Here is a 65,857-nt window from a genome sequence, read left to right as displayed (position 1 = left end):
TGTAGAATTCAAGAAAAAAATAACAAGTGAAGTTTTTTTTAAAGAATTTTTGTTATATTTACCAATAACTCATATTTACATTAGTTGAATCTATTTAAAAGCATATATATAAACACTATTAATTTCTTTATTAAATATAATTTTATTGTGAACTAATGTTTAATAATGAATTTTTAAGCTATTCCGGTTATGACGTCACTCCGGCTATGACGACACTTTGTTGACAGTCCCAAAGGTGTCGTGATAACAAGGTTCGACTGTATAACCGAACTATCTACACATACATTTCAGATCCTATAGGGTATTGTGTTGAGTGAATAGTCATAATTTTAACAATTTTTTTTGGTTCGAAAGATCTCAGCGAGGACACCTGATTCCCATATCTCATTTTTTCATTTGAACAATTTTTTGTTCAATTTTGAACAGTTCAAAAAAAAAATTCTTTCAGGGAAATTCAAGGCAAATATAAATCCTGTGAACTAAGAGGCGAATTTGCTTCAAACAAACTTTGTAGAAAAAAAGCTCTTAATGTAAAGCATGTACAGAAAATATCTTTTTGATTTGAACAATTTTCCATTCAATTTTGAACAGTCCAAATCCCTTCAGTCCAAATCCCTTAACATCCAATCCCTTAACAACAGATGGGCTTACTTAAGTTTTTTTTTACAAATGTTCGTAGTATTAGGAACAAGATGGATGAATTGAAAAGCATAATAATAGATAAAAGGTTGGATATTATTGGAGTTACCGAGACATGGGTTACCGAAAATGATGATGATTTATTATCAATTGCTGGGTATAATTTGTTTAGACAAGATAGAATAGGTAAGAGAGGTGGTGGGGTTTTATTTTATGTCAGAGACACTTTAACTTGCTATGAATTGGTAATTAATGATAAACCTAATGAGATTGATATGATTTGACTGGAGTTGTTGAGCAATAAGGGCAAAAAACTACGCTTAGAGAAGATTTATAGGCTACCCAACTTAAGCCAAGGTCAAGATGAACCGATATTTAGTCTTATTAGTGACATTTCAAGCAAGGGATCAATTATCATAATGGGAGATTTTAATTTTCTAGGAATCAATTGGAATAATTTTTACTATAGTAATAACTGAGAAGAGGAATTTTTGAAAGTAATTGGTGACTGTTTCTTAGATCAAATTGTAACTCAGGGTACTCGACAGGACGTGATTTTTGATCTAGTTTTCTGTGGCATGGAAGGTTCTGTTCAGGGGTTATATGTAGGGGAACACATTGGAGATAGTGACCACAACAGTATTAGGTTGGGATTAAATTTGATATGCACAAAGTAGAGAATTTTAGGTTTTGTGCCCAATTTCAGAAATACTGATTTTGTGGCACTTAGGCCGAGTTTGAAAGCAGTTTTTTCTTCCGGATTGGATAATAGCGATGTGAATCTTCAGTGGGCAGAGTTTAAGGAAAAGCTAGCGAAAAGGGTTGGGGATTATGTTTCTTTTAGGAGAAAGGGTGTCAACACTAAAATTTGGCCAATGTGGTTTTCCAGGGAAACTAAAGACGCTCTAAATTACAAGTTAGCTGCTTTTCATAGGTTTAGAGAAACTGGTCACAGTGCTGATAGACTCCAATATTCTAAGGATAGGTGTAAATTTAAGTATTTGGTACAGATTCAGAAAAGAGAGTTGGAGCAAAGACTGGCAGATAACATAAACAGGAATTCCAAGAGTTTTTTTTCATACGCTTATTCGGGGAAAGTTCGAAATAGTCATATTGGGCCACTGGTTGATGAGCACAGAATTTTAATTCAGGACGATAGTGATATTGCTAATTTTTTCGAGTGTTTTTAACAATAACTGTATCTCATCAGTTGACACCAACAAGACACAAGCTACAGTACAGCTTGAGGACTTAGTATTTTCCAGGGATGACGTTTTACTTCATTTGAAAAAAATTAAAGAGACTAAGGCTCCGGGACCAGATAATATTTATCCAAAAATTTGGGTTGAATGTGCAGAAGAATCAGGGTTGGCAAAAACCCGGGTTTTTTTAAAACAGCCCATGGACCCAGGGTTCTTTGGGTTTTTTAAATAAAACCGAAAAAAACCCAGAGTTGCAGACTTTAAGAGAAAACGACAGATTCCAACCTGAGTCTTTGAATTAAAAACCTTCGACTCCCATATCCAACTGTTTTACCCCCCAATGAGATTGACTCCGACTTCGCAGCCATGATTTTTACTTTGAAATAATTATTGTGGAAAAATTTACAATAAATATTTGCCTTCCGAACCTGGTATACCTTCTCTACTGGATGATAGTAGAAGTAGACGCTTTGCTGTGGCAAAACTTCAAAGAAAGTTTCCTTTCAAATGAGTTATATGACAGGATTTAGTAAATTTTCTTTTGGACTTCCTCAAAAAGTATTTAGTGTTTTGTTTTTCTCCTTATAGGAGATCTTGGACCTATCTATGGTTTTCAATGGAGGCATTTTGGTGCAGATTATATTGATATGTCTAAAGATTATACAGGTCAAGGTGTGGATCAACTTTCTAATGTAATAAATCTCATAAAAGAAAAACCACATGACAGACGTATGATAATATCTGCATGGAATCCTGTGGGTAAGAAGTTATGTATTTACAAAACAAGTGCTTTCTGTGTATTATTATTGTTATCATTTTAACCTTAAATAGATGTTTTAAGCCCTGTGTATCTTAGGTGAAGTTTGCTTTGTGCATTAAAAAGGGTTAAAAATTGTCCTAAAGCAGCCTATTATTTTAATCTTTGTCCTTTTATTTTTCTTATTTTACTACGAGGGGGAAAAAAACACTTCTTTAGCAAGGAAAATTTGGGAATGTTCATAAAATAAAATTTGCATAGGTATGTCTTAGAAATTTAAAACATCAAATACTTTTAGCAGTAGATGTGTAGCTTAAAAAAGTTGAAAAATTTCAGGGGTTTTTTTTATGAGAGCAAAGTGATTATACATTCTTCTAATGAAATATTTTCTATCCAATTGTTTAAAATATTTTTGATCAAACGAGTAAATAAAAGTACAAATGAATAAATAAAAAGAATAACATAAGTAAATTTAATACAAGAGAAAAAAAAATAAATCTGGATAAAATAGTTAATGAATAAGAAGAAGTGAATAAATGAATAGGGGAATTATTAAATGAAAGGATGCAAATGAATTAATAAATGAATATATAAGTGATTTGATAAAGGATTAAAAAAGGAAATGCAGCGTGTCCCGAGGACGGATCCAGAAAGTATACAAGGAGAGGGCGATTGATTTCAGATACTTACTCTTTTTTAAATTTCTTAACCTTGGCACAGTAACATCATAAAAGATTCTCAAATTCTTATTTATTTATTTATTTTTTTTAATTTAAAACTTCCTTTTCTAAAACATTCTGAAGGAGTGTATTAAACTCCATCCCTTACCTCGACCTCATCAAAGATGTTTTATAGTTGCTTTTTGGGACTTCAACTTAAAAAAAACTTTCCAGGAGTGCCCCAATCTCATCTAATATCACATAAGATTGTCTAGAATTGAGTTTTTGAAACTTCGAAAAACATCCTGTACAAAGTTCCGATCCCTATCACTAAAGTGTTAAGAGATGTGCTACACTTGCACTTTCAAGACTATAATTCTGAAAAAGTTGTGAGGGAGAGCACTCTTTGTTTGTAATGTTATTGAAGATAGTCTAAAATTATGTTTTTGAATCTTCAGTGTCGAAAATATGCAAAGAGAGAGTCCCTGCATTTCAACTCAAAAGGGGGGGGGGGGGGGGAGACATTGCATCTATTGGCCCTCCCTTGTATCCGTCCTTGGTGTGCCTCATCCACTTTGTCCTGCATTCACTTGACAAGTTGTGCAAAGCATTTAAATATAAATAAGGTAAATATTAAATAAATTTTGGATAGTAGTAGGTCAAATTAGTATTTAAAATGCTAATTACAAGAACTTTATCATTTTATGATGACAAAAATTATTTTTTGACTTGCAACAAAATATCCTATGAATATTATTATTTTTTAATTTTCTTGTGTTTTCATATTCTTTGATTTTCAGAGGGAACTTTTTCCTGCCTGGAATAGAATAAATATTTCAACATTTCACTTTGCCCCACTTTTCCCTATATTTAAAAAATTATGTAAAATATACTGAAGAAAATGATTTTATACAAAGACAAAAATTGATTGTAATTTAAAATTAGTTTTAAAAATTCATTCTGTACACTAGTTGCAGGCCTCAGTTTTGATGAGGCAGGGTAAAAAAAGCTCTGATGAAATCCAAAGCTTTAGTCTCAAAATGTAATTAATGACTTTTTTCTAACACTGCCTCTGGGGATGGGTAATTTTAATGTAGAATATTTTGGGACTTTCTCCATAATGTTTACTGCATGTTCTCACTCTTAAGATCAGAACATGCAGTAAACATTATGGAGAAAGTCTCAAAATATCCTACATTAAAGATCATCAATATAATTTATCTTAGTAATAAAATAACTTACTCAGCTTTTTCTCTTTGGATTTAGTTTGTCAAAAAGGCTGAGCTGTTTTTGCATGGTAAAATAAAGATTAGCAGGTTTAGATTTTTGTAGTGTATTGTTGGAAGTCTTTCAAAAATAGACAAAAAAAAAATTAATTTGAATTTTGACATCTTGAATTCGAATTATGTTTTTTGCAATCACAAGTGTGTGTGTGGGGGGGGGGAATATGTGTGTTTGTGTGTATGGGGTATGTGTGTGTAGGCATGTGTGTTTGTGTCTGTGTGCAGGCATGAAAGTGTGGGTAGTTTTGTGTGTGTGTGTGTGTAGGTTTTTGTGTGTATGTGTGTGTGTGTGTGTGTAGTTGTGTATGCATGCGTGTGTGTGTAGGACATGGATGCAACCTGGAGAGGGCTTTCGCTATAGGAGCAGCAGTGTGAGGAGCCCGCCTGTCCACGGTGATGGTGCAGAGGGTGGCGGGGGAAAAATCAAAGGACCTCAAAAACAGTCAAATGAAAGCAATAAGCAATCGCGATTGCTCAAAAAAAAAAAAAAAAAAGACGTAGCAAATGAAATGCTTGGTTCTATTCTAAATACTTTGAAGCTTTTTCCATATGTTTTAAATTATTGCATAGTATTCTGTGATACTGAATGAATTTTTACCTTGTAAGATTTTGGCTGTTTTAGGTACTTAAAGAAAATTTTAACAGCTATTAAAATACATAAAAATAGTACATTTTGTTTCAAATCAGTTTATGAGAATTTTTAAATTATGCAAGTTCTTTTTTAAATTTATATTCTTGTATCTTTAATAGACATACCAAAAATGGCTCTTCCACCATGTCATTGCCTAGCTCAGTTTTATGTTTGTGATGGTGAACTTTCATGTCAGTTATACCAAAGATCTGCTGATATGGTAAGACTATTATTATTTTTAAAAAAACAGGGTGGCGACAGATCAGGGAAAAGTCAGGGAACTTTATTAATCAGGGAAAAGTCAGGGAAATATCAGGGAATTTTGAAAAAATAACAAAAAATCAGGAAAAATTGATTTTATGAAGAAAAAAAAAAAATTTTTTTTTTTTGCTTTACAAAATTAAGTATTCTAATCCTATGCATTTTCTGCCAATTACCTGTTAAAAAAAAAAGCAAAATTAATGAGGTGCAATTATACACTGCTGCATATTTGAGCATCTTTTTTCCTCAACGTCAAAGTATTGAATCTTACTTATTAACCACAGGATGAACTTCCTAAGATTGCTTCTGTGTCTGTTTGGTTGTTTATTTTACCTAGCTTGAAATTTCCTTTTACGCTTTCAATGCTACGTAAAATAAACAACCATACAGGAAAGAGGAAGCCTTCATTAATGCCTTAGCTCCTTTGCCTTTATTCCATTGTCTCGAAGTAATTAGCGTACTGTAATCACGATTTCAAGAAGAAATCTTTGGTGTTTGAATTAATACTATAAAAGCTTCAAAGTTATTACTTCTTTGCATTTTTAATTTAATTGCTAAAATTGAACTTTCAATTAACAAAACTTTGTTTTTTGCCGTTATATACTGTTTGTTGTCACCGCAGATTATAAAGGTTTTCTTTTCTTCAGACTTGAGTGATTATTTAATTTTATAACCAAGTTGTATTCTTCTTTTATATATTTTGAAATTAACTAATTGCTTTTTTTTTGTTCTTTTTTTTCTTGCATTTCAAAGCTGTTTGTTACAAAAGCAATCTAAGATTTTTTTTCGTTGCATACTGAAATCATTTGAAATAGAGTTAACTTGTGTACTTAAGTAAATATCTTTAATTTTTTATTGTTAAAATGCTGCATTCATTCATTATAACCTATGTTCTTGATTAGAGAAAAGCTCCTTATGAATGGATGTCAAATGTTTTCATGTTTTGCATAAATATGTCAATTACCGTATTTTCCGGCCTATAATCCGCATTCACCGTATAATCCGCAGCGCGCTATTTTTGTCAAAACGAAAAATTTCGGCAGATAATACGCGGGCGGCGTATAGTACGCACCCGTTCGGTAGGTTTCTTACAACACATACTACCATACGAAAACCATTTTGCACTCAATTATAAACGATGTTTCGTCCAACTTCTCTAAATTATGAAATTAGAGTATGACACTTGCATATTTATATTAACATATATTTTTTGCTGACACTCATGAAAATGACTACTTAAAAACTAATTCCGTTAACAAATTTTAAATAAAATAAATCAAGCTGTATTATTCAGATTACTTAATGGGAAAATATATTATAAATTCAGATACAAATGCTAAAACAGTATAATATAAAAATATATTCACCTACCCTTTACTTCTAGCAACTGTAAAAAATATCTAAATAAGACAAATATCGCAAGAAATGATCTTTATTTTAATCAAACCCATCAAAGCTAGATGTATCAGATTCCGAGTCAAACAACATTAACAAATCTTCAGAAATGACCGGCTGCACGTTAATTTCAGATTCGTCAGAGTCATTTTCTTCACTAGCAATGAGTCCCGCTTTACGAAACGAATTTCGAATCGTTGATGGCGTAACAGCATTCCAGGCAGAGTTCACCCATTCCGCAATTTCAGCATATGAAGCTCTTTTCATGTTGCCGCTAGGAGTAAACTGATGGTCCTTCGAAGAAATCCACCGCTCCCAATGGCCACGGACTTTGCTCTTGAACGAACAGTTCACCCCGAGGTCCAACGGTTGCAGCTTCTTCGTCAGACCTCCGGGGATAATTGCTGGTTTTGCTGACACCACCTTCATCGCACTTTTCACTTCCTCCTTTAGATGTGCTCGCAGTGAATCCATAATTAAGAGAGCAGTTGGACGAAAAAAAGCGCCAGCTCTGCGACGCCACACGCTCTGTAACCACGATATCATAAGATCAGAGTTCAACCAACCCTTTTCGTTTGCTCGCACTTCCACGCCTTTCGGAAAATTTTCCTTTGGAAGGGTTTTTCGTTTGAAAATTAACATTGGCGGGAATTTGGTCCCATCAGCGGCACAGGAAAGCACAACGGTGAAATTACTCTTCTCATGTCCTGTCGTCGCGACGTGCACAGTAGAAACACCGCGTGAGTCAACAGTTCTGTTTGGTGGGCAGTCGAATGAGAGTGGAACTTCGTCCATATTTATGACTTGGGATAGTTTGAAATTATTTTCCGCAATTGTCGTTGCGCAGAATTTCCGGAAGTTTTCGGACTTCAGTTCCCAGTCGTTGGGGAGGCTCTGGCCAACAGTCGTCGTGTGGCGCATGGACAAATTATATCGCTTCATGAAACGAAAACACCAGGTCGCTCCACCGTTGAAATTAGCCAAGTCCATTTCCTTAGCGATGCTGGGGGCCTTAAGTCGAATTTTAACTGTAGACACAGGATGGCCTTGCTCCCGTTCATCCATCACGTAGCGATTCAAGCGCTCCTCTAGCATAGGCCATGCGGGTTTCCCATGCCGGTCAGATCTCCGCTTCTTGTTGGACGAAAGAAACTTGTCCTTATTTTTTCTCCAAAGTCTCACGTTCGCTTCATTGACGTTGAATAAACGAGCGGCATTCCTATTACCAACTTCTTCCGCCTTTTCAATTGCTTGTAGCTTGAATTCGGCCGTATAGCTAACACGTTTCATCTTCGCCATTTTTCTCGAACGTACAACAATCGTAATTTCGAAGCATATACCTACTGTGCACCGCTTTTCTCTCCCTCCGCTTCAGCTCTTCGCACATGCGCATTAGCGATGACTCAGGTAAGTTGCGGTTTATGTTTAGACTCATGCTGCCATCTGTGATTTCTCGATTGAAGCTTTACCACCGCGCGTAAAAGAAAAAAAAACCTCATATAATACGCACTGGCCTATAATACGCACCACGAAAAATTTCACTTTTTTAACAGATTATCCGCGGATTATAGGCCGGAAAATACGGTAGTTATATAAGAATAACTACATTACTTCTAGTCTTTCACTATTACTTGTTATTCTTGCAACAATTATTATACTGTTTGAAAACTTAGTTCAAAATAATTTTAATTACTTTTTAGCTCTAGGTTTCTTAAAATTCTTATGCTAAGTGGTTTCTGGAAGTAAAGTATTTTTTTTTTTAATTTTCTATAATTTTTCCATGTAGAAAAATTTAATGTACTGTTTTGTAGGGGGTTTTTTCCCCAAAAAAATTGACTTGATATGTTTTTTTTAACCATTTTATTAAAAAAGTAGCATTTTTTAAAAATATATCTTTAGTTCAACAACTTTACATAACTTAAAACGTTTAAAGTACTGCGTTTTATACAAACATACAATGGGTTTCAAGTAGAGCAAAGAAAGAAAACCATTATCATTGGTAACGTAAATCAGGGAAATTTGATGAACTTAATCAGGGAAAAGTCAGGGAACTTTTTTTTACAGTTCCTGTCGCCACCCTGAAAAAACTTGAGCAAGCAGAATGCAATAAATTTAATTTTCTTTCTTGCTTTAGGCGATTGAAAACGGATTTGAAAAGCTATGATCTATGAAATATTTCAATTTTCCCCATAATTCCAGGGTTGCCTATTGCTCTGCAAAAATAGTGAAACTCTGCAGCTCAACAAAGAAGACATTTTGCTCTGTATTTGCATTTGTCTACTATGCCATTCTACCACTTAGACATTAATACCTTTTTGTAGATTTATTTTTGATCCTTCTTATATTTAATTTCATTGATAAAGACAGCCACACCTATTTAAAAATGTTTATGTAGTTCCATCCAAGTTTATTTAGGCCAACACCATTTGAGTTAATTTGAAAATTTTAATGCACTTAAAATTAATTTTAATTAGATTTTGACATTTTATTTTGATAGACATGTAAATATGGGAAATTAAGGATGCTTATACTTAAAGCATAACCAAGTGTCTAAAACTGTATTATTTTTTTTTAAAAATATTATTTGTATTGCTGTTTCTTAAAATGATCATCAAAGCTCAAAAACAATTTTAGAGAAATGTTTTTAGTTATATATATATATATATATATATATATATATATATATATATATATATATACGAAATACCAAGTTGCTCCGCAAAATTTTCGAATGCGCCTCTAAATCACTACAAATAGTCCTCATATTGTTTCTTCAAGATTGGCAACCCTGTAATTCCTCCAATATTATTTTTAACTCTTTATTTTGTCTTTTTCTGTGTAAAAGGCTGTGCTGTAATTGAGAGAAAATATTTGTGGGAATGTAGAGTATGAGGGACTTGCTAAAAGAAAAAGTGGTTTGAAACCCATTTTTTATGTTATTTTTACCAAAAAAACCTAAAATATTCAAGAAAGGGGGGAGGGGGTTCCCCAATGCTCTCCCTCCAATTACAGCACTGCTTATAGGTATTTTCGAAACTTATAAGAGCTGTAGTTATAGTTCAGGTTCTGTTTAAAAACCTCTTTTCCCCAATTCTTAGTTTCTTCCTCTTCCTATCAAAGGTTAGAAAAATGCAATGAAATAGTTTTTAAATGCAAAGAAATCCTGTTGTATTGATTACCAATAGAACAGAAGAATCAGTTTCAAACATAATAGACATTCAGTCCCAATTCAATTTCTATTACGTTGCTTGAATTTCATTACAGCAAAATTCCCGTTACAACAAGTAAAATTTGCAGTTCACTGAAGTTCACTTTTAAAAAAGTAAAAATGATTAGAAGCAGTTGTAGATCAGTGATTTAATATTTAAAAAAACCATTTATTTCACTTCAGGTTTAAATAGGCTGGGGTATGTATATACAATACAAATACAAAAGTGACTTGCTCATTACCACCTATACATAATATCTTATATATATATATATATATATATATGTATTATATATATATATATATATATATATATATATATATATATATATATATAATGATCAAAATTGATGTAAAATATTCTACATTTAAACAGCGCAATGTTGCAGCTAAAGTAGTTAAATGTATTGAAAATATAGTGAACAAAATACACTCAGACTATGCAAACCCAATGTGAAATGAGGAGAATAATACAAAGCGTAAGCGCAATAGCAGCATTAAATGCTAAGTATTATATAATATAATGATCAAAATTGATGTAAAATATTCTACATTTAAACAGCGCAATGTTGCAGCTAAAGTAGTTAAATGTATTGAAAATATAGTAACGTAGCAGCAGTTTAATACCCATGATTTCATCAATTCTTGTTTTCAATGTTCCTAGTTTATTTTTTAACGTTCCATGCTCATTTTTGTTGTTGTTATTGTTGTTTATCTTCGTTGTTACATACACTTATTTCTGTGCTACCCGTGTATGTGAAACTACATACTTTACTATATATATATATATATATATATATATATATATATATATATATATATATATATATATATATATATCAGTAACATTCCTACGAAGTGGTTACTAAACAGAATTATTTTATTAGTGGTAGATGATGTGTGAAAATATTCGATTTTCCTTTATGCTTAAAAAAAACATTACTTTTACAGGGTCTTGGAGTGCCATTCAATATTGCTAGTTATGCTTTACTAACATACATGATTGCCCATGTTACTGGTTTGAAGCCTGGTGATCTTGTTCACACACTCGGCGATGCTCATATATACTCAAATCACATCGAAGTTTTGAAAGAACAAGTAAGATAAATAGTTTTCACTTGTGTATTGCAACCTTTATTAACAAAAAGTCTTTTAATAACATGGTTTCAATGAGATATTCAAACTATAAATGGCTATAACTTGTCAAAAATATTTGATGGATCCAATAATAAATTATTTTATAAAGAACTTAGTGGAAAATATTGACATGATTTCGATTTCCATAATAAACTTATCACAAAATTTGTGGGTGCAAAAAAAGGAACTATGCAAAAGATTCTAGATGGCTCAAAGCAGATTGTATTTATCATTATTAACATTCATTAATCATGCTGAAATGTGTCTCATTTATGTTTCTTGTATATGGTTAATCTCATACCTGGAGTAAAATTGATCTTTCTGATTTTAGTTTAGTTCGACCTCAATATTTTCCAATGAGTATTTTATTATAAAATATTAATTTTCATTAATTTTTTTTTTTAAATCAAAGAAAAAAAGGAAAGAAAGATGGATCTGGATCAATATATATATATATATATATATATATATATATATACACTCGGTGGCCAAAAAATTAGAAACATACCCGGTGCAAAAATAAACCAATTCGCCTGTAACATAGAGTGACCACACAACAGAAAGGCGGTTATATAAGGAACTCTTAGCTGAAGACGTAGTTACCACAAAATTTCCGCGCACAATGGATAAGACAAAAGATTTAAACAAGTTTGAAAGGGGCATGATCCTCGGTATAAAAAGAGCCGGTGCCAGCATTTCGGAAATTACCACGCTTTTAGGATTTTCAAGTGCAACAACATCTCGGGTGTTTCGAAAGTGCCAATTATGCGCCAAGGACAATTCGGGTCCTAAAAGGCTGGTAAAAACTAGAGGTGAAAGGCGATTGGCACGCATCGTCCACAGCAACCGAAGGGCAAAAACACAGCAAATTACAGCGGCATTCAATGCAAGTGAATCGCAAAACATATCCCAATGCACAATACAATGTACACTGAAAAGGATGGGTTTTAGAAGCCGGAGACCTACACGAGTGCCATTGGTTTCATATACCAACCGGAAGTGACGCCTCCTGTGGGCCCAGAAATGCTGGAATTGGTCATTTGAGGACTGAATAAAGGTAGCTTGGTCCAAAGAATCTCGTTTCCTGCTCCATCATGCAGATGGCATGAGTATGGCATAAACAGTATGCGTTCATGGGCTGCTCCTGCCAAATGACAACTCTTCAGGCTGCTCGCTGTGGAATTATGGTGTACGGAATGTTTTTCTGGTCTACATTGGGTCCCTTGATATCTGTGGGCACATCTACTAACAGCACCAAGTACCTCGGCATAGTTGCTGATCACGTGCACTCATTCATGGCTATAAATGCTATTATGTTCCTTGATGTAGATTGTTGCTTTCAGCAGGATAACATACCATGCCCCCGTGCCCAAACAATCTCCCAGTGGTTTGAGGAACATTAATCGGAGTTTCACCTGCTTCTGCGAGCTGCAATTATGTCGGCTTGGGCCGATATTCCTCCACAGTGATATCAGCAACTTGTGGAGTCCATGCCAGGAAGAATAGCAGCTGTTATCAATCCTAAAGATGGACTAACACCTTATTAGGCGGGTGTCTCTAATTTTTTGGCCACTGAGTGGATATATTTGTGTATTCATTATTTCCTTACCTTCTCCTCTTTTATTCCCAAGTTAAAATTTAAACAAAGGAAGTACAGAAGAATGACAATCATCCAAACACCCCCCCCCCCAGGATGTTTCATTACTCAAAATAATTTTAAAGCTCTCTCTGCCAAAAATCAGTTTTTAATAAGTTCAAATTAGTTTTTCATTAGACAAATTTGTCAACTATCTTTGTGTAAAGTCAATGTATTTTCTAGTAGTTCAATCTTTTTTTTTTTTTTTTCATTACTGTACAATGCCACCTCATGGAGGACTGTAAGATTTTTAAATTTTTTTCTTTATGTTCAACAAAAAATGGTAGTGATTTTTCGTTACATTTTGTTGAAAAAAACAGGGGTGATTGTGTTCCGGTATTTTATCGGATTTCCGGTATTTTCATTTTGAATTCCGGTATCTTCAACTTTGAAAATACCGGAACTTCTATATTTTCAGAAAAAAACAAAATTTAGGGCGATGTTTAATGAAACGAAAAAATCCAAATTGAAGACATTTGGTATCTATAAAGCGTAAGCTACGGTCATGTTTTGTAAACTCGGGAAAGGTAGGAAGAGAAAAGTGATAAGAGCTTCGACTCCTGTCTTTGTTACTCGACGTTAAATCTCGGTTATCACAAATTTGCCATTTCAACTGCGCTTGCACGCGGACTTAGATGATTTCAAAAATATTGCTAAAATTAATTACAAACATTTTAAGTTTGGTAATAAATATGAGATGGCAACAGATAAAAATTAGAAATCACAAAGTTTTCTCTGATTTAGTTTTTAGGCCTCGGTAAAGATTGAATTTTGCGTCTTAATTATTAATGGAATCGGTGTCTAATTGTCTGTCCCTTTTCAGGACCAAATTTTTAACCTCAGAAGAGCGTACTAGAATTGCAGCATCACTTCTAATACAAAGCCGAACCCTCAACCTAAATAAAAATGTATAATAATAAGTTATTTACGCCTAACGAAAAATATCCGCAAAAGACGGCATTCTGTACTAATATTCCAATTATTTTTGAAGTACACAATGTATTTTACATTTATGGTAAACAAATATTTCCAAACTAATAAATATTGAAGTGTCACTTTTCTATTAAGATTATCAGTTGTTCATACCGTAGTTTCATATAATATATCACGAAATCGCTGTGAAAATATTCTAAAGCATTCATTAATTTGGTTAAACTCTCGCTCAGCCTAAATATAAACAAGCAACACGAAATCTTAAAACAGAAAGCCCAAAAAGCTAAGTCCGCGCACAAGCGCAGTTGAAATGGCAAATTTGTGACAACCGGGATTTAACGTCGCGTGTCTTTGTTCTTTAAGGCAGTTGGAGGAATTGATTGTATGCAAATATTTTCTTTATTTTATGTTCTGGTTTATGATCTTTATCTGCGTGTGTTCTGTTGTTATTGAACTAGTTCTAATTATACTTTATCGTTGTTAATATGCTCCTCGGAAATATAAATTAGTTTGTTTAATTAAATTTTACTAGTTAACTCTTACTTTTCATTACGCTACTTTTTTTGTTTGATAAATTTATTCATTTGAACTTTGCATGTTCTCATTTAAAAAATGAGCTATCTGGATAAATCTGAAGATATTGGCTCCATAGAAGCAGGAAAGAAGAACAACTTTAATTTGGAATGGTTAAACAGAGTGGATTCCTACAATGAAAAGATGGAAATATGGTGTAAAAAATTGATTGGGCTGGATTTTGGCTTTGTGTTTCTTGCAACAAGCCCTTTACATATGCTAATGATGGTGTGAAGGCATTATTGCAGTGCAACATTCTTCTACAAATACTCATAAAAGAAACCGGGAATCATTAAAAAATGCTGATGTTTTAGGCTTTAGTGTATTAGTAAATGAATCTAATTAATGGTTAAGGATTCAGATACAAAGGAGGAAAATAAAACATTCTTTGAAAAATTTTAAGAAATGAGAAAAATTAAAAGAATTTAATTCCCACTATGCACATGGACGTATTAAGTCCAAATAAAACTTCGAGTTTTAGCCCCAACAAATAACTATGTATCTAAAATATTTATATACATAATATGATGTGTACATACACGTAATGTGTATATATATGCCCATCAAAACACTTTTTCTTCTTGGAAAAAAAAGTTCAGGAATTTTTTCATGGAGTCACAATCACCCATGAAAAATATAATTACATATTGGAACATTATGTAGTGTAATGTATGTTATATATATATATATATATATATATATATATATATATATATATATCAGGGGTCTGTCCAGGATTTCTTACAGGGTCCGTTTTTTGTGAAAAATCAAAAAATTTCGCAAAAAAAAAATTTTTTTTTTGTTAAAACGAACTTATAGAATTTGGAGATGGCACAAACTGCATCAATTAAACTTAAAGTTGAGTGTTTTCCTCTTCTACGTCGAGAAAATCATTCTGGATTTTTTTTCTGATATTTGGGGGGGGGGCATCGCTCTTTCAAGTATCAATATTTATCTACCATTCTACATTATGTTAAATTATACTAGATATATTTCTGTACAGTACTTAAAATAATTGTAACAAAAATATAAATAAATAAAATAAAATTCAGAATAGGGTTCAGCATTCAACTTTTTGACCCAAGACACTCTTAAAAAGCACAGAATTTCATTTAAAACTTTTTATTTCAACAAAAATAAAAAGATATTTCAGTTGTTTACCTCTTAACAAAGCGTAATAATCATCAAAAATTTGAAAAATCGGATTCCCATAGCGGATGCAAAGAGATCGCAATTCTCAAAGTGAAGGCATCAAAAATATAATAAGGGCTTGGAAAAGAAATATTTTTGATAAAATTATTTTAAAATTGAATTTTAGAGTCCTATGATAAATATATCATTAATATCTGTGGACACAGTTGACCCAAAAAATAAAATAAAATAAACCATCTATTCAGCATTTTAATTTTTGACTCATAACAGAAAATGGAATTTTGCTTTAAAAACTTGAAATGAGAGTTCTAACAGAAATTAAGATACTTTTCATTTATTTGAAACCTAATAAAGCGAAGTTAGCTTGAAAAAAGAACAAAATATGATTCTCATATCGGATGTTAAAAGATTGCATTTTTCAAAATGTAGACATCTAAAGAAAAAAAAAACGGTAATTAAAAGAGTTTATTTAAAGTTAATCATCCTTGTTAGCATCGAAAAATCAAAACCCATATAATTTTCTCCCAAAATAACAATTAAACATCGCACCGCATCGTAAAAACGCAAATATTGACAAGCTGGCAAAATTATGAGAATATATTCTAATCAAGTCATTATAAAGGTTCAACGCCAGACGCTAAGTGGTGATAATTTTGAAGTTGGTAACCCTATCTGAAGCGATCATATTTTTTCCTCACCCTTACTATCCCTTTGCAGTTCTAAGTTCATTTCGCAGATATATATTATTATTGTTTATTAAATCATGAGCGGAGAAAAGTGCTTACCAATGCCTTTTGAGAAAAGTTTACAACAACACCGCTGCTAATTAGCTGTGATAAAACAAAGAACCATTATATTTATTTGGCAGTAGCAATTATTTACCGCTTGCAGGAGCAACCCAAGAGTGTCGTTTTTTTTTTTTTTTTTCAAAATTAGCCGATTTTGTATAAGCTGATCCCTCTAATTTGACTTAAAAAAAGGTTCCAAAAATTATCGGTTTATACACAGGAATATGCGATATTTTGCTTTCAGATTTGCTCTTTCAATAAACAATTTGTGACAGATCCGATCTTGTTTATCAGAATTTTGTGAAGGGTCCGTTTTGTTTGATCGGGATTTTGTGAAAGATCCGGTTTGTTTGATCGGAATTTTGTGAAAGGTCCGTTTTGGTTGATCGGATTTTTGTGAAGGGTCCGTTAACGGACACAAATATCTTCTGGCCAGACCCCTGTATATGTATATATATATATATATATATATATATATATATATATATATATATATATATATATATATATATACATATATATATATATTATAACCACTTTATTTGTTAAGGTAGTATAATATTTCTCTGAATAGTACTTTATTTGTTATATTTGGAAATCAGAGCAAGTTGCAAATTCAAACTACCTAGGTTACAAATTAGTTTGAATTTTTAACTTTTTACTGTATGTATATATTTTATAAACTCATCCTAATTCCCTTTCTTCTACTCCTCTTCATACAAAAAAGGAAGAATATTCTTTAAACCAACGTGGACACATAAGGAGTGTTTTACACCCCACAGAACTTTATTGTTCGAAATTTATAACTTCACTTCTTTGAAAATGGATCAAACCCGGTTTAGCTGGTTTATAGGTCACTTGTTAATGGGGGGTGTGTTTACTGTGTGCATTCTTGAAGTGGTTTTATGGAATTCCATGTTTGGAGTGTAAAACACCCCTTGCGCATATTTGTGATTCTCTTATTTTAACCGAAAATGTTGCGCTACCAGACTTACGATGAGAATGTGAGAAATTTGCTAATGTTGCTGGAGGTAGTTTTCAATGATGATGAATCTCATGAAAAGTCTTATAATAGGAATAAATAATAGTTGTCATAATTCTGATAGCAAAACTGAGGATTTATCTGAAGATAATGAAGTTATTGCTCTTAAAAAGCAAATCCTTTTTCATCAGAAGAAGTGTTAAAACAAAAAATTATTGAAAGAATAACATCTTTCCAATGTAGAACACCAGAAAATAACATTACTGTCAAATCACGACTTATGCAAGGGATGCGTTCCAAGACCCCTCGCGCAAGTCGAAAATTCGCGTTGTGAAACAACTTATATTTAGAAATGTTTTATAAACATACCCAATTATTACAGACATGTGTTAACCCCTCAACTTGTTTCAAACCATTTCTTAACTATATAAAGACCTGGCTTTTTACTATATTTTAGAAAAAGCGTTACTATTTAACATAAATTATTGTTATGTAGCACAAAATTAATGAGATACTGGAATTAAAACAGTACATTATTGCATTATAATAGCACTGATCAGTAGATATCGTAAACTTAATTATAATTTTTTAAATGATGAAGATGATGGTTAATGCAGTGTGGGAACCTCCCTATTTCTGGCCTATTTAAGAAAATAAAAGAGCAACTTCTATTTTCATGATGTTTATACTTTGCTCAGACACTATTCTGCGAGCTAAAACTAAGTTTTGAACTTTTACGGATTTCCTTTCCTTGGCTTTTAATTGTACGTATTGAAGACTAACTCATACCTATATAATTGCCATGCTACCTTCGAAGCACTTTATAGTAGTTCAAGCATATCGAGAATCTTTACCTTTTCTTGCATTGTCATAAACTTTCTCTTTTTCTTTCCACTTTCGCCAATTTTAAATGAAAAAGCTTGTTTGGGAGCCATTCTATTTTATCAACGTTCATATGTAGAATGGAAAAAAAAGTTAAGAATCGGAGCTATTATTTGTATTAAACTAAAGCAAAGTGTTGTTAAGACTAATGCAGTGTGTGAAGTTCCGCTTTCAGTGATGCTAAAGGAGTGAAAGTCCATTCACGAAACCCCAATATTTAGTGTCAACGAGGCCCATTCTAACGCTCTTCCTTTCCAAAAAATTTCATGTTGCAGGCGGGTAATTTGCGTCAGCAATAAAAAATTCATTATTCATGAAAAACTTGCGTTATAGCCATTTTGCGTAAGTCGGATCGCGTTGTAGCGGGATCCGACTGTATTTAGAAATTTCTGGGAAATAAAAATCATGCAAGCAATCTTTCAACACCTTCAAAATCGTGATCAATTTTATTTGAGGAAGGCATTCTGGATTATATAGTGAAATTTACTAATATTTATATTGAAAATATTAGAAATAATTTTACTTGATCAAGAGATGCCAATGATCTATCAGCAAAAAAGAATTGTAAGCATATTCCTTAGTCTGCTGCTTATTCTACGGCAAAGATTTCAAACCGATTGCCAATGGCAGTATTTTTGACTCTTCTAAATGACACTACAATCAACTGCATTGTTTTGCTGCTCTCGATCAAAGATCCTCAAATAAAATGTGAAAACATGGTACCATTCATAAAAGAACAGATCAGAGAGCAATGTCAAGCATCAAACAGAAACAAAATTTGAGAAGTAATTTTACAAGTTCAGAGCCAACTCCCACCCCCCTAAAAAAATGTCATGCTGTTATCTCTGTAATAGTAAAAAGTACAAACAAAATCTTCTTGTTTTAAATGCCTAAAAAGAAAATGTTTAGAACACTCTCATGGCATGTGTTCCGAATGCAACAACTAATTTAAATATAAATCTGAAATAAATGTTCAATTTTGATAATAATTTGGCAAATATGACTTATTAAATAGGTTGCTTTGCACGGTTTAAAGTAATAACTACTTTAGCATCAGGGAGTTTTAAAAAATGAGTGAAAAAGTAATTTTTGCTTAACAAATTATGGAAATTCTCCACTGGGGTGCCAGAGACCCCTTTGTGCGTTCTTATGTTCGTCCGAGTAATGCGTGTTCTCGCATGTTAATGTGTCATGTAAATTATGAGTAGGCCTAACTTTTTTACTTTGTTATCAGCTATGCTTTTCAGTTGTAAATACAAGTTTCCACTTGTTGATTTATTATTGTTATTTTTAGATTACTAGAACACCGAAGCCTTTTCCAAAACTTCGGATCAAGCGTGATGTGAAAAATATTGACGATTTCATCTTTAGTGATTTTGAATTGATCGGATATGAACATCATCCTCCTATAAAAATGAAAATGGCTGTGTGAAATTCAAATGTCTTTATATATGTCTCAAGTCAAAAGTGATTTAATACTTATGTGTTTAAAATGAACTAAACTGAATGCTCTGAAAGTATCCTTGCGTCATTTTTCAGGACAAATTTTTAAAAATCGTGCAATTATAATTATATTTATGCATGTTGGGAGAAAAAAAAAATTGTTTCACTTTCATAATGTTTAAAAAAACAAATGCTCATCCTAAACATTTGAGAAATTGCTGATGGTGAATTTTTTATCCTCATATATTATAAACTTATTTCCCCCTGTGGTGACCAAGGTACTCCACAGGTGACCGTGTGGTAACCAAGGGGTAAGAATAGTCCCAATGTATCCCCATGCATGGCATAAGAAGCGACTAAAATGGGGTTCGGGGGAGGGTTAACAGCCCTACCTTGTAAAAATACAGGAGCCAAATGTGTCCCCTGCCTTCGGTTGCTTCAGGTCTTCGATCTCCAGGGGCTGTACCACTTTTCCTTTTGTCATGAGCAGACAGTCCCCAGGTGGTGCTCTTTCCATCAAGGCGGATAGAGTCATCCAAACAACAATCAGTAGGCTTGCAAGTGGACAATCAAGTGCCTAACTTTTCATTTAAATGAGAAAGTTTTTGAGACCTGCATTAAATGCAGATTGGTGCAGGCATCTCCAGACCATTTTTTAAATTGTGCGAGTCTGGAAAGTGAGGACATTTACTCCAGTCATCTCCTGGTTTATGATTTTTTGGGGACTCTTGGGCTCATGAACCTGATCTATCCTGCAGCTAGACCAGAGGAATAAATCATCATCATAAATTTATTTATTTTCTTTATTAATATTTTCCTCAATTTATTTTATGTTTATTTATTTTTATTATTATTATTTTTTTTTTCTTTTTGCTTCCTACCAATAGTCAATTATAATGTGACATCAATCCCCAATTTTCTGTACATTGTGTACAAGTTTTAAGTTTAAAGAAAAATGACATTGTACTTATTAACTGCATTGTTTTAGAATACTTGAAGAATACCTACTTTTTTCTTTTAAATTATCTAAAAAATATTTTGGAAAATGATTTTTTGGATTGTTCAAGCAACTTCAGAAATACGCCTTGGACAACAAAACATACAAAAGGGATTTTAATTTTGACTAACTCTGGGAAATTGCACTGCAAAAATTGTGAAAATGATCACACTAGTTGTGCCATCACTAAGCAATCCAAAAAATAAAAAAATGCAGGGTATAAGGAGGTTTCAAATTAATTTGAACAATGTACAATTTCTCTTTGCTGTGTGTCTGACATGTGGCACTGACCATACGTCTACTACCTTGATTCTGAATAGAAGAGTGTTAAAAAGTGTTTTGGGCCTTTTTTGTGTCATCATTATTTGTAATAACTCGTTCTCAAACATTATTTTTATTTTATGTGCAATGAAAATCACAGTCCTACCTTTCTTGGAAATTGCTTTATGCAAAATGTATATATCGTCCCAGAAACAACACTAAGATATCCTACTATTGCTCTGGGGCGACGATATGTGATACCATAAGAATTCAATTTATATTATAAAGTAGATTTAGTGTTTTAAAAAGTTACAACCAACTACCCTTACTTTTACAACACTGTACCCCTTTACTGGCTGCTAAATGTCTCAATTTTGATTTGTTAGCTTTGCACTCAGTAGATTTCGGTGCCCCCCCCCCCCCCCCCGCAAGATCTATAAGTGTGCACTGCCCCCAATTATTCATTTTATATTTCAATTTTAGCATAATTTTTTCAGAGCATGCGCACCCCCCCCCCCCTTGCGCACTCCTCAGGGTTGCAGGGGTGCTATGTACGCCACTGTTTGAACTTACACTTCTAAATTGGTTTCACATAGCTCTTGCATTTATTTCTAATGTTACTTGTATTTTATAATGCTTGCTTTTACTTTCGTTTTCTGCCGAGTTTTCAAAAATTGTGTCATAAATATTATTTTTATGGCTTAATAAATCAAAGTTGATTTAAAACTAAAACTTTATAAATTATAACTTTCAATATGTGAGTTATTTTGAAAAACTTCTTTTTATTTCTTCTTTATTTGATTAGTGTAACTTGCATAGCTGTCCCAAAAAACTCTCAAAATAAATAAATAATATTAATTTTGAATGTGTTTTTAAGATCTGATTTTTAATGCACTTTTTTGAAAATAAGCTAAACTACAGATTAAAGAGGTTACATGATTTTTTTAATGTAGTATTTTATTGGTTTTTATTAGTTTTTTATGTTAAACCAATTGAAGGTATTTTATTTGGTCTTATATATTGAAAAAATATATCTATGTATCAGATGAAAAGCAAAATATTTTTCTCTCACAGCTATAAATACTGTAGAGATGTGTTATCCATTCCCATTTGTATTTGCTGGAATTAAATCTGGTTTGTAATTCTGATTTTATCTAATTATACAGAGGTGTATTCAGTAAGTTACCGCCCATATAAGGGCCCCCCCCCCCCCTAGAAATTAGAGTTTCCTTGCTTTTAGTACTTTTTTCTTTGCAAAAATGTAACAACATTAATGCCATTTACAACGTTAAGCCATTAATGAATAATTAATTAAAAATGTCACTTTAATAACTCTAATCTGTACTGAAATTGGTGTCTATGGGGAAAATATCCTGCTAAACCATGGGGAAAATATCTGAGCCCCCCCCCCCCCTTAAAATTTTGCATATGGGCGCCCAGTAGCCAGGACTAAGGCAGAAATACATGAAATACACCGCCAGCTCAGTCAATTCCAGCCAAAGACTGCAGAGGTGTGATTGTGTTCCACAAAGTTTTGTGAGATATTCTCGCTTTCAATTCCTCACTATTTATAATCAAAACTTACCCTAAAACCGTACAACTTTAGACCACTTTATGTTTATTTTCCTTCATTTTAATTATTCTTTGCCAAAAAAGGTTGAGAATTTTTACCGTACACTACTATACATCTCAGCTGTATAGTGACGCTTCGAAAACAATTCTAAATTACAAACAAAGGGAGGGGGGATTTTTGTATAGTGGTATAAAGTTTGCACATGGTGGTGACAACTTTAGACCACCTCATATTTTCCTTGATATGCACCGCTAAGCTGCTCCGGTCCAAAGTTTCAATCCATTGATCGTTCTATTCCAATCCCGTACACTGCAAAAAAAAAAATGTTTTTAATTTGTACACACTTTTTCCAATTTATATATTTTTTAATATTTTTTGAGTCAATTTCATGTTTTCTTAAATAAAGTCAATTGTGAAAAATGCAATATTTTATTCAGATATATAAATATGAACGATGGCTAGTATAAAAAATAATTAGTGGGTATGTTCTCCTGGATTTTATTTTTTACAAGGCCTCTTTTTTTAATCATTTTTTATAAGAGATTGATACAAATTTTGTCCCAATTGGGAAGGTTTCTTCAATGTCGCAATAATTTTTTTTTTTTGGTACCAAATGACATTGGGAGAATGAGGATAACACCAAAATTTACTCTTTTTTGCCTTCCTTGTTGGACTTTAGTTTCTTCTGATTTCTTGGATCACCTTTTCCATCAGTTCAAGCGATTAGTTGTGGTAAGGACGGCTGTCTAGCTTCTTTCTTTTCCCTGAATTCATTTCTAAAACCCAAAATCTAAAAAACTACTCAAGACAATACAAAATTGTTCACAAAATATTGGCAAACGATAGTAAAAATGGGTGGGCTAAAGTTGCAACTTGAATTCCCATATTTTGTTTACTTTGAAATGACAGTAAACAAAGCAACATCAGGATTTACCGATAAGGCTAAATCATCTTGGATACCTAAGTTATAAAGTAATAAACTTGCCTTCAGAGAATTCAATCGGCAAATCTAGGTTTCAAAGGAGACTTTGAGAGCTGAAGCAAAATTTTCAAAAAACCTCCCAACACAAATGAGTATTGACACGAGAATGATAACACTGGAGCTTGAGGTAAACAACATGAACTTTGTTGAACAACACTTGCAAACCTGCTGAATTTTTTTAAAGACTTTAGCTTTGCTCCAATGACCAGTACATGACACATACTACCAGATTCCTTCAATGGTCTAAAGTTGCAACACTGGTCTAAAGTTGTACGGTTTTACAGTAAACAGTAATTAGAGCAGTTGTACAACTTTGCTTGTTTTGCATAAGATGCAAGCTATACAACATAACAAGCTATTAATACAGAAATTGAATCATTTGATTATTTTATATTGCAGTATGTAAATGTCTTTTTCAGTCATATTTAATTGCTTTTAAATTTTATTTTGTTCCTAATATTCATCTTCATTACTGGAACATACTGTTTTCATGATTATTATTACTTTTTGACTCCAAATAGTTTGGTCTGCTTAGTAATACCTTTTTGAACTGCCAAACAAGCATAAAATTGCCATTGTTATGTGGAATTTTTCCTTTTTGTTTTAAAATTTCAGTAAAATGTATAAAACCCTTGGTAAATGAAGTTATTGTTATTGATTGGTTAAATGTATTTGTAAGATGTAATAAATTCATCATTTTAAAATCTGAATATTTTGTGCTATATTTTTTCAAAGTCACTTACAACACCTATGAAATCAGGGTTCGGTTTTTATGTCAAAACCTGTTTTTGATGTGAAGTGTCAAAAACCTGACAAAAATGTCAATAGTGACATTATTTTTTAAACACAGTAATTATTGACATTTTTAATAAACTCATAAGATTTCTGCTTGCTAAAAAAATTATTTAACTACAATTTACACACCTAATCTGTCCAAGTTTAAAAAATAAATTATTACATTAAAAATAAGGATATTAAAACTTAAATCCAGTTTTCGAAGTTGCTCTGTTTAAATTTATTTTAATAACTAAAACAATCAATTACAAGTATTATATCAATCTAAAACTCCTTCTAGGTCAAGCTTTATGTTTCTTTTTTTTTTCTTTTGAGTAAAGCTACATTGATCAGTATTCAATCATATATTATAAATTATCTAAATATATTTGATGATGCTGCTTTTGTTCTTTTGTAATTATTTTTTTCTTTAAACTTAATATAAAAATTCTTTGTTCATGAACAAGCTAATATTTGTTTGAAGCGACCAAATTCATTTAAGTTCCTAATAGTTTGTGAATCTGGATCATATCCTGAAAGTTAGGTCTCAGCAAAAGTATGGTAAACCAATATAGCTCATGTATTTCAGCATTGAGAGGATTTCCTACAGTTTTGGATTGATCTGTGGGTCAATTCAGTAATTTGTAAGGATTTTTGGACAATTTTTGCCCCCCCCCCCCCCTAACTCCCCTCCCATATAAAGGTAAGTAAGATTTTTCAAACCCTTTCCCCCTATTCTTACCTTAGATTCCATTTCGTCTTTCAAAATGATAAAATTTTGTTAGAAATGTATCCGTTACACCAAAACTCGTAGCTTAACGAAAATCAAAGATTTTTATTTTTCAAATATAGGATGCATTATAAATAAACGAGCTGATGGTGTGCATCTCATGACTCCCTTTTACTCCGATTTAATCTCACTTCCCCATTATTGGCATTTTTAATGTGACTCAATAGTTTACTCTCTAAATATCACCAACAGTTCCCAAATTGAAACCAGATTAAAAAAATCAAATCGCCAAGTTGGCGAACAAAATACTGGCGATATATCGCCAAGTGTCCGCCAAATTATAGCACCACTTGAGTTTATATCGAAATTAACAATGATTCCCCCCCCCCCCAAAAGGGGCAGAAGACTCCTTTAGAAACACTCGAATGCAACCAAAAGGGGAGGTGCGCAACTAGACCCCACTAGGAGTCTACGTGCCAAATTTCAACTTTCTAGGACTTACCGTTCAAGAGTTATGCGTCATACATACGTTCATACAGACGTCACGAGAAAACTCGTAATTAACTCGGGAATCGTCGAATTTCTCGGGTCTATACGTTCTTAGGCACTTATCCACGTGTGGTTAAAAAATATTACGTGAGAATGGGTTTACTCCCCCCCCCCCCTCCTCAAAGTAAGGATAGAGATTTTTCCAACCCTCGGGACCGTTTCGTAACTAATAAATGGCCCCTTTGAAAATGAACTACATGCAAAAAGGTTCATAACAGGTATTTTGTTATCGCGCATTCGAGGGGAAAAGATTTAGACTGGGACTAAATATAATGTACAAATACATATGTGACGATCATCATCAGGCTCTGGGCCCAGCTAGGCTGGTCCTAATCAGTTTATTAGTCCCCAAGGAAGATCAATGGCTCTCTCTTGCTCATTACAGCCTCGTCCGGTAAGCTGTTCCAAGTTCCCATAACCCTGCTGTTCGACCACGGATTGTATGGAATTTTCAAACGTTCAGATAAGACGAATCTATCTGAATAAGGGGGGAAAGTGAAACTTTGATGCCAGTATTCCACTCATTTGAATGAGACTCTGCTTCTGCAAAAGCTGGTATCGCTAAAAAAAATAATAGATTCGTCCATTTCCGGCTGTAAAACGGATGCTTGTCTTTCCATACAATCCGTGGTCAGACAGTACTAACCTAGTAAATTTTCCTAGTTTCCAGATTAGCCTGAGATTTGAATAGCTTAAAACAGGGCTTCCCAAACTAGTCCTGATTTTGAGAGCAGATCTGAGGTAACTGATGTAAATCTAACAACTTTGCTCACGTTTTTCTTAAGATCTTGATGAATTATGGACGCAATAACTTTCCCCGAAGAAGCACTTAAGACATGAATATGTGGACTTACATTATAGTATTTTGTAAAGTCACAAGCACTTGCTAATTACATTGAACAACTATGGCTTGTTTAATTAAAACAATTGATTTACTAATATCTAAACAATGAATACATAAAGTATGTTACTTCTCGTGCTCAATAATGTTTCGTAACTGCTTTTTTTAATATAATTTCCATTTTTCGTTCATTATAGTAAACTAAATGAAATTAACTATAGAAAGTAGCGGGAGGGCAGTTACCCCCAATCCCCTCCAAAATGCCGCCACTGGATAGTCAAACAATACTTTTGCATTTGAAAACCAGAATTTTATACTTCAACTTGTAAAAGAATTAATTCTTGGGTTTGAAATTTCCATAAGATTCAATTGGAAATGGAGAAATAATTATAGCTGCATGAGTGGTGGAGTTATGGCTGTTGAAGTCATTTTTCCCAGGGTTTATACAAATCATGGAAACCCTGAAAAAGTCATTGGAAAAAAATAACATTTCAACACTTATATTTTATGTTCCGTAGTAGCTGGCTTGCATGAGTTTATCTTAATTTGTCAAAAATTTTAGAATATAAAAATTTTAGCCAGGCAATAGAATACAGAAATAGTAATGCTCAAAAAGCAGTAGTGCCCAACCCCAACAGGCGGACTGCAAAACTTATCTATGTGGCCCTATATTCTATTCGGAACTCCAGAGCTCGAATACGCTACCTTGCGGCGATTAAATACTAAAGAAAAAGGTAAAACATTCCATTTTACGTGTTTTCTTTTGGAGATAAATTACGGGCTTTAGACACTTTGTGATGTAATGTAATTTCAGAATAATAGAAAAGAAAACTTCCCACAAACACGATGAAAAATTACTGCCATTCGCTAAGCGTCAAAGCAAGTCATAACGGCATTTTTTTTGTTTTACCTTTTTCATCCGCCATTAGACAGTGGCTGCAGCTCCCATAGTTTAATGGAGTTGCGATTGTCACGAATCGAACTATATTGTTCTGATTTCAGAAATCATTAATTTATAAGCATTTGAAAAATGTGTAAATTAGAAAACAAGTACTTTTGAATCAGACCGTTTATTCACAACAGAATGTTTTATTTCGATAAATATCTTGTGTAGAAAAATGAATTTTCTGAAGAATGTGGCTTTAAAGAACCAAAATACTGTCAAGTTACATGGATGACTAAAAGCCCTGTTAACACTAATAACTATACAGGGCCGGATAAACATCTATTCGCAACTCCAATAAAATGTAGGGGACGCTGCAGCCAATGTCTAATGGCGGAAGAAAAGGGTAAAGCAAACAAATGCCGTAACTTTAAACTTGCTTTAAAACTTATTTACTGATAATTTTACGTCATGTTTGTGGGAAGCTTTCTTTTCTATTCCTTTGAAATTACATACATCACAAACTGTCTGAAGCCTGTTTACCCCAAAGAAAACACGTGGAACGGAATGTTTTACCTTTTTCAGTTGTAGTGATTACCATCTCAGGTGCGTATTCGAGCTCTGCAGTTGCGAATTTGCGATTGCCTGAAAATCGTTGATGGCCATTATAAAATAGCCTTGCGTTCGACAATCACGTGACAGCTAATGACCAAGTGCTTCAATCAACCAATCAGCAGCTTAAAATGGTAACCGGTGCATAACCGGTAGATGATAGAACTCAAGAGTTAACTTATCGCTCCTAAAAGCTTTATACTTCAATATTATTTTGGATGTGGATGGCAACGTGTCATAAGCAGAAACGTTTTGCGTTTCTTTTGATGTTGAGCCGCCTTCTGTGCTTCATGTGTTCATGGCGTCTGAAAATAATATGGATGTTAACGCCTTGGTGTATTCTTACTTGCTAAAGAAATCTCCTAAAAGTGCTAAAATATTTGCAAAATCCACCTCTGTGGTGAGTCTCATCTACGATTTGTTGTGCAGTGTTTTATTTGTATGGATTTTGTTAATTCGCTACACGTGGTTCGTCTCGAATTTGTGTTCATTTCTTTTGTTTGTGTTTATACTATTTGATTATTATTGTCTCTAAAATCGGTATTGTTTTTTTCGCTATATATCTAAAATTTACTTTTCGCATTCAGCGCTCATGCGCATCCGAGACAGATACTTTGAAATGCGTTGTGTATGAGTATGTTTCCTTTAAATTCCTTTTGTCTGTCTTTATTCTCTATTTGCTAATTATTTTAAAACTGCTCCAAAAGCTATCCAGATCATTGTTTCAGAATACGACATAGACGTAGCGGCAAAGTTTTAAAATATGTTTACTAATATGTGAAGCTCAAAATTTTTCTCTTCCTTCTTGAAACTGAAAATAAGGTGGAGCCAAAGTAATTTAGTTTGTATCGTCAATGAAATACCTTTTATACTGAATCATACCAGAATACGAAAGAATATTTATTAAATAAGAGATATATCCAGAAGGATATATCTCTTATTCCAGAGATATATTTTGATAAATTTGTAACATATAAAGAATTTAGAGAAATTTTACAGAGACAAAATTGATTGCTGGTAAAAATTGCTAAAAGAAAATCAATATTCATGTCAATCGCAGATCTCAATCAGTATGGGTCTGGAAAGAAAAACTTGAATCTGAAACTTGACGTGAAATTTTGAACCTAGGGTTGCATATAAGGCATTAAACCTAATTGTTTGGCATCAAGTGGCTAATGACTACTCATTTCTAACACTCACTCCCCCTACTCCACGAAAAGAAAATCAACTGCGCCTCCCCTTGCGTTTTGGAAACTTATGCATTTATGTACGTGTGTATATAATATGTATCAAGTACTTTGCCCCTGGAAAACATTTAAATGATGTATTGTTTTGATAAATATTGCTTTTATTTGTTATGTTTGTATAAATTGTTGGATAATTGAGAGTTTCTTGTATATATCTACCTTTCATTCTTAGTAATAAGAGTTCTTTCAAGAAAGAATAATTCAGTTTGTAAAGGTTTTTGTTACTTAAGTCGTTGTAGAATTTTTTCTAATGTGTTGTTTTTGTTATTTGTCCTCTCCTGTCATTTGATTATTACGATGAAATGAAGTGGTAATAAAAATTTTGATATATATTTTTTTTTATGTTCAGAAAGAGCTACCTTCTGGTTCCCCTTCACTTGAAGATCTTATTAAACAGAAGTAAGTTTTCAAAATGCCTTGTCTTTATATGTTGTCATTTCTGTTCTATACTTGTTGTAACTTAAGTTGACAATGACGTCACAACACACCGTGCGACCCACGCTCCCTCCCCCGAGTTATGAGATAAAATGTCACTAGCTGCCTATCCTACCTACTTCACAAATAAGAAGAAATCGCCACCTGTCTATGAGCTGCTATTGGCTGGGCACGTTTGATTCAAACTAGAGACGTACCGAGTAGCACTTTGGCCGAGTAGCCGAGTACCGAGTACTCGGCCTTTTATTACTCGGCCGAGTACCGAGTTACCGAGTCCTCGGCCTTTCACTACTCGGCCGAGTTCCAAGTACCAATTATGTTTTAAGAAGAACCACAGACACACATGTGATGAATTTTGAACTTATTGGAATAGTAGTATAAACCTCCTTGTCCATATAATAGTTTTTAAAACTAAATTCCTGCTTAAATTTAACTATGCATTATATATATACAATTTTGTTTGTGTCAAAAATTTTACAAAAAAATAATTTTTTAAATTAAAAATAAACAAATAAAAGTTATGATTAATCAAGTTGGAATTAAAACAAATTACAGTAAAATCCCTCTAATGCGGACACTAACAGGACAAATTTTTTTTCTGCAATATAGAGGTGTCCGCAGGACAGGGGTTTAATAATGTTATTTGCATTGGAACTGGGGAATTAAAAATTGTCCGCATAAGAGGGGTGTCCGCCCGTTAGGAGGGGTTTCACTGTATACCAATCAATTATAGTTCTAATCTGCCAAACATAAATAATTTTTAAAAGCAGATAAAACAAATGTGCAGGAACACTCCAGACACGTGTTTCTGCCCCCCCCCCCATTACAAGGACCGTCTTTTTCAGTGCATAACATGTGAACTAAAGAATGTAAAGACATTCAACAAAAAAATACGACTTTTGTCGGAAGCCTTTAAATCTAGGAGACCCCATTTTGTGCATTGAAAAAGGAATTCTTTGTAATGCCAAAACACGTGTCTGCAGAGTTCCTGCACTGTACTTTTAAGGTTGTTTTATTTTTTAAGCAAAGGTATTTTTACATTTTTTATAACTAATTTTTGTTTGTAGCAAAAATCCATTTTTAATATAAAAATTCCATATTTTCTATACTTACATTTTTTGCGTAATTTTTAATAAATAAGTTTTATTAACTTTGGGGACATTAAAATAAAGATTTATTCCATTGAAGCATTACAAACTTCATTATTCTCAAAATTTAAATTTGACTTATAAATTTTAATTGTAAATGATTGCAGAATATAATGCTTGCTCTTTTTTTATAAATTTTAGTATCTGTCTTGGACAATATTCAATTTTTTGCAACTACTCGGTATTGGCCGAGTATCTGATCAGAATTTGGCCGAGTACCGAGTACTCGGCAAATTGGCCAAGTAGGCCGAGTACCGAGTAGTTACCGAGTACTCGGTACGTCTCTAATTCAAACAGATGAAATGCTTTTTCATAGGTGCAAGGCTTTCTGTCTCAGGATGGAATTCCGTCTTGGACAAAATTTCCGAGACTAAGGTCGGGACGGAAAGAAATTCAATGACTTTCTTTCAGTTTTTATTTAAAAAAAAAAAATTGAGTGTTTGAAAAATATGCTTTAACTAATGGACCATTCCATAACTACGAATTTACATCAACATTCTATCGATTTTCCGCCATGGGCTTGTTTTGTTTGCAACATGCTTTTGAAGGAGTAACTGTTAGACACACGCTGTATGAGGTTTTTTAGGTATAGCTTTGTTATTTTCAACTCGCTGCATTGCAGACCGCAGAGTTGCTCGCTATTCTCCCTGATTTTTCGAAATAATAGTCTCAAATTGAAAATTTAGCCTTTTCTCTTGCTATTATTTGCACATATAAATGAAAATTATGTGCCCTCTTAAAATGTCTTAGGGCAACCGTTACTGTATTTTTGACAAGGACTTAAAGAATCGCTAAATTCTAATGTCTTCCAATCTAACACTCACGAGGAATAGAAATATAGAAAATGGGGAGAGGAAACAAGGAAAATAACGGCAGCACAACTTCGCGAAAAAATGCTGCTCTTGCAAAGAGGGTAAGTCCACAAATTAACCCACGATATACTGAGGTCAAAAAGCGTTTATATCTTGGACAATCTAGGGGGGGGGGGCTACTGAAGAGCTCCAATATAAAATATCAAAAAACTGAATTGAAAGCCACTTTTGACGCTTGGAGTGGTTTGGGATTTCTCCTCTGCAAACTCTTAATAGTAATTTAAAGGTCAAAAATGTTTAGGCCGTCGTTAAAGATGTAAATGTGGGGAGGGGGAGGTTTTAAAAAAAATTGAAAACTGGAGTCTTAAAAACACTAATTTTGGCAATCTTTGGTGAAGGAATGAGAGATGGTTTTGGTGTTATAGCATGAAAATGTTTTGTAGCTGATGTATTAAAAACTATATGAGACTACACTGAAATGGACTTAAGAGAAAGGGAATTAATTACCCTCTCCCGAAAAGGTTTGTAATTGAAGTCTTAAAACTTTTAGACTGCCTTTGGTAATGTCAAGAGGTGGGGGGGGGGAGAGGGGGCTCTCTTTAGGCAACATTCCGAAACTGGAGTCTTAAAAGAGCAACTTAAGACTGTCTTGGGGGTTTGGGGGGCCCCCTTCTCCGAGAAATATTCAAAGCTGAAGTATTCAGAACTCAGCTTTAGGTAATCTTTGGAGGACTTAAGAAGAGGGAATTCGAAAGTTTTCTCTCAATAAATTTTAGAACTTAAAATTCTTAAAACTTCGGTGATGAAAAATTGAACCATACATTTAAGTCAAAGTTAGTGAACTTAGGGAAAGGAGTTCGGATGCTCTCTCTCCCCTGAAAATTTGTCCATGCTCAAGAAATGCTATTTTGGCTATTTTTGAGTGAGTTAAGAGTTAGAGAATTCAATGGGGGGGGGGGTCTTTTTCAAAATATTTTTGAAATTGAAGCCTTAAAACTTTTGGTTGTCTTTGACAATGTGGGGAAGGGAGTTGCTCTAATAACTCTTAAACACTGGGGGGGGGGGGGGTCCGCCCAGCCCGAAATATTTCCGTTTCTGAAATATTAAGAGCTCTGTTTTGGGCCATCTTTGGATGACTTTAAGGGGGAAGGGTGTAGGAAACTTCTTTCAAAAAGTTTCCAAAAATTAAAGTATTAAAACTTTTAGGCAGTCATAAGTCATGTTTATAGGTAAGGAGGTTACTATTACTAAAAAAAAAATATAGAAACTGAAGCCTTAAAAATTCAACTTAAGGACATTTGGTCTGAAATCAAGGGAAGGGGTTCGGGAGTTCTTTTTCGTTTTTTTTTTTTTTTTTTGAAATTTTTAATGTGGAAATTTTTAAAATTCCACAATTTAGGCTATATTTGAATGTTTTAAGAGGTATGTGATTCGGGGCCCTGCCTGGGGTAAGGATTCATTTCCTTAATGAATATTGGAAAGTGTACTTCGTTAAAAAATATATCTACTTCATTGAAGCAGGTTTTTTATTGCTAATTTCACCACCTGCTTTTTATAAAAGAATTCTTTTTCAAATGAAGACTGTGTAGGGGAATGGTGCCAGTCTGTTATCATTAGTCGCCCATAGCCTTCCCCTACCTTTCCTTCTTTTCTAGTTTATTGGCGCTACCTTGGGTGGACTTTCTGATCAGAACTGATTTATGTTGTAAAAGTGAAAATCTTATGTCCCAAGAGATTTTATTGCTGAAATAAAAATGTTTACGATCCGCAAAAAACTAATGGCGGGGAGTTGCGAATGCTGTTACCCCTAACATTATCCAACATCGCCTAAAATTGCGTTTTTGGAACCTCAATTTTGAAATATTGCCGAAGGAGGGTTCCTGAACTCCATACCTTCGATAATGTATTCAAAAAGCATATAAACATTATGAAAGATGGAGTACAATTTCGTTTTTAAAGCTTCAAATTCGGGGAGAGCCCAAAGTGCCTCCCTCTTTCTCTAATATTTTTGAAGGTTGCCCAATATTGTGATTTTGGGACTATCAGTTTGAAATAATTGATGTAAGAGTTCCTGAACCCCTCTTTTCCCTGAACTTTAGCAAAATCGCCTACCATTGCAATTTTTGGATTTCAATTTAAAAAAAATTCTGGGAGAGATCTGGGAGAGGTTTTGAAATTACGATATCAAAACGCTTAAATATTACAATTTATAGGTTTAAAATTCAAATCAAACACAGATTCCAAAACTGGCATTTGGGTGGTAGGGGAGGAATATATTTCGTCTTGAATACATCACCAAACTTGCACCTATGTGCTCTGCGGATAAATTTAGTTCTTCATGCAAAACTTTCAGTTTTTTTTTTTTTTGGAAAAAGGGGGGGGGGTGATCACATGTATGAAAGTATGAGTGTACTTAAAACTTTCGGTGTATTCTTAATACTCTCATGTCTTAATTTCTGTTACTGATGTGTAATTTCTACGTCAACAGTTTTGTAATAAAAAACATTTCTAGGTAAAATATATTTAGTAAGTAAGTACCATATATAATAGAGAAATGCTGCAATTTTGTACAGTCAATTGTATGGTAACTTTTGTCTAAAATCTATGAAATTTGCTTACCAAAGCATTTTTTTCCCCATTTCAGAACTCTTCAGAATGCTCTACCCAAGAAAAAAGAGTCTGGTATGTCAAGAACACATTTCTTAAAATTTCCTTTGTGTTGTAACTTTCAAAAGATACTATGCCGAGTAGTTATGTTCCGGATATCTCTATCCGTATCCGCGGATGTCCAAGGGAAAGTAAAGATCTGTATCCGTATCTGATACTTTTTTGAAGGACCTTAAACGGATCTTTTCTATTCTGGAAGTTCTTAAATATTAGAATAAAAGACTCTTATGTGCCGTTTAAATTAGGTTTTGTTCTCTATTTAAATTATAAGCTATCATTTCAGAAGCCAACGGCTCTCTGAGACTTTTTTTTTTTTGAGCAATCACGATTGCTCATTGTTCTCACTTCACCGTCCTTGGCGTTTGGTTCCTTTTTCAGCTTGAACCAGGGGCCTCTGCAGCACCACCGGCCTCTGGTCCTGAATACTGTCCCCCGGAGTACTGTCGGTAGTGTCCATGTCCTACAAACACGCAAGCTCATACACATACAGAATCTCACGCATACAAACTCACACACACGCCTACGTACATACACACATGTCTACGCACACACACAAGCATACACATGTACGCACACACCAATGTACACACATAACTGCCCAGGAGTAGGGGCAGATTTTGAGGGACTGGAGCCGTTTCTAGAAACTAACTCCGATGAATAGTTCCTGTCGCAACTCGTGATTGCGAAAAACATAATTTGAGTTCAAAATTTCAAAATTCAAATTAATATTTTAATTTTCTTTTTTTTTTAAATATTAGTTTTTTGTTATTGCTTTGGGGATTCTGTTACTCTTCATTTTGGTTTTTCTCGGCATTCTTCAAAAAAAAGTGAGACAAAATTTTTATTGTTTGTAAAAGTGTTCCCGACTTTATTCCGTCGGTCGGAGTAATTTGGGTGGAATGAGTCAGCACAGCATTTATGCTGAAATAAAATGCGCAAAATTATTTCTAGCCTATCCAGTAGCAGCTTTACACTCTTGTATCCTGTATCCTACGTCTACCGAGCAAGCTAGAAATAGTTTTTCACATTCTGTTTAAGCATTAATGCAGCGCTGACCTGTTCCTTCCAACTCTCCCTCAATTTTAACGGAGATTTCTTTAAAGAGTAAATCAGTCTTTATTATATTTTCGCCGTAGATGACATTTTTTGAAGAATCAATGTTATTATCATGACGGAAATACCTACCGTAATAAATTTTACACTTGGATAGTTGAATTGGGCAAAAATTGGAGATCCGTATCCGTGGATCTTGACACTAATGATCCGGATCCATATCCGTGGATCTACTTTTTTAACGATCCGGCAAGTCATTAATGCCAAGTTCTTCAGATTTTGATTATGCTAAAAATTTTCTTTAATTTATATCTGTTCGGCAAATGAAACCTTTCAGTTTTGTTTTTTTTTCCAGCAATCTCATACATTGTTCCTATGATTTTTACTCCAGTTTTCAAGAAATTCGTCATTTTCGTTGGGAATGCTATTATAGCATGTTAATGCCATCTACATCAGAAAGCATGAATCACTTTCGTTGTAAACACTAACCTGCCCATTTGTTTGACTACCCTCAAACATGGGAAACCTAAGCAAATGAACTCACAAATAATCACCTGGTTAGAAAGTATAAGTTGTAAGGAATTTATACCTAGTGTAAAGTTTTAATGTTTATAACATTTTCAAATTGTGTCGAACCTGATGTGTGTCAATGCATCACCCGTAGGCTGAAATAGATAAAATGCTGCTGATTAAAGTAATGTTGGAGTAGGACTGAAAACATATTTCTTGCATAATATTTAAAAAATAAAATCAAAGTATGTTTAAATGGTAGGATACATTTTGGCACAATCGCCAAATTTTAGGTAATTATCATCTTAAACTGGCAAGACCACAAAGCATTGATTGTCCTGAATCCATATCTTTATTATGAGCATACTAATCAACTTGCACTAATGAAGTGTAGTTAATATGTGGTGAAAGACAGCCACAAGTTTGGACCGCAGAGCAATCGGAATATCAGGATAAGCAAATGGTAATGAGCCTGGGGTTCCTCAGTGTATTAAATTTACAGGGCATAAAACTGGCCAGTTAAAGTCTATTTTAAAAAGTGGTCAGTATTAGTCAGTATTTACAAAATTTAATCAGTAAAAGTTTTTTTTTTTTTGCAAAATTACCAAATAATTAATTTTAAGGTAATATTTACTGTCAGTTTTGTTTCTATTTTCTGATAAACTTAAGAAATGCCAAAAAAAAAAAAAAAAAAAAAAACAATAAATTGCTAATATAGCAGCCCAATTTCACCTACCTGGTAGTCTGTTTTCCTTGGTAAAAAGCTTTGTTATTTTTTATTGGATTGGGATGATCTAGTTTTATAGAAAACCTAGCTCCCCCCCCCCCCCCCTTGATATTGGCTATATCCTTTGAAACATTTTCCTGTTTTTGCCCAAAGTGCAAGGTTAGATGAAAATTTTTATGAGCAATAAGGTATACATGACAGCTACATTTGTGTACAATATCGATGTAAGTAAAAATTTGTTAGGTTTAAATTCTTATTTTAATTTGTTGCTTTTAACTGTCTTCATAAGTTCTTGAAGTATAAGTGAACTTAAACCCTGTACCGAAAATTTAAACATAATCATAAAATACAGCTCACAGTAAAAATATTATATGTAAAGCACAAGGAAGGGTTCATTTATTGAAAAAAACATCATGCAGGGATGCCCACCTGGGGGCATGATGCAAATTGTGCCATTGAAATTTTTTTTTTTTTTGGGGGGGGGGCTGTTTTGAGGAGTATTTTTCTCTTTTTGGGTGGGGGTGAGGGGGGGTCCTTGATCTTAGGGTGGTTCCCCTGCATCATGTGTTGAATTTATTTAGAAAGACAAATAGGGTATCCCATAATTTTGACTTTTTAGCATAGGCAAGTGGTGCACCAAAAAAGTAGGGGTCAGAAGTGAGGGGTGTTGGTTTTAGGGGGTTGTACTCCTGAAGCTGATTTTTTTTTTTTTTTTTTTTTTGTAAAATTAGGCTATATTTTTAGATAGTAGTGTATCTTTACTAATTAAAATACCTCTAAAAGTATGGAATGTGGCCTCAAAAAATCAGGACCGTAATCAAAATCAAATCGTAAACTTCCTCTTTCCATTTCAAAGTTGCATTCCCATGAATTATCATAAGAAAAGTCCATTTATTTCTACTTTTTAATCTTTATTTCTGTGAAAAAAAACAATCCACTCAGTAAAAAGTCGCTTTTCAATCAATTGCTAATTTTTAACTCTGAAAAGTTGGATGGGGGGTGGCAATTGTTAGTATGAATTTGATTCTGTTACCCTCCCCAAAGCAGAATACTACTAAATTTGCGACGTACGTCGCAGAACAGATGCCTGAGCTGCAGAACAATTCTGCTCAAATATGAGAGAAAAACTCAGACAAATTTTCTGCAGAAATTCTACAGATTTCGGTGAAATTTCTGTAGTAAATAACTGCAGTTTTTCTGCAAATATCTTCCAACTCAAGATAAAATTTTGCACAAATTCTGTAGATTTCTTTAAATTAGAAGAAAATCTAAAAATCTAGGAAATTACAACAATTCGGCGGAAAACTCGAAAAAAATGTTGAATTCTATAAGTCATCTGCAAGAACTTAAGATTTACTTTGAGCTTAGAGAAATCTGCAGAATTTGTGCAAAGTTCTATCTTGAGCTGGAAAATATTTGTAGAAAATCTGCAGCTTCTGCAGAAATTTCATATTTTAAATCTGAAATGATTCTGATTTTTCTAGCATTTTTGGTTCTCTCTTTCTTTTCTCAATCGACCTTCATCCGCTGCAATTGCCTCCATAAACGTATGTTTTGGATACATGCCAACGTCCATCGACGAAAATTGCGTGTCTTGTTTGAGAATTCAATCCTTTTGCATCCTGAAAATATTTCAGTTATTTAGAATGTTTTGAAGTGTTTTATTATTTGCTACCCTAATTCGACTCGTTTTACTTATTATTTCAGTAATTTATTTATTTATTAACATTATTTTAATTTATCTTTTATGCCATGTAAAATTAACCAAAAGAATGTGGTTTGACACCTGTGCTCAGATTTTTAGAAAATTTTGTATCTTTGCTCTTTTTATGCATTTTAGAAAGCATGTAAAATATTTTTCTTTCTTTCTTCAATCTGTTTAGGTTCTACAGAAATGCATAGCAGCGGTGAAGGTATAAAAACTGAAAAAAAAAAAAAAAAAAAAACTGTATGAAAGGATTTTGATTTAGGGCTCCCAATTTGTGGAAAAGATCACGTTGATTTACTTGTGTATGCAATGCTTGAAGTACTTGCAGAACAATTGTGGTCAAATGATTTTACATTGCAGAACATCGTCAAGTATTCTGCTTTGGGGGTTACCCTTAATTACTTCAAACTGGTTTTTCATCAAAAGTATCAAGTTTTGCATTATGCAAGTTATCGCATTTGTTGAGGGACTTAATTATGGTTTCATGCTTGGTCTATCACTATTTTAAGGTCAAAAATGGGACTTTTAGACCTTTGCATTTTGGCAAACATCTATTTGAATTACATTTATGGCAGTTAATTTTACGCTTTGATGTTAAAGTGCATAAGATGATAGTCTTACATGCTGAGTTACGTGGCTGTAACTTAATAATCAAAATAATGGCAACAGGTTAAAGTTCACGGTCAAATGTAAAATTTTTACTCATTTCCAAGGGGGATAACTCACGTAGGGGACGGAAACACAAAATGAAATACGACAAACACTAATCACTGGAACCATGCTAAAAAAAATATGTAACTGTTGCTGGGTGTTTGTGCACCCTTTATAGATTACAGCCCTTCAAAAATCAGAAAATTGAGAAAAATGACATTTTTAGACCCCTGTAAACCAAAAGGGGATATAATTAAAATTAAAATTTCTTGGCCAATTGAATATTCCATTCAAGTACTATACATGTTATATATATTGTTTTGTGTATTTGGTTTGTAAAAGAGATACAGGTCTTTGAATTTAAGCACTTTGAATTTGAGCAATTTTGCTAGTTAATTTACTCACTAAAACAGAAATAAAAAGTGCGAAAACTTTAATGCACTTTCTTAAATGGCCTATATAATATATTACACTGGAAAACGATATTTTAAGTATAAAAATAATTATTTTAATTTGATAACTTAGAAATATTTGGACATGAATGAGTAGTTCATACGTGATTGACAGCTTAAGTAGTTCATTTATAGACTATCTACACACACAAATTTTTAATACATACAAACATACGCTCTGTACATTTACTTATGTAACTTGCCTAAACACGTGCAAAAGCATTATCTACATAGTTGAAAGGGGAAAAAAAGTGCGTTTTTCATTTCTTGTTTCAGTATAGTTTTAAGAAAATGAACTCACACAGTAGTACTATAGTGCTGGTGGTGACACAGCATGTGGCGTACTGAAATACTTTACTCAAATACACAACAAAAATAGAACTTTCTTAATTTATGTAATCGCGAAACTGATGTCAACTTGAAAGCTGAATGGCATTTCTATGCAATATCACACGGTAATGGACATTGTAACAGAATCAGAAGAACCGTAAAAAGAATTGATACTACTAAGACTAGCTTGCAAAGAACTACTAGAAGTCACATTTTAATTCCTACAGTAATGCATACCTTCTGCATTTTTGCTACTAAACATTGCATGTATCCTTGTGAGCATTCAGTATATTAAACTAGCTGAAAAAATGCTGCAAGAAAGGTTTGAATCTGCAAATAAAATCCCAATACAACATTTAATCACTGCTTTATGCCACCGTATTTACATATTATCTCTGTAAAATTATTGTCCCCTAGCAATAGGTATGAAGAATAGTGTGTTACTAAAAAGATTATCAAAAGAAAATGCCCATTATTGTCAAAAAAGTTATTACATAGCTTGTGTTGATCACTAAATTTAGAACCGCTGTCATTGTCTTGCTCCTAGTACATTTTCAAAGTATCAAATTATGAATGTGCCTTGGTAAAGCATTCCAAAACGCCATATACTTGAGTCACCATTACAACTATAAGACTACTAGGTGAGTTCATTTTTTCAAAACTACACTCAAACAAGAAATAAAAAACGCACTTTTAAAAGTTTAAATTTTGTATATATAATGTTTTTGCATATGTTTAAGGCAATTTAGATATGTTAATGTTTATTGAAAATTTGTGTGTGTAGATAAATTAACTACTTAAGCTGTCAATCAAGTATGAACTACTCATTCATGCCCAAATATTTCTAAGTTATCAAATTAAAATAATTATTTTTATACTTAAAATATTGTTTTCCAGTATAATATATTATATAGGCCATTTAAGAAAGTGCAATAAAGCTTTCACACTTTTTATTTCTGTTTTAGTGCGTAAATTAACTAGCAAAATTGCTCAATTTCAAAGATCTGTATCTTTTTTACAAACCAAATACACAAAACAATATATATAACATGTATAGTACTTGAATGGAATATTCAATTGGCCAACAAATTTTAATTTTAATTCCATCCCCTTTTGGTTTACAGGGGTCTAAAAATGTCATTTTTCACAATTTTCTGATCTTTGAAGGGCTTTGATTTATAAAGGGTAAACAAACACACAATTACAGCTGTATTTTCTCATTAGTGTGACTCCAGTGATTAGTTTTTGCCATATTTCACTTTGTGTTTTTATCCCCTAAGCGAGTTATGACCCTTTGAAATGTGTAAAAATTTTACATTTGACCGTGAACTTTAACCTGTTGCCATTATTTTGATTATTAAGTTACAGCCACGTAACTCAGCATGTAAGACTATCATCTTATACACTTTAACATCAAAGCGTAAAATTAACTGCCATAAATGTAATTCAAATAGATTTTGGCCAAAATGCAAAGGTAAAAGTCCCATTTTTGACTGCGAAAATGACTTTTGATGACCCCTAAAAAACCAAGGGTTAAGGTTAGAGAAAAAATAAAAGTGATTTTAAACATCATTCATATGCATCTTTTTGGGATATGAGATTCAAAGAAATTAAAAAAGGTCGAGCGCACTCATCCATTGAATCTGTATGGAATGACCCTTAATTAAAATATAATCATTAGCTTTAGAATTTCATAAATCTGAAAATAAATTTAATTATACATTGATGCAGTTAATTTTAGATCATAATTTACTTAAAAGTAATAAAATTTAACAATGTGAATAAGCTATTGGCCATTATTAGACTATTATGTACAATAGTCAGGGGTCTGGCCAGAGGATATTTGGATCCGTTAACGGACCCTTCACAAAAATCCGATCAACCAAAACGGACCTTGTCACAAAATCCCGATCAAACAAAACGGACCTTTCACAAAATCCCGATCAAACAAAACGAACCCTTCACAAAATTCTGATAAACAAGATTGGATCTATCACAAATTGTTTATTGAAAGAGCAAATGAAATGTGAAAGCAAAACAACGCATATTTCTGTGCATATTTCTGTGTATAAACCGATAGTTTTTGGAACCTTTTTTTAAGTCAAATTAGAGGGATCAGCTTTTACAAAATCGGCTAATTTTGGGGAAAAAAAAAAAAATCGGCACTCTTGTGATGCTCCTGCAAGCAATAAATAATTGCTACTGTCAAATAAATATAATGGTTGTTTGTTTTGTCACAGCTAATTAGCAGCGGTGTTGTTGTAAACTGTTCTGAAAAGGCATTGGTAAGCACTTTTCTCCCTGCTCATGATTTAATAAACAATAATAATATATATCTGCGAAATGAACTTAGAACTGCAAATGGGTAGTAAGGATGGGGGAAAAATATGATCGTTTCAGATAGGGTTACCAACTTCAAAATTATCACCACTTAGCGTCTGGCGTTGAACCTTTATAATGACTTGACTCGAAAATATTCTCATCATTTTACCAGCTTGTCAATATTTGCATTTTTATGGTGCGGTGCGATGTTTAATTGTTATTTTGGGAGAAAATTATATGGGTTTTGATTTTTCGATGCTAACAAGGATGATTAACTTTAAATAAACTCTTTTAATTACCGTTTTTTTTTCTTTAGATGTCTACATTTTGAAAAATGCAATTTTTTAACATCCGATATGAGAATCATATTTTGTTCTTTTTTCAAGCTAACTTCGCTTTATTAGGATGCAAATAAATGAAAAGTCTCTTTATTCTGTTAGAACTCTCATTTCAAGTTTTTAAAGCAAAATTCCATTTTCTGTTATGAGTCAAAAATTAAAATGCTGAATAGATGGTTTATTTTATTTATTTATATATTTTTTTTTCTTGGCGTCAACTGTGTCCACAGATATTAATGAAATGTTTATCATAGGACTCTAAAATGCAATTTTAAAATAATTTTATCAAAAATATTTTTTTTACAAGCCGTTTTTATACTTTTGATGCCTTAACTTTGAGAAAGGCGATCTCTTTGCATCCGCTATGGGAATCCGATTTTTCGAAATTTTGATGATTATTACGCTTTGTTAAGAGGTAAACAATTAAAATATCCTTTTATTTTTGTTAAAATCACGGAATTTATAAGTTTTAAACGAAATTCTGTGCATTTTAAGAGTGTCTTGGGTCAAAAAGTTAAAAGCTGAACTCCCTATTCTGAATTTTAAATTATTATTTTTTTTTTTTTTTTGTTAATTACTTTAAATGCTGTACAGAAATATTTCTAGTATAATTTAACATAATGTAGAAGGGTAGATAAATATTGATACTTGAGAGGGCGATGCCCCCCCCCCCCCCCCCCGGGGCCAAATACCGGAAAAACACTCAACTTTAAGTTTAATTGATGCAGTTCGTGCCATCTCTAAATTCTAAAATTTCGTTTTAACAATTTTTTTTTTGCAAAGTTATTTGATTTTTCAAAATTAATTCATTTTTCATAAAATTATTTGATTTTTCACAAAAAAACGGACCTTGTGAAAAATCCTGGACAGACCCCTGATAGTAGAAAATAAACTTAATGGGAAAGTCAAATGAAATGCTTAGAGACATACATACAAAACAAAAATTTATAGACTAAAAATATTTTATAACTTTTATATTTTTCAAGTTTTTATTGATGTCACTCCATGGTAAAATATTTATATACTCAGCATATTTTATGGATATGTTAATGTCATACAAATTAAAGAAAAATTACTACTTTAGTAGGGTTGTGGGTACTCAGAACAGTGTAGTGGAAGAGGCTATAATTGGCAAGAGGGTAGATAGCTTTAAATGGGCTATTATCTTCATTAGGGACTAATAAATTGATTAGGATCAGCCTAGTCAGAGCCTGTTGCTGATCATCACATTTTGTCTTTGTATTGCAAGAACAGATTTCACTTCATGCCAATATTTCTTTCATTAATACTTTTCTTTTAAAAAAATGCTTTAAATGCGCTTTTTAAATATTATGTTTTGATTTTATAAATGTTAATAATTGCTTATAATTAATTTTAATACTCATTTGATTTATTAACACTCTTACATAAACTTCAACTGACCTTACTTTTTTTATTTTCACTTTAAACTATTTTACAAGCAATTGTTTATGTACATATTTATGTATGCTATTTTTATATTAAAATATTACTTGAATAGGAAAAATCTATATAATTATTTATTATTTTCAAACTTCAAATTTTTAACTCAAAACTTCCAGTTTACTAATGAAGTGAACAAAATTTACAATACAGTAGAAGACCGTTATAACGCCGACCTGTATAACCCAATTCTCTATAAACCGCACTACTTTTCAGAAGTAAACAATAGGTTTTGAAGTTTAAAAAATCCCTCTGTTTTGCTTTGCAAAAATAAAAATTGTTAGGCAAATTAAATTTTGAAAGTTTTTTATCTTTTCATCTTATTTCAAAGCTTTTAAATTGAAAATTAATACTCATAGTAAACAGAAAATACCAGATGGCTCTTGAAAATGCAGCTGTTATGCAAACCATGAAGCTAGCAGAAGTGCAGGATTTTAATTGTGAAACATATTTGTGAATGACTAATTTTAATATTAGTGCTTTAATACTCATTGCAGATAAAACTCATTCTGAAGTGCTAATATATAAATATTTTCTGAATATTAGTTTCAAAATTTGTGAAATGATCTATATAACGCAAAAGCTCTGGTCCCAAGGTGTGCGTTATAATGGTATTCTACTGTATGACATTTTGTCCGGAATGGTTTTTTCCGGGGTGGACAAAATAGGACAACCCTGTCTGCTTTAGCCCTGGCTTAAGAGTGGTAATGTACTGCTTAAAATCTAGTAGTTACATGAGATACCTAAGTTAAATGAGAAATATATGGAGAAAAAACTCAAAAATTTAAACTGAATTTTTTAAAATACAATCAGGTCTTAATAAGTTCCATTTATATTTTATTATAAGTTTTTACTACTCTTTATGTTTAGAACTTATTTTTAACTCACGCTGTTGCCAATTTTTAACTGTCCACTTTTCTGTCAATATTCAATGTTGATATGCATAACTGTTGCATTTCTTTTTAAGCAACTTTTTTCTTTTCGCAGACAGTTCTGATTCTAGTTCTGAGGATGAAAAAACTAGCAAGGTGTTGCCAGCAAAGAAATCTCCTGTTGCAACAAAAGTAGTTCCCCAAAATCAAAAGAATGCGAAACCTACTGCACCTGGATTGAAAGGAAAATCCGATTCCGACTCTAGTTCAGAATCCGAAGATGAGGCAACCTTAAAAAATGTTTCACAAAAACCAACCAATCTTAAATTAACTAATCCTGTATTGTCTAAAAAGCCATCAGCATCGAGTGATTCAGACTCTGATTCAGATGAAAGTTCAACAAAAAAGCAGGAAAATTCCAAACAGCAAGTTTTAAAAGGGCCTAAAGCTCAAGTTCAAAATTCTGCACCTAAAAAAGCACAAGCTGAAGAGTCTTCATCTGATTCTAGTTCTGAATCCGAAGATGATAAGAGAAGCAAAAATAAGGTTGTAACTTCAAAACAGTTGCCAACCAAACCTGTACAGGCAGGAAAAGCTTTGCCACCAAAAAGTCCAGTGGTGCAGAAGCAAAAGGGTAAAAAATCTGAATCCTCTTCTTCTGATTCAGATTCTGAAGATGATAAGTTGCAAAATAAGAAAAAGCCGGCGCTTGTCGCTCAGACAAAAAAAGCGAATCTGTCTTTGCCCACACTTGTTAAAAAAGCAGCAGAATCATCTAGTTCTGATTCCGATTCAGACGAAGCAAAAAGTAAAACAGTTGTTACTAAGCAAAAGGTTACACCAAATATTAAGTCCCCTAATGCTAAAAGTGTTCTCTCAAAAGAAGAGTCCAGCTCAGATTCCGATTCTGATGATACTACTGCGAAACAAAAAGCTAGCATCCTAACTAAAAAAGATGATCCTAAAATTACTGCCGTTAAAAGTGCTTCGCTTTCGAAAAAAGAGTCGTCAAGTTCTGAATCTAGTTCCGACTCTGATACAGCAACAAAAAGCATATCCAGCCTCCAAGCTGTGAAAAAAGATCCAAAAAATGCTAGTAAATCTCCAAGTGCAGGTTTACAGCTTTCAAAGAAGAAATCTAGTTCTGATTCTAGTTCAGAGTCTGATGATGATATTGCAACAAAAAACAGCAGTATGCCTGTTAAAAAAGCAGATTCTAAAACTGTCATTAAACCTCCAGTTTTAAAAAGTAATCAACTTGCAAAGAAAGGAAAATCTAGCTCTGATTCTAGTTCTAGTTCTGATGACGATACTACCACAGCAGCAAAAAAAGTAGATTCAAAAGGTGTTACTAAATCACCAGCTGCAAAAAATGCTCAGCTTACAAAGAAAGCAGAATCCAGCTCTGATTCCAGCTCTGATTCAGAAGATGAGAAAGGCAAAGGGAAGGCTACTGCTGCTTTAAAACAGGCTCCATTGAAAACTACCCAGCAGTTAAAAAATAAAGTAACATCTACCAATAAAGCTGCAAAAGAAGATTCAAGTGACTCGGATTCAGAAGATGATTCTGCTACTCTTAAAGGAAACAGCAAACAGACAACTGTGCCTGCAAAACAAATTAATAAACCTCAACTTAAAAAAAAGGAATCGTCTAGCTCTGATTCCTCTTCCGATTCTGACAATGCAAAATCAAGACAAAAGCCGGTGAAAAAGCCAGCGGTAGGAAAAACTGGTGGCAAAGCTGCATTATTACCCTCACAGTCAAAAGAATCAAGTTCAAGCTCAGATTCAGATGAAAAACCTGCTGCAACTAACCATTGGGCTAAACCAGTATCTAAATTTGTTGCAGAAAAAGATTCATCAGAATCTTCTGATTCCGAGTCTGAAAATGAAAAAGGTATGATGGTTTCTTTAGCTAAGTCGAACAAACCCCAAGCGAATTCATTACCAAATGTTCCGAAAAATTCCAACGCAATTGCTCTTAGTAAAAATGCTAAGGCTTCATCTGATAGTTCCGATACAGACTCGGATGATTCATCAGCTCCTCAAAAAAAGCCTACTGGGCCGACTACTGCTTCGAAAATTCAACCTATGACAAAGCCAACTCCCCCACAGAAAAGAACTCATAGTGTTTCAAGTAGTGACTCTTCGGACTCAGATAATGACAAAACAAGTGTGCCAGCTAATCTGAGTGTGAAAGCTACTGGGAAAACTTCAAAATCAAATGACAGTTCTAAAGGGAAGAATCCAACAAAAAAGAAAAAAGGCTCCTCAGATTCATCAGATTCAGATGACAGCAGTAGTAATAAGTTAAATGTTAAAGCTCAGGTGACAAACAAACCAAAACCCAGTGGTTCTAGTGCTCTAAATGGCAATGTAAGTTTAAAGTCTTTAAATTCTGCTGCAGATTCAAGCAGTGAAGATTCTTCAGATTCTGACAAACCCAAATTATCTCAATCTAAAGGAATAAGTAAAGCACAATTAATAGACAAATATGTATCCTTAAAAAGTAAAGATAGTTCATCTAGTAGTTCTGATTCAGAAGATGAAAAATCAAAAAATAATTCAAAGTTATCTCCAGTTACGCCCAAACTGTTATCAATGACTCAAGAAAAATCGAATAACACTAGCACGCCAGTTGAATCCTTGAAGCGGCCTGCGGATGAAAGTCTCGTAGCTTCAGATTCCACGAAGAAAAGACGTAGAGTAAGTGTTTATGTTACTTATTCCGAACATTGTCTAGTTTTCTTTATAGAAACACATAACTTGCATGCTATGCTTGAACTTACAGCTCAGTAAATTTTTAGCATCATTTTTTAAAGTAAAATACTTTTAATTATAGAGCAGACATTGTGGAGGCTAGTTAAGAGGGCCCAAGCCATGCATTTGCCACTGCGCCAAAAGCAATAAAGTCATAAATTTGGCAAACTAACACTGATTTCACTCAAAAAAGGGACTTCTCCAAAATTTCCACAAAAAGAACAAAAAAATCCTATCCTCAAAATAATTTCATACATAATAAATTGTTCTAAAATTCCGCTGGAGAAAATTAACCTCAATAAACAAGCATCTTATTTATCTTAAATGTATGCTGCATCTTTAAAATTAAATGCAAGTGTTTGCGGTTTATACTATTAAATTACATTTTGTTCTCTGCTTTGTTAAAATTAGTTTTTGGCTAAGACTTAAAATTTTGCAAATGTTTGTTAAATTTGGCTAATTTACTCTAACGATTTGATATAACTAAAATCTGGATTAATATATCTATGCAGTTTGCTAATGAAATTAGGATAATTTTCTTAAATATTTCATAAATGTTATAACCTGTGATGTGAAAAAAATGGTTTTGTTTTAAATAAAATTAAAAGTTCATGCTTTTTTCATATTCAAAAAGAACGATTTTTTTTGCTTTGTTCTTTATTTCATTTCTGAAGAGGGTACTGAAAAAATAACATAGTTCTAAAGCACTAAAATAGTTATGCATAGTGTTAACTTGCAAGGGATTTAGATGGCTTAGTTGTTTGGGTTGTAAATGTAACATTTTATATTTGAAACAACATATTCTAAAACTACAAAATCACCTTTTAGAGGAATTTTTAAGACAAACACCTTTATTTAAATCAAGCTGATTTAAATCAATGAACCCTGGAACCAAGTTACAGAAAATCTATATATATATATATACATATATATAATAATAATAAAAGTGAAAAATATTGAAAAGACCACACCAAGAGCCCATAGATGCGCAATGCAGCAAAACTAAAAAGCCAAGTAAATATAAAATTAAGCAAACAGAATTACAAATATTAAACAAATTATAAATAACAAATGATGATAAAAAGGAAAAATGTAAACAGCTACTAAGTAGGAATAGATAAAGAGTGAATCCAGATTTACATATATATATATATATATTTATGCAATAAATTTTTATTATACAGTAGAACTTTGATTCAACGATTTCCTCTGTTTAAGGACACATTTCACTGGTCTGGATTTAACTGCATTAACAGGGCTCGTACACTCCTTCAAAACTCCTCCTATACTCCTTCATTTAAGAATTTATTCTTTTTCAGATCTAGACTCCATAATCGTCTTCTATGACAGTAATTTAAAATACTTCAATCAACAACTTGACTTCGTCACAAGGGCAAAGGTATAAGAGTGATTTTAATGTAATAATTTGATATATTTCACCATAAAGATATGATTTACAAATTGGTTATAGAAGTCATAAAAGTTGAATGTGAAAACATTATTAGATGATAAAGACATTTCATAAGTGTTGTAAATCATGCTTAAATAGTGCTTGGCTAGTTTTTTCAACCTTTATGATTATTGCTTTTTCCTCCGCCACACTCTCAGCAGCAAAAGTTTGTCTAATTAATATTTAAATATTTAAAAATACATAAGTAGATGTGCTATTTTAAGTGATTGCATTAAAACAAGCAATTGTTTAGTAAATTGCAAGTTTTGACATTGTAAAAAGGGTCATCCACCAGTGATGTCATGCCTTAAAGAGGAGGACAGCCTCATGAAAGTGTGACAAGGGGAAGAGAGAGGGTGCCAAAAAGTGACATCACACAATTTTTATAACAATATGTTTATGAAAAATATGACATGTGACAAGGGAAGGAGTAAGGTAAAGTGACGAAGGGGGAAGGGGGTCAAATCTGTCGAAAACGAAATGTGAAAGCATTTAAAGGTAGCTCAAAAGTATTCCTTCAAAATCTCATTTTACCTCCTTCAAAATTCCTTCATTTTCTTTCTAAAATTGAGTACGAACCTTGATTAAATGTGTATGTTTCTCGATTTAGTGGACTTTTTCCAGTCCCTTGACAATCGTTAAATTTAGGCTATACTGTATGCATATATTTATATTTTAATTTATTTATTTCAGGGTTCATCACCATTTCGAAGGATAAAAAGTGAAGATTATGACATTGATCCTAGACTTCAACAATCCAGTCAACAGAAAAAAGTATGTATAATTAAAACCAGGGTTGGCAAGTTTCTGCCGAAGCGGTTAAAACCACTGGTAGAAACCGGTTAAAACCGGCATGGCAAAAACCACTTTCTGCCACATTTGTGGCAGAAACTGGCAAAAACTCACAAAATGACAAAAAAATAATTACTGACATACAATAGAAAATGCATGGAAAAACATAATTAGTTGTAAACCCCAAAGCATACTTTAATTACAATATCTTCTCAGTTAAAGCTTAAATGTGACATTGTCTTAACTCTGCTGTTGGCTCTTAGAAAAGGTGTTTTCTATAATCTAAAACAGTTTCTCAATTTAACGTGCACAAATAAGAATTTTTAGAATAGTCTTGCTACAGAAGAGCTAGGAGGCAATGCACCAAGGAACAAGCAATGTTTGTGAAACTTTCATCTAGTGCATATTTTTCTAAACTGGCCTACCATGCAGTAACTATAAAAATGGTACAAATTTGACTGGAAAAATAAGTTTCAAGAAATAGGGTCAATTTATTTTGCAAAGCTATGACATAAGGGCAAAATATCGTACAATAATATTGGCAAGTAAAATTCGGGCACTTTCTTCTTGAAGCACTACCGATAATTTCAATCACAAGCAATTTAGATGAAGCTTACATAAGCATTCAAATTACAATCAGTAATGCCTGTTTAATTCTGTATGTCACTCCTCTTTCCTGAGCACCCGAATTATTTCTCGTCCTTTTCTAATATTAATCCAAATTTTTCGGGCATCTGCAATTGAAAAGTTCCCTTTCTGAACTAAATTAAGGGCACTAGCATAGGATTTTATTTTTTTAAATTATGAAATAAAGTTTTAATTTCTTAGTTGACCTAAACAAATATCATTTAATAATTACTTTAGTTATTAAAGACGCTTTTAAGTTTTTGCCGGTTTTTACCAGTTTCTGCCGGTTTTTACCGGTTATAACCAGTTTCCTGCCACTGGCACGGCAAAAAACTAGTTTCTGCCGGCAGAAAGCCAACCCTGATTAAAACCTTAGCATGTAAGTGCACCTTTGCACCTTAGAATATATATTTGAGTTTTTAAATTTCAGTAGTTTTACTGATTTGAAAAAGGTTGCGTATTATACGTATATCAAAGATATTTTGTAGCAGGGTTGCACTTACAGGGGTTCACTTTAGGGTGTGGGAATTGCACAATACCCCACAATTTTTTCTAAACTTAAAAAAAAAATTATATTGTGGGCTGATCTCTATTAGCGGACATATACAGGGGATCGGCCAGAGGAAGTTTGTGTTCGTTAACGGTCTTTCACAAAATTCTGATAAACCATAACGGATCTGTCATAAATTGTTTATTGAAAGAGCTAATCTGAAATCAAATTAATACATATTTCTGTGTATAAACCGATAATATTAGAAACCTTTTTTAACACGCTTTTATTAGCTTCACCTGTATGTATGTATGTATGTATCTTGTAACGGAATCTTGCAGCTCAAATTTCGCCCATTTCCTGCGATCGGATTCTTTTGAAATTTGGCGCGCGACCTCAGATCCGATGACAATGCAATATTCTATAATCAAATTAATAATTAACTCTTTTAATTGTTAGTTTCCTCCAATTTTAATCAATATTTTGGCATAAGTCCAAAAACCTTTAATTTTTTCTGCATCAGACAAAATTTGTTCCAATGTTCCAAGGTAATTAGAACATGAAATATAATTGTTTTTAAACTAATTTCATGCCAAAATTTAGGTGAGCCTTCAATTGGAAATTAATTGCTGATTAGACTATTGTTGAACAAAACTTTTATTCAAATGCATCTCAAATCTTCAAAGTAATATAAATATGATTTCCGCAAACATACATCGATGACTCACAGTAGCTTCCCATCAGGGTGCCCTTGTCTTAACTTTAAGATATTACCTTGCACTCATTTTATAAATAATTTCGTCGCCTGATAATTCTCCAACATAAGACTAAGAAACAGAAAAATAAAATAATAGTTTAAAAAAACTAAAAAAACACGCTTTCGTAGCAAAATGAACTAAAAAGTGAAAAATAATCTTTGTATGATAGTAGTTTGACCAATCCCTTAATTTTAATGTAATACAAAAAAGCGTGGGGGGGGGGGGGGCTTCTTATCAGTTGTCTTGAATTTTCTTCCATTTGTTGTCCAAGCAAAAATGTAAATAGACAGCACCCCACGCTTTTTTGTATTACATTAAAATTAAGTGATTTGTCAACTACTATCATCCAAAGATTATTTTTCACTTTTTAGTTCATTTTGCTACAAAAGCGTGTTTTTTTTAGTTTTTTAATCTATTATTTTATTTTAAAGTTAAATTAGAGATCAGCTTATACAGGATCTGCTGTTCTTGCAAAAAAAAAAAAAAAAAAAAAAGGAAAAAATCGGCTCTCTTGTGATGCTCCTGCAAGTGATAAATAACTAATACTGCCGAATAAATATAATGCTTGTTGTATGTTTCTTTAAACAAAATAAACAATTGAAAGTCAGTTTTTGTTTTGAACAATTTTCCTTGCTTGTTTTATCATAGCTGTTTTGTATCGGTGTGTAATTACAAACTTCTGTGAAAATGCAGCGTAAGCACTTTTCTCTCTCCCCCCCCCCCCCCATGATTTAAAACAGCAATGATAAAAAATAATAATAGTATATGTCAGCGAAATGAACTTAAACACCAAACGGACAGGGGGGGGAAATGATTGTTTCAGATCAGATCTGGTTACCAGCTTTAAAATTATTGCCATTCAGCAGCGTCTGGCATTAAACATTCAAAGTAACTTGTTTAAAAAGTACCCGCATCATTTTACCAGCTTGGCAATGTTTGCTTTTTTTATGGTGCGGTTGTTTGGGTGTTTGAACGTTAATTTGGGAGAAAATGATATGGGTTTGAATTTTCGATGCTAACAAGGATGATTAATTTTCATAAACTTTTTTATTTACCATTTTTATACTTTGAAGACTTCATTTTGAATCTTCAAACTTCATTTCTGTTTGCCTCCAATATGAGAATCATATTATTCTTTTTTCAAGCCAACTTCACTTTATTAGAATGCAAAATAAATTAAAAGTCTCTTTTATAGAACCAATGGTTCTAATTTATTTTTACTTTAACTGTGTCGATAAATATTAATGATAAGCCTCTAAAATGCAATTCTAAAGTTAAGCCTTTTAACAAGCCATTTTTATGCTTCTGATGCCTTCCACGCTAAGGATTGCAATCTTTTTGCTATGGAAATTGGATTTTTCGAATTTCCGATGTTTATTATGCTTAACAGGGTTCCCACGGGCCGTCAAAAGTCCCTACAAAGGCCCTATTTTTAGGTATTGTTTGTGGGGGCCCCTCTAAAAGCCATATTTTGTAGTCAAAAGCCCTAAAAATAAATCAAAGGCCCTATTTTTTAGGATTTGTGTCATTCTGTGTCAAATCGACAAAAAAAAATTTTCTAGACTCGACTTCTCGGATTTTCAGAAACCATACTCTGTATTGTCTTTCATTGATGTATATTTTTTTCATAATCTATCATTCATAAGTAATGTGTAATTAATTTTTAAAATTCGTTAAACAGCACATCTTTTAAAACTTGCCAGCACTGTTTTAAAGTGTTTCATTCAAGTTCTATGGGAGCAACAGAGTTGCATAATAACTTATTTTAGGTACTTACATGCACTTTAATTTCATGTACAGTAAACTCCCTATTATTCGCGGAATAGGGTGGAATGGTAACTGCGGATAGCCGAATTCATGGATAATCTGCAAAGTAAGTAGCGGACAATATTAATCTATGCAATAAGTTTAAATAAATCAATAATATTTGCATCCTAACTAAAATGATAACATTATATAAAAAAATGTATGTAAAAGTTAAAAAAAGGATCGCTCATTATAGCAAATGGATTTCATACATATGCAAGCATGTGGTGCACCTAGTGATGTGGATCGGGTAAATACCCAGCGGGTAGGTAAATATTTTTTGGGTATTTACCCGGGTATTTACCCAAGGCCTGGGTAAATACCCAAAAACTGGGTATTTTACAAAAATTGCAAAAAAGTGAATGGGATTTTTTTTAAAATCTAAATGTGAAATAATTGGTAAAACTGATAGATACATATATGTATTACACAGTTTATAATATTTTTTTATTGAAAGACTTGATGAAATCATGAAAGAAACATATGGTGAACCAAAGAATCTTTCTTTTCAATGTCATAATTGGAGAAGTATAAGCAATTCATTATGAACTTCAGGATTTCAAAATCACAATCTAGGTTAGTCATATCCAAAATGAAAAAAAGGAAGCATGAGGGATGTTTGGAAGAATAAACTGAGAAGTTATTAAGACTATCGTGTTATTTATTTTATTGATATTTAAGTGATAACATGGAAAATATAGAAACAATTTTCACATTAATAAGCAAAAAAAAAAGCAAAATATTCTTTTCTGTTGCCTTGCTCATTTGCATTTGCTCCCCTGTAGGGTGGGAAGGTAAATATTTTTTTGGGTATTTTTCCGAAGGCAGGGTAAATCCCCTAATAATTGCGCATTTTGCAAAAAAATTTTAGGTGGTATTAAAAGGTGACTTTTTTCTTTTTTAAACATAAATCCTAAAATAAAGGATTAAAAATTTTAAATGTTTATGTATATTATGTGTGTGTGTGTATATATATATATATATATATATATGTGCGTGATACAGAATACACCTGAACAATTGAACTAAGTTTGGAGGAAATTTCTGCATAAGATATAGGTAAATAAATAGTAATAATAAATTGAGCGACATTTCGTTACATTTTGATGTCATACAGGGACATATTACTGCGTTATAAAAAACTAGGACCTTAAAAAAATGATGTTTGCTTTTTTTGTAACCAGTTAATCTTTTTACTTTTTGTAGAATGACTTTTTATATCTGAAATTTGGCTATCGACATTGATCAGGCATATCCAACACATTTAATGTGAATATCATATTAGATTGCTAAGCTGTTTCACACAATAATTCTTTAAATATGTGATCAAAATACAATTTTTGGACAAAAATTTATTGTTTTGTATATTGTTGATTGTATACAGAAAAATATTTCAGTTGAATATAAATTTTTGAAATAAATACCCGGGTATTTACCCATTTTGGGTATTTACCCGGGTATATACCCTGGGTATTTACCCCTAAAAATAAATACCCGGGTATTTTACATCACTAGGTGCACCAAAAATGCATAGGGGGGAAAAAGTAAAACTTTTTGAACAAGATTGGTGCGGTCACTCGATTACTCGCGTCAGTCCTAGAGATCTAAAAATCAATAAATGTAGTGTAGATCTAAAAATCAGGTTTCAAGTAGTTGGGTTTCATGGACAATGAAAGGTTTGATGCCGTTGGAAGGAAGGGGAAGAAAAAAAATAGGGATGTCTGATAGAGGTGCAAATTAGCGGTCGCCACTCGCCAAACAGCAACCAAAATTTTCAGTGCCGATCGCCACTGGGTGACCAAAAAAAAAACTTCTCCCAAGTTTTCGCTATCACTTGCATTGTGCTTCGAAAGAAGTTTTTGATGCTCCTCTAGGGCGTGACATCACTTATTGACGTGCAAGAAAAGTTGAAATGTTGCCCCTCTCCTTGTTGATTCGCTGACGCATTGGGTTTGATGCGGAAAACCAGTTGCAGCTGGCTAGACACTGCTTTCGGGGGGGGGGGAGAGAAAAACCCCTACAGTCCAGCAAAAACAATCCTCAAACCCAAACAAAGTCAAATGATTGATGAATTATTTAGATGATATTATGATTGATTTTATTTAGGGAGCCATGCTGAATTTGAAATCATATTTTGCGCGAAAAATTGCATTTCGTGATAGAAATTTCATTTTTTTTTTTGCATTTTGTAAATGTTTTAATATTTTCGATAATCGAAAGTTATGTTGATACAGGCTACCTTAGATTAGCTTATTTTATGTTTAATTTTAATGAATGGATTCATTTCTGTGTGGACCAAAGCTTTCTTTGTAATCGTACATCGTATGGAACTGCACCTCGTGGTAACAATTAAGAATTTTATTCATTAGCGCATCATTTCATAAATGATTGATTCAAAAGAAGAATCTTCTCTATGTAGTTGAAATTATGATATTTTACTGTTAGTTTTTCTATAGAAAAAAGTCGATATATCTAAAAAAAATAAGCTTCATGTACGTCTCTTTTGACACTGAACTTGTTAAATAAGTTCTGTGCTACATGATATGCAAATATTTTGTTTAAATAATCTAAAATCTTCAAGCAATAAATAAAGAAAAAAAAATTCCCATATACAATTTTAAAAATCCCACTTGAAATTTTGATGTTAGTGGCAGGTCTCGCCTTACTTTTTTCCCCCATGTGTGAACCCTGTTTCAGAGAAAAATTAAATTGTCGCATGTTAACTCTTTAATGTGAAATATTTCTGTATAATATGTTGGAAACTGCAAAAAAAACGCCCCCCCCCCCACCCGATTTCTTTGCCTTTCAAAAAAAAAAAAATGTATTTTTGTGTTTTGCAAGGGATTATTGTGTTAATAATTATATAGTTAAAATAGTAGTTCAGCTCATTACATTTTGCTTTAATTTGAATTTTTAGAATCATCTCAGGTCATGATTGCAATTTAGCAAAATGATAAGTTTGATAAATCTTGTCAGTCATGAAAACTGATGGATTTCAAAACTCTATTAATCTAGGAGATATCCTGCTTGTAGTTTCAAAAAATAGGAGTAATTTTTTTCAATAAAGATCGGTTTACACGTCAAATTTATGTATGTACAGATAGAGTACAACACATACTTGTCTGGAAAGTAAGCTGTGCACTAGTTACATTCTTTTTAAAAATCTTAATTAGTAACAATTTTTTTAATTCATGCCTTAATACATTTTCTTTAGACTTCCCAGTTTATAATGGTTGGATAAGTTGAGTAAAGGAGTTCAATTTTGAAAAAGGAATTATTTTTTTCTCCATTTTATTCTATTTTGAATTATTATTTAATTGTGCACCCAGGGCTCGAAAATTATACTGTCGGACATACCCGGGGCATGTAAAAATTCCAATTGGGCTTACATGCCCGACTGGGCATGTAGTTACTATAATTTTTCAATTGAGTATTGTTAATTTTAATGGCGACTTATTATGTACTATTTATTTCAACTTCTATTTCTGTTTTATATTGAAATAATTCTTGTTTTAGACATAAAGCTTTTAAAATTTTTGTCTGATTAAAGCTATACCACAAATTCTGAAGCTATACCACAATATTTTTGTTATTACACAATAAAAAAAAATGAGCATGTAAAATTGTTATTCGGGCACAGGGGCTGCAAATAGGGGGGTCAAGAGGGGGCAATCGCACCCCCAAATTTTTTGCGCAGAATGTTAGAAAATGGGCGAATTCAATTTATGAAAGTTGGAATTCAATGTTCAGTAAAAAAAAATCTCGCTGGTTCTCAGAAACTATTTGATGAAACTCGACACATTCCCAGACTATTAAAAGTGTTTTTCGTTATTTGGATGATGGCTTAGAAATTCATGAAGTATTTTCTGGCCTTTTCAGAACATAGAAAACTGATAGAGAACCATGGTTAATTTTAACTAAAGAAGACATTTTCTCATATAAGCTAAATATTTCATACTTGTGTGCCCAGTGTAACGATGGTATGTCCGATATGAGGGGCTCGTGCAAAGTGGTGTGGTTGCATGATTTTCACAAGAAAATTCCTTGATATTTTACATTCACTTTTACTCTCATTTTTTAAGTGTATATTTATTTAATGAGGGTTCATCGCTTTCTTCTGCTAGAAACACGTTTCAGCTGCTCAATGCATTACATGTTTTTTTAGAAGCTTCTTAAAAATGCATGTGATTATTGAATTAAAAAAATCCGTATCGACAAATAGGCTCTATAATTATGCAATCTCGATAAAATGGTCTTCAAGAGTTAAAACCATAGAAACATTACTCTAACTTCAAAGCAGTGATTTAACGACTGGAAGAATTATTGCAAAACGGTTCTTTCAATGGTGAAAAAGCTCATGCCTTTTTAGCATGTTTGACTTCGTTTGAATTTTTACTCAATTTGTTTGTACTGAGGAAAGTTTTTGAAAAATGCTTTTCTGTATCAAAACATCCTCAATCTGCTACCCTTAATTTTCGGACTATTCAAGCCACAGTTCAATCTACAACTGATCTGTGCACCATACTACCATAGTTCAATCTACAATTGAAACTGAAAATAGATTTTGCATATTGTAGATGTATATTTCAATCAAGCGTGAAACTTTTCAAAAAAATTCTTCTTCCAAGTCAAGTAAAAAAAAAGTGACAAAAATCCACATGATGATGTGAAGTTCAAAATTGATTTTTAAAATTTTGTATGGAGTAATAAGTTTATTTTCGAATGAAATTAACACAAGATTTGATGATAATTATTTTTCTGTATGGTTAGTATATTATCTATTGGATTTTTGAAACGAAAAATACAATGTTTCAATTATGAGTAAAATTTTTAGCACGAGGCAAGAAACATTACAAGCAATATACCAACAGACCTGTTATCATGTCCAGAGACTGCAGTTTCATCCTTGTTATGGGCTCATCAACCTGGAATAGTGAATAACAAAGCTGGAGGCAGATGATATCTCATTGATGCTGAGAGTGCCAACGAGACTAGATTATTCAATGATGAAAAATTAAACCCCTCACAATTTTTGAAGTTGCCTGGGTGATTTTGAAGAGCAGGATATAAAAGGTGTTTTTCATACATAACTTTGCTACTTCAATTATTTTTATTCCAATCAGCTCAGCTAGTAGAGAAAGATTTTTTTTTTTTTTTTTTGTAATGTCTCAGGAGGTTAGAGAATTATGTTCGAAGCACAGTAGGCAAAAAAGTCAAACGAAGTCATACATGCTGAAAGGCATGAGCCTTTTCACCATCTTTTATGTTTAGCTGTACTAACAAAACAGCACGACACTGAACACTGATAGATTAGTTACACGTTTCCCTGCTCTTCCAAATTCTAAAAATCATGCATTAAAACTTTTCGAAAAGGTATAAAACTTTAGTATTCGGATGTTTTGTATGACGACTTATTAGAAAGTGATTCAAAATTTTAATTGTTTCTAAACACTAATTTTTATTCATATTAAATCGATTTTATGACCGCTTTCTGTTAGCTAATGTGTGTTTGGGACCGCACTGTGGTAATACAGATTTAAGAAACTTGACCCCCCAAATGAAATGTTGCCCCTGTTCGGCCATGTATTCTTTAGACAAGTATGCCCGGTGGGGCATGTAAAATTTTTAAAGATTTTTCTAGCCCTGTTATGCACTAATTTTGTTTTCTTTTGAGAAAAGAAAATGTATATTTTCATGGTGTATATTAAGTTAAAATAAGATTTTAATTCAAAAATTATTTTACAGCATGAAATGCCTAAAATAGGATCAGCAAAAGGCAGGCAATTCAGACATGAAAAAACGAAAAAGAAGAAAGGCAATCACTCATTTGGGAAGATTGACACATCTGTAAAATCTATTACATTTGATTAAATTAATTATTTTTTCTATTTGTTTAAATCTATTACTGTACTACAGTTTGAAATTTCTTAAGTAATCATATCAGTGTAGCAAAAGTGAAAAGACTGATTTATCAGACCGGTGTACAGGGGTGTGGGTTTTCAGTCTTTGACAGATTTCCATAATTTGGAAAAGTTTGAAACAGTGAAATCAAGAAAGACAAAATTTGAGTGAGTTAAGTATAAAGAACATTTAGACAAATGTGTTTTTTTTATTTGATTTGTATGTTTGCAAAAAAGAACCACCATTCATTACATAATGATAAAAATTAAATTAAATGGAAGTGAGACAATTAGTTATATTTCTTAAGCAATCGTCATAGTTTTCTTGTGGTCAGTCTTGGAATTTTTCATGAAAAAATAGTGTTTAACTTTAGTATGAAAGCTCTGTATTCAAATCTGGGACGGAACAAGATGAATGGTGCGCAGATTTTGTTTCATAAATACAAATAAAACAATCAAGAAATGTTATTCTTGATAGCAACAGTTTACCATAAGAAATTTGTAGAACATTAACAGTTAATTGCAAAAATATTTCAATAAAATGCCAGTGACAGAAGGGGCATTTTATTGCATATATTCTTCAATTATTTTATTTAAAAATAAAAACTCGTAGTATTCTACGCAATTCTTATGCTTTGAAAATATGTTACTTTCAAAAATAAAATTTTCTATCCTGTTTTATTTGTATTGATGAAACAAAATTGTCTGATAAAACTACTCCAAATGTCTATTTCATTACATGGAATGGCCCTCCTTCTAATTACTTAAAAATGAAGAGGGTTCAGAGATTCTCCCACTTTGAAAATTTTGAGTTTCATTTATCTGACATGTAGGAGAAATTTGACTACTTCAGGAAGGAAATATTTTCTCCCCCACAATGAATTTTTTTGAAATTTGACATGGTTACCTTATGTTTGGAATTTCATGATTAAATGAGGCAGCTGCAAGTTGTTCTTTTGATCCTGAAATCGTATTAGGAAGTTTTCAAAACCAAAATTTGGGTCCTCATAAGTAGAAATTTTTATAGGGGAAATATTTTTTGAAAATCTATAACTATTTAAAAAATACTACACATAACTGGACATTGATGTAAATAAATAATGAAAGACATAATTTACTCTGAGTTAAGATATGGTAAATTATAAATAACTTAGAATGAAATCATGTAAATTAATTTCCTTATAGTTATAGCTTTCTAGGATAAATAAGTAAATAAAAGTAAAACCATGTACTATTCCATATTCTTAAGCATAGAAAGTATTCTGCAGTACCTACAAATGAATCACAAGTCTGATATGCATTACATATCTTTAAAAATCAAAAGATTAACACATATTTGTTTGAAGATTTAAAATAACATTACAGATCATAAAATAATTGCTTAATAAGAACATTAATACAAATAGGCTTTCAGAAAATCATTACTTTTTTCATTGTAAACATTATTTCTCTTGGTTTATGCATTTAGGAATGCAATTTCTTTATAAAAAAATTATTTTAATTAAAAGCCTCCAATGCTGCCCATTTTATCTAGTGGTCAGAGGAGTCTGACTGCAATGAGGTCATCCCGGCTCGGGTATGGATGTACTTTCTCTCTCTTGTCCTTCCTTTGTGTGAAAGTATTGTTGTGCTGTGAATGGTTGCTTACCCTATAAAGGGGTCCCTATGGCATTTGTGTACTGTGGAAGTCGAACTTAGGTTCACACCAAATTACGGTACAGAGTTAGAAAAGTGAAGCAGAGCGCATCCCAAATTGCCAGCCCAGCTAGCACAAGACAACCACAAAAGCCTCCAATAAAAAGACAAGTTCTGAAGTCTTTCCCAATCTTATAGTATTCCTTATTTTTGATAGTACAAATGCAAACAATAAAAATATTCTTTTAACATATTTCAATAATGAAGACTTTTTCATAAAAATATTGATTCTTCTACCATGAACTTGAAGTTTGACTAACACAAGAAACAATTATAATTTTAATTATTTTTATGCAATTTATCATTTAATTGGTTTTTTTTTTTTTTTTTTTTGCAAGTTTTAAATTTTTTAAAAAAATTAGGTACATCTTTGAAATTGTGCTACAGAGAGCTGAATCTTTTCAGTAAATGCCAAAGTATCATAATGTTATTCTGTATATATGGTGTCAAATGATTCAGCTTGTATTAAGTGTTTAATAAAATCAGTTTTTTAGTATTAGATGTCACAAAAGTAATTTTTGCTGATTTTTTGGGCGGCTGTGGCAATTTAAAAGTGGTAAATGGAATTGAAATCTCTGTTAAGACCTTAAATAAATGCAAGTTTATTTTATTTATTAACTAGCTGCATTGCTTGGCTTCACACAAACTACCTCGAAAAAAGTCTTGTCAAGCGACGCTTTCCCATCAAAATAATCATTCTCAAAGAAAGAAAATGGCAAACCAAAAATACCCGAATAAATTAAACGCAATCCTCCATAAATACAACTAAAATCCTAGAAAAAGTCATTTAATGCCATTTTCGGTTCTAAAAAATTAAAATTTGAACGGGTAGGTACTTTCTTGACATTTGAAAACCCCCCTATGTTCCTTCTTGGGTTCCCAGTTACCTTCCTGCCAAATTTGGTCGCGATCCTCCGTAAACTGGATTTGTATACTGCCCTCCTTAGCCTAATCGGCGTAGCTCAACTTTTTTTAGAATTGCATTTTTTCGTTGCTAAGGAATTTTTGAGAGGTAACCCATCTTTTTCCTAAGCCTAAAGGCCCTGTCACAATTATAAAATCACTAACACACTGACGTATCTCAAAAATATTACTTCCTTAGCTAAAAAGCAGTATCTCAATTTCCCTTGTGTAAATGTCCGTAGTTAAAGTTTTACATTAAAAAATAGTGTGCAAAATTCAATTTTATGGAATGTCGATTTTCCGAAAATTACTCTCTTGAGATACCTCATTAGGCTTAGGAAGAAGTGTAGCACTTCTACTCAAGTAAAAAAAAAACTATTGATTTATATTTAAAAGCCAGTATAGTATCAATATAACTTTTTTAATATTATGCAATTTTTGCTTTTGAGCTGTTTTTATCTCTGTTAAAAAATAAACACAAGATTTCATTAGAGGTCCCTTTAAGTATTGGTCTTCAAATCTCCCCCTGCCCTTTTTTTCTGTATTGGAGAAATTGTAAATTAACCATTCTTTATTTGTATTTCATTTGTTAATTTAAAGACTAAAAATTCCAACGATGCAGTCTGTGCCATTTTACAAGCATCACCTCAGAGCAACCATAACACATTCGATTCCAGAAAGAACAGTAGTAAGATATCCTACTGTTCTGAGGCGACAATATGTGGATCCTTTAAACTCTTTTCGTAGAATTTCAATTGTGCTTCTATTATGCTAAATGCTAAAATAACAAAACTGACTTGCATTCCAATAGTTCAGTTTAAAGCATTTTTATTTCAGTTATATAAAAAATATTGATAAAAGTTGAAAATTGACTGGAAACTAATAACTATACACAATGATTGTCACAAAACATACATTAATGTAACAATTTTCAGAGAATATGAAAGCTCAGAATCACAGGTTGATGCAAGAACAAATACATAAACATGCAATAATATAACTGATGATTTCATACATAATTAAATTAGGTATCAATGTATGGGAATAACGTATATTTCAATATATAACTTGAATAAAAAAATATTTGGTGATAGCATATATTGATACACAGCACATTTCACAGTTTGCATTCGCATTAATGTTTTTCTTAAACTTCATTTTAAACCTAAATCTATGTTATTGTGAAAGTCCAGAATCTGGTAAATATCAACACTCACATAGCAAAGACATCAATGAAAGTCGTTATTCCCCAACCTTGATCTTTCACTTACATATCTAAAATTCATAAAATTATGTTCAGAATTTGAAAAATATTTCATTTATTTTAAAATAATATGCTGGGAAATGTATAAATGGGACAGCACATGCTTCCTATATAACTAGTGGTACCCGCACGGCTTTGCCCGTAATAGAAAAATTAAAAGGTCTTTTGGTTCGCCTGTATATTTACAAATAACGTTTGGTGAATTTTCTCATCAATTGGCTTGTATCCATGTTATGGTTCCATGTTATGATAAATTTGTATCTCGCTAATTGGCTCGTGCCCATGTTACGGTTCCACGTTATGATAATTTTTGTAATTTACTCGTCCATCTTATGATAATTGTGTTCTTAAAATTGGAATAGAAAAAGAACCACATCGAATTTTTGAAAAATCACTTCGAGGTGCACACCCCCATGCTACAAACTAACTTTGTGCCAAATTTCATGAAAATCGGCCGAACGGTCTAGGCACTATGCGCACCACAGAGATCCAGATATCCTCCGGACAGAGAGACTTTCAGCTTTATTATTAGTAAAGATGTGCTTCTGAAAAATCTATTAGGCCGGTGACAAGAGGATGGTTACACTTTGTAACAAAAATTTTTTGGAAAAAAAAGATTTATAGACAGCCCTTACATAGCCGCATACATTAGTGGAAAAAAAAATCCGAATCCCGTGAAAATCGAAATGACAGGCCTGTATGTAAAGACTACATTTTACACACAATACATTCTCTACACATAATCTCTTAAAACAATTATAAGCATTAACTATCAACTCCGGGTAAATGCCTGCTTTTTTGGTCATTCACTGTTAGTAAAATTTTACATTGCCTTTATAAAAATTAATTTTGCTAATGATGTATCAGGATTTAAAATTACATAGAAATTACTTCCAGAAGTCAAATCTTTTTTAATAAGTCACATATGTAGCAAAAAAATTCATTATATAGGAAAAGTTTAAAAATAGAAATTGACATTTTACACTTAGTACCCGTGTTTCCCAACTTATTTTTGACCATGCCCTACAATTTTGTAGAAATGCCTCCCCACCCCATGTTAATGTGCAATTTAAACCGTAGTCAAAACCAGGGGGTTAAGTCATTCGTCTACATAAAAAAAATCTGACTAAGCAACAGGTCTGAAAGAATTATACTCTACTGGAAAAATCGCAGAGGTGGTCAAATGATTGATGGGAATTTCGAAGCCCTTCAACGTTTAATGACTAATTTTCAAACAAATTCAGAATGAATGAAAGGTTTTTATAAACCTATTTTTGCCAGAGGCACATGCTATACTGTGGTGAGAAACAATTAAAATGTTTTCAGTTTGAACTGGTTATGTATTGATTACATAAGTCTCAACAAGCTTTCAAACTACATGTGAGAATTAAAATAAAGAAGCAAAAAACAGGAAATCGCTGAAGCACAAAAAAAAAGTTTTCAGATTGTCCTCTTGCAGGGCTCATCCTCAAGTTGGAAAATGCTGCTTTTTTGCTGTATTAAGAAGCATTTTAAACTTGGAAGAACTAAATATCATGCAGAGATAATTAAATTTTTTAAGAATCCTACAAAGTTGACGACAAATTCACAGTACGAACTGATAAAATAGTTTTTAAAACTGGTTTTCCTAAAAAAATACTTATTTCATGAATCATCATAAAAGCTGTATGTGGCAAAGTAGTAGTTGATAAAGTGAAAAAAAAAAGGATTTCAGGGCCCATCAAATCGAATACAGAACTCCTTATAAAGAGGTTATTTCGCCAGAAAAATTTTAAAATATTCTTCCTGTAGGAAAAAAATCCTTAAAATTGGGCAAGTTGAGGTTTGGCAGTATACAAAGGGTTCACTAGAAAATGACACAAGATCCAAGTCCATTTTTTGAATGAAAGATTAGAAGTTTACAATACATATTATTAGATTAATGACAAAATTAACATTTTTGTTATAAAACGAATGAATAAAACATAAAAAGATTTCATCAGAACATATAGACTTGGTTTTTTTAGTCTAATGGACTCTTCATTTATATAACATATGCTGCTAAATACTATTCAAGACGTAATATGCAGAAAGCTCTTGGTTTTTGCAGTTTTGAAAAATGATTTTAATTAATACACAACATTTTTTAGTACCATTCCTTAAAATATTTCAGTTCAAATCAATAAAATTATAACTTAGGGTAGGTGAGGGTAAAGCCCCGCTATTTTTAGTTTTTTAACATTATGGTCAAAAAAGGACACTTTTTTTACATTTTTCAAATTAGAGTCACAGGATGGGTTGTTACCTATAATCCTTTCAAATTCTAGCTGTGTCTGATTAGTAATAACCAAGAAAATTACCATTTAGCGGAAAAACAAAATTGCAGGTGGGTAAAACCCCTCAATGCGGATCTTTACCCCACACAAGATGAATGTGAATAAAAAGGGTGACTGCTTGATAAAAACACTTGGCAAACCTCCTTGAATCATTGCTTTATTGTTATTCAGCAGTAGAATTAAAAAAGAAAAAAAAAAAAAAACTTAAACTTTGGAGACATTTAACTGTTACAAAAATAATGTTTTCTTCTCTACGAAAGGAGGATTAGTTAGTTAGTACTCGGGAAAAAATGATAGCCACATTATAAAAAATAATTTAATTGAGGTTTAATATCTAGTAAATAGTACGCTCAGTTGAGTTTTCTAAAAATGCTATTGTCACATGAATTGAATCGTGTCCAGTTGAGGTTACAACAATTTATTAATAATGTCTTCATTTCCAACAAACTATTCTTCCTGTGTTTTTGTAGTAAATTTGCAGGTTTCTAGATGTTTTATGTAAAACAAACTCTACATAACCTTCTCCTTCTTGTCATATTGAAGATATCTTGGCTACATCGAGCAGAGATCAGCTCAGAAATGATAGGGAAGTCCCAAGCTT

The 65,857-nt window shown here is 32.5% G+C and overlaps 2 protein-coding genes across 2 annotated transcripts in view; both read left to right on the top strand.

Annotated features, from left to right (window-relative positions):
- LOC129224598 (thymidylate synthase-like) overlaps positions 1 to 19,550 on the top strand; it is a 22,463-nt gene extending 2,913 nt beyond the window's left edge. Inside the window, exons 4-7 of the mRNA XM_054859083.1 lie at positions 2,430 to 2,600; positions 5,291 to 5,391; positions 10,987 to 11,133; positions 19,413 to 19,550. Of these exons, the coding sequence (XP_054715058.1) occupies positions 2,430 to 2,600; positions 5,291 to 5,391; positions 10,987 to 11,133; positions 19,413 to 19,550 (557 nt within the window). The remainder of the gene's footprint in view (positions 1 to 2,429; positions 2,601 to 5,290; positions 5,392 to 10,986; positions 11,134 to 19,412) is intronic.
- Positions 19,551 to 28,037: 8,487 nt separating this feature from the next.
- LOC129223895 (nucleolar and coiled-body phosphoprotein 1-like) lies at positions 28,038 to 59,067 on the top strand. Its single transcript, XM_054858270.1, has 6 exons — positions 28,038 to 28,163; positions 29,360 to 29,409; positions 34,050 to 34,087; positions 44,612 to 47,202; positions 49,400 to 49,480; positions 58,925 to 59,067. Exons 1-6 carry the CDS (start codon positions 28,062 to 28,064, stop codon positions 59,048 to 59,050), a joined length of 2,988 nt encoding a protein of 995 aa, XP_054714245.1. The 5' UTR covers positions 28,038 to 28,061; the 3' UTR covers positions 59,051 to 59,067.
- The last annotated feature ends 6,790 nt before the right edge of the window (positions 59,068 to 65,857 follow it).

This window comes from Uloborus diversus, chromosome 6 (genome assembly GCF_026930045.1).
Source record: "Uloborus diversus isolate 005 chromosome 6, Udiv.v.3.1, whole genome shotgun sequence".
Lineage (NCBI taxonomy): Eukaryota > Metazoa > Arthropoda > Arachnida > Araneae > Uloboridae > Uloborus > Uloborus diversus.
This window is presented reverse-complemented; position numbering and strand designations above follow the sequence as displayed.

What these genes read in the sequence shown, in the direction of transcription:
- LOC129223895 (XM_054858270.1), top strand. Translation starts at nt 28,062, where the DNA reads ATGGCGTCTGAAAATAATATGGATGTTAACGCCTTGGTGTATTCTTAC. An exon ending in TTGCAAAATCCACCTCTGTG is followed by an intron (nt 28,164 to 29,359) that starts GTGAGTCTCATC and finishes TTTTATGTTCAG; the next exon opens with AAAGAGCTACCTTCTGGTTC. An exon ending in GAAGATCTTATTAAACAGAA is followed by an intron (nt 29,410 to 34,049) that starts GTAAGTTTTCAA and finishes TCCCCATTTCAG; the next exon opens with AACTCTTCAGAATGCTCTAC.